The following is a 69766-nucleotide window of genomic DNA, read 5'->3' on the forward strand; positions in this document are numbered from 1 at the left end:
GAGGCCAGGCCTAGGAATCAAGCCTTTCAAAGAGAAAATTGCTCAGGAACCCAGGTGGGAGATGGGAGATGGGTTGTGTATCTTTTCCTCCTTGGAAAGCCACTGCACACCAAAAAGACATTAGGGACAGTTCAGAGGTTTGCAGAACAGATGCTGCGTGTGTGGGTCACACAGTCTTCTCTCTGGGCCAGGAGACTGACCATCTGGCAAAACAGACTGGTCCACAGGGATCCCCCAAAAAGGGCATAGCTAGGGAGTGGGGAGACTGGAGTTCCAGTCCTGACAGGAGCATGTGACACGAGCAAGTCCCTCGTTGCTCTAAGACCTGGATTTCTGGTGTGAATGAAAGTCCCTGAAGCCCTTCCTAGCTGTAACGTTGTGGGACCCTGTTATTCGGATCAGATATAAATAGATGAGGACTGTGGTCATTCTCGAATTATTGCCACCATTGTTGATTTTATCAGTGATGAGGAAGCCCATGATAATGCCTGCAGATGGGTGGGGAGGGCAGCAGCTTCTCTGTGACTTTTACGCTCCTTAGGTGGTACTCCAAATGTCCCAGAATTCCCAAAGAACAGCAATTCAGAATGCCCTCATCTCCCCCAGGACTCTACCTGTGCATTTGAGTTCAGAGACCCCCATCTGCTCCTCTCTTAATCCCAACATCCAGCTCAGCAGGAGGCCAAGGGTAAGGGTGAGCTGCCTGGGCTCCCACACACAACACACACACACAGTAGAGTCAGATGCACACACCCCCATTCACATCTGTGCTCTCACACACTCATACAGAGTTAGACACACACTCACATGCACACAGGCTCACATACAATAAGCCACACACACTGTCTTCTCCCCCAGACGAAGGCTGAGAGGCACAGTGGCTGCTCTGACTTGGGCAGGGTGGGTGCCGCAGAGACAAGACAGGGTGTCCCTCATCCTCCTCCAACTCTGCGAGTTAATGAGGGAAGGGGGTGAAGTAGTCAATGATGCAAGAAAAGCCACCCCACTAGCAAATGGCCATTAGACACTCTGGGGTTACTTCTGTGAAACAAAGAATGAATGTGGATGGGCTGAGGTCAGAATGACCCAACTTCTGGTAGGACATTCTTGTCTGCTCAGTTTTGTGGTCCTGCAGCAACCTAGAGGAGAAGGCAGGGTGCTGGCACAGACGGGTGCTCAGTAAGCATCTGCACGTAGAAGCAGAGAACCACAGACCTGTAGCCCAGAAATTACTCTTTGGAGCCCGAGCTGGTGCAGTTGCAAGGGGACCCCAGCAGGGACACCTGCCCCATCATTGCAAGGCAAGGTGGGCTCAACCCCCTCTGCACATCCCACACCCACGTGAGCCCCTCTGCTCTGAGCCCTGACCTTGGCTGCCTTTGGCCCATTTTGTGTCATTTGTCACTTGCTATCAACTCAGATAGCAACTGTTTTCTCAATTTTGACACAAGACTATTCACCAAGGATTGTGCATATGGGGCAAACTTCCCTGAGGGATTGACATGAAGGGAGAGAATTTCCATCTCAGAGTCAGGGATAGGAAAAATGGAGACTCAAACAGCTTAGGGTTTGAAAACCCATCGGTCCCACTCCCGAGTCCTCCTCTGAGCTGACTGCTGTCCTTCCTTCACACCAACTCTCGACAAAACACAAAGACTTGATGAGTGGTTCTGCCCATTGCGGGCTGTGCTTATAAAAGCCTCCCACATATTTCTTTTTATTTTATTTTGTTTTAAAAAATTTTTTAATGTTTATTTACTTTTGAGAGACAGAGACAGAGCACAAGCAGGGGAGGGGCAGAGAGAGGGAGACACAGAATCCAAAGCAGACTCCAGGCTCTGAGTCATCAGCACAGAGCCCGACGCAGGGCTTGAACCCACAAATGGTGAGATCATGACCTGAGCGCAAGTCAGATGCTTAACCGACTGAGCCACCCAGGCATGCTGCACATATTTCTTTTTAAAACAAGCCCAATCACGTTATGAATGCCTTACTGCCAGATTAAATTAACAAAGCTATGGTCAATGACACTTCGGTTTTGAAGGAGTGGCATCTCTCTTCCACTCTTCCATCTCTCTTCTTTGATTGTTGGCAAATACCATCTACACTGAGTCTTGGCTTTGGATTGTAGCTATATTGTCGATGTCTGACCGCTTCTGCTGACTCTTTTTTTTTTTTAATATGTATTTATTTTTGAGAGAGAGAGAGAGAGAGGGCATGAGCAAGGGAGGAGCAGAGAGAGAGGGAGACACAGAATCTGAAGCAGGCTCCAGGCTCTGAGCTGTCAGCACAGAGCCCGACGCAGGGCTCAAACCCACTAACCATGAGATCATGACCAGACACTTAACCAACTGAGCCACCCAGGTCCCCTTTCTGCTGACTCTTGCATTTGATTTTAATTTACATCATTGGTGTCCCTTAGCAACCTTTTTCCTAATTGAGTTCTTCTGCTTATTACCATTTTTTCTTAGTTGTTTTGTTTAGTGATGTTGTAAACATTTTCACGTAATAGAAATGTATGATTTAGAAAGTGACATTCTGGGGGCGCCTGGGTGGCTCAGTTGGTTAAGCGTCCGACTTCAGCTCAGGTCATGATCTCATGGTTCGTGGGTTCGAGCCCCGCATCAGGCTCTGTGCTGACAGAACCCAGAGCCTAGAGCCTGCTTCGGGTTCTGTGTCTCCCTCTCTCTGTGTCCCTCCCCTGCTCATATTCTGTCTCTCTCTCTCTCTCTCTCTCTCTCTCTCAAAAATAAATAAACTTAAAAAAAAGGGAAGTGAAATTCTGCCCTCCACTCCAATTTCAGCACTGACCACTGATAAAAGTTTACAACTACTGTCCTGTTTTTTTTTTCCTACGCATGCCAGAATCGAATGATTCTGTCCAAAGATCTTGATGTCCAGGTTCTTTGTAAAAACAATCATAAACTTGGGACACTTGGGTGGCTCAGTCAGTTGAGCATCCAACTTCAGCTCAGGTCATGATCTCACCATTCGTGGGTTCGAGCCCCACATTACACTCTGTACTGACAGCTCAGAGTCTGGAGCCTGCTTCGGATTCTGTGTCTTCCCCTCTCTCTCTGCCCCTCCCCTGCTCACACTCTGTCTCTGTCTCTGTCTCTCCCATCTACATATAGATGTAGATGTACACTGAGTCTGTCTGTGTCCCTCTCTCTCAAAATCTCTGCTCCTCAGTGTCCTAGTGAGGGAGACAGTGAGAGAGGCTGGTAATGGTAACAAAATACCAGTGCAGCACCCAGGTTCCTATAAAGGCATGGGAGCCACGGGACGAAGCAGTTCTGGTTGGGAAAGGGAACAAGGTGACCAGTAGGCAGGCTGGGCTTGGAGAAGGGTTTCCAGATGGAAGGAAGGATGTGAGCAGTGACATGGCCCCTGAGAGGGGTCAGAGAAGAGAAAATTGGGGGCATCAGGCTATAAGGTCCAGTGGAGGCAGGGAGGGGTAGGAAACAGTGGTGGACAGAGAACTTGGATCTAAATGGAAGAAAGAAAAAAATTGAATGCCCAACTAAAGAGTTTTAAATCATCCTGAGACAGTGGCAAGTGGTTGCAGAAGAGATCATGAGATCTGCTCATGACAAGTGCTGCTGAGGACGGGATGGGGACAGTTTTAGCACATGACTCCAGCAGTGATATGCAGAAGGCACCGGAGAAGGGGGTGCAGTGGAGAAATCTTGCCAGATGCCACAGCCATGATCTAGGCACCAGATGAGCTCCTGACCTAGTGACAGTCTCTCACTGGTGAGGCAACCTCTGAAAGATGGTCTGCGGTTTGACATGTACCCGAGTGTTACAACAACCTGCAGAGTGGAAAGTAGCACAGCCATTTTGCAAACCAAGAAGCAATACCCAGGGAAGTTAAGTAGCTTGCCCAAGATTTCCCAAGTAGCGTGCGGTAGACGTGTCTTTCTGTGTCCACATTCACTCTCTTTCTGCTGTGTCATGCTGTCATCACGAATGGAGGGGAGGAAAGAAGAGAATCATTTTGAGAAACATTTTTGAGGCAGAGTTGACTAACTTGTTTACCAACCAGTTGTAGAGGGAAAAGGGAAGGACAGGACTAATGAAGATGCCAAGATCTCCTTCAAGTGCGTTAGTGGCGCAATTAGGTTTTTTTAAAATTTTTTAAGTTTATTTTTGAAAGAGAGAGAGAAGCAGAGTATGGGTGGGGTGCGGGGGCAGAGAGAGAGGGAGACACAGAATGTGAAGCAGGTTTCTGGCTCTGAGCTGTCAGCACAGAACCCAGTGTGGGGCTGGAACTCACGAACCATGAGATCATGACCCAAACCAAAGTCGGACACTTAACCAACTGAGCCACCAAGGCTCCCTGAAACACAGTTGGTTGGAAAAGCATAGATAGAGCTCATTCTACTGATGGAATACTACTTTTATTTCCAAAGGCTGCTGTAACAAATTACCACAAACTTAGTGGCTTGAAATGACAACATTTACTATCTTGCAGTTCTGAAAGTCAGAAGTCCAAAATAGTCTGACTGGCTGAAATCAAGTTGTAGGCAAAGCTGGATTCCCTCCAGAGGTCCTGGAGAAGAATCCTCTTTCTCACCTTGTTCAGCTTTGAGAGGCTGCCTACATTCTTTGGCTTATGATCCTTTTGTCTTCCCTCAAAGCCGGCAATGTAGCATCTTCCAATCTCCCCCTTACTCTGACACCCTCGTTTTCATCTTATAAGGACCTTGGTGACGACCTCAGACCCAACTGAATAATGCAGGATAATCACCCTACCTCAAGGCTGATAACTTAATCACATCTGCAAATTCCCTTTGGCCCTGTAAGGTGACATATTCACACATTCTTAGGATTAGGACATCAATGTCTTTGGTGGGGCATAATTCTGCCAACCACAAATGCAAACCTCAAGTGACCTAAAATAGCATCAGGGAGAAGGTTTGAGGTGTGAAGAGGTTCACCTTCCTGGTACCACAGACCTGACTCCCTCTGCCCCATGCAGACGCCCCCACCTCCCTGGCCTGGCCCTGAGGCTCTCCATCTAAGACAGTCAGGAGAGGCTTCCATTGTGTTCCTCTGCTTCTCTGTGATTGTTCACGTCCATGTGACCAAGGCACAAGTGATCATTGCCAAGGACAAAGAGTGTCTGTCCAGCCACATATGGTCAGCTTAGCTGGCTCAGTCCCCAGAGCAGAATACCCTTTGCACTTGTGCTTGTCCTTAACCCGTCCCACTCCCAGTTGACCTTTGCTAGCATGCTATGTGAGCCCTCCACTAGAAAAAAGAAATACTGAAGAAGACCAAGTTCCAGGTGGATTTAGTTCTGTAACTATTGATTTTGGGGTAGAGATGTATAGTGTGTGTCTGGAAATGGTAGACTGGAGCTAAGGGGAGAATTTGGGCCACAAACATGGGATTTGGGGGACCATCAGCATATTGACAGTAACTGAAATCATAGAAATGGAGAATCCCTCCATGGGGGTGTAATAAAGTGGGACAACATGAGACCTGGAGAGGGGACCCTGGGCTACTGCCGAGGTGTTCTCAGACTGGATCACACTGACTCACAACAACTGACTTGGGGCCTCTCTTTCGAGCTGTGTGGCCAGTGACATTGCCTCGATTGTCTGAAACCAGCCAGGGTGGGAATAGTTACACTACAGAAATTGGAAAAATGCTACAGACAGAGATTTTCTCCCCCAGAGGCCTAGTTGTTAAGTATTTATTTACCAACACACCACTGTCTGCACCAAGATTTAAAGAGGGAAGAAGAGAAATCAGCAGAGGCCTCTGAGATGAGCAGTCAGAGAAGGAAGAGGTTAAATGAGGGCTGAGCTGAGAAGACCAGGAAAGATAGTGTCAGAGGTTCGGGAGTTTTGTTGCTGTGAACAGGGCTCATGAGATGAGGGACCCAAGAGGCCGGGACATTGTCACCAAGAGAGCTGACAGGGAAGCTGGATGGAGGAGGTGGATGTTCAGGGTGAGCCAGGGCGTGGCCCAGAAGGCGAGGACCCTGGATCAGTCCTTGGACACCAGCCTGGGGCCACTTGAGCCCATGGGGCTCAGGTAGCAGAAGATGTATCTTGGGATTCTGTCTTCTAGGTTGCCTCTCCATCCAAGGCCCAGAGTCCGTGAGGGGCTTAGAGGGCGGATCTGTGACTGTGCGGTGTGACTATAAACCAAGATGGGAGACCTATGGGAAGTGGTGGTGTCGTGGAGCATACTGGGAGTTGTGCAGGACCCTCGTTCGAACCACAGGATCACAGCTAGAAGTGAAGGGAGACCGTGTGTCCATTGGGGACAACCAGAGTCACCACTTCCTCACAGTGACCATGGAGAAAGTCAGGCAAGATGACACAGACACTTACTGGTGCGGTATCAGCAAGAGTGGACCTGACCTCGGGGCACCTATCAGAGTGACCATTGAGCCAGGTGAGAACTTTCTCATGTACACAGTGAGGCCCTCGTGCTCAGGACAGAAAGATTGAGGTTCCTCCTGCCCGAGGGCAGAAGGAAAATAGTTGAGTGCCTGAGAACAGCGTCTTCATCACCATCTGAGGTTCCCTGAGGCATCCAGCTGATGCAGGGCAGGGCTGGCCAGCATCGGGGTGGGGGTGGGGACGTGGACCCTGCCTTCGATGCCCACAGCCCAGGCCTGCTTTCCTGTGGACCAGAAAGCCCTGGCAGCCCCACATTCTCCCATCAGAGTTCTGGCTTGACCTTGGACGCCCGCAGACATTACTCTAGGAAGTGGTCACTCTCTGACAGTCACACTCCAGACCCGCCATTACACAGAGAGGAGAAGGGGAGACACCTGGGGAAACCCAGAGGGCCCCAGCACTGAACCCCAGGAGCTTGGCCAATCCATAGTGGCTGTGGGACCCCAGTCACTCTCTTCTCTATTTTTTCCTGGCTGCATAAGAGGGAGCAGGGAGTTAGAGGGACCCAGAAAGGGGCTGGTGTAACAGTGGATGCTTTAAGGCAAAAGGAAGGCTTTGACCATTAAGCTAATGTCACGGGGCCCCTCTGGCAGTCCTGGGGTCTCCTCAGGCCTGGGACTCAACTAAAAAAACAGGTCATGGTGACTCAGGAATCCATGACCAGTAGGCCACCATAAATCGTCTTCATAGTGCCTCATGAAGATGTTTAACTTATCACAACCATTGCTCACGATTGAACCAGAATGTGGTTCACCAGTCCTCCAAAGTCCTCCTCCTCCTCACCATCCAAATAACTGGGTCACCTCACTTCCGGAACCACCTGTCCTCGAGCCCAGCTCAGGCACCACTTGAGAGAAAAGACCAGGGACTTGCCCCCAGCCAAGAGTCCCACCTAAGAGGGATAAGCAGAGAGAAGGTGGAAAGATTTATCTCTCTCCCCCCAAGCAAGTACAGTGCTTCTTCTTATTTCATTTTTATTTCTTCTTGTCACACTTTAAAGTGATGGAAAGCAACTATGCTGCAATTCTGAAGACTCAGCAGCAAGGGAGAAGCATGGGGACTGTATCCAGAGACGCAATGCCCAGTGCAGGGGCAGGGCAGCTCCCGGGGAGGGCTAGCAGGGCACTAGCCGCGCACGAGTGCCCTGTCTGTGCCCATAACTTGTGACTGACTCTGCCCGTGTCTAGAGGGAACACTTCTGACCACCTTGGCGAGCATGCTATCCAGGAGAACCACCAATGGCCGTGCAGGGGTATCGTCTGTCTCCTACAGCAGGTGAGTGGCTGCCGTCCTTACCCACCCCTACTTGGGGCCTCTCCTACTCTGCTTCTGTGCCCTCACATGATGCCAGAGCCGCCACAGCCAAGGTCAAGGCCCAAAGTGCCCCCCTCCATTGCTCCTGCCCATCTCACTCCTCACCCCTGTCTCCCCATGCCAGCCCTCCCCGGGAAGCCACTCTGTAGAATCTTTTTCTCTATAAACATCATCTGCCCATTTAGTTGTCAACAAAAAAAAACCTGATGACCTAGTGCGTGCCACTACATAGCAAAGTCACAGAAGCAGGCACACAGCCTGTTGTGAGGGACCCTACTGTGCCAAGAGGCACTCTGGGAAAGGGGAGCCACAGAAGGGGGGATTAGAAAGGAACACGAGCCCCTGGGGCACCTGGGTGGCTCAGTCAGTTAAGCATCGGACTTTGGCTCAGATCATGATCTCGCGGTTTGCGTGCTGACAGCTCAGAGCTTGGAGCCTGCTTCACATTCTGTTTCCCTCTTCTCTCTGCCCTTCCCTGCTCTAGCTCTGTGTGTCTCTCTCTCAAAAAATAAATGTTAAAACAATTTTTTAATAAAGAAAAAAGAAAAGAAGGTGGACCCAGGACAAAGAAAAACCAAAAAGTTGAAGTTACTTCTGAGATGCCCTTGTGGTTGGGCCATTAAGGTTCATGGCAGCCTTCAGAGTAGGGCTGCGGGGCTTGGCCAGAGTAGGGTCACAGGCTTGGCCAGGCTGGCTAGTGCCCACTGTGTCAGGGAAGCAAGCGTGACAGCGCCTGGGGTGCCTGGGGCCTGACGGCTCTGTCCCCTCTTGCAGGAACCGCTACATCCTTCTGGTGTTCGTGAAGGTGCCCATCTTGCTCATATTGGTTGGTGTTGTCCTTTGGTTGAAGGGCCTCAGTAACGACAGTCTGTCTACATGAACTTGTCCTTGATCTTCTCACCAAAGACACAGCCGCTCAGAAAGACAGATGAACAGAACCTTCTGACCCCTGGACCCCATTTCCAGAGGAGACGTGGGCTGTGGAAGAAATGCCTCTGAGTCCTTAGGACGCAGTGACTGAGGCTGGGAGTGCTAAGGTGAAGCCCGGACACCCTCCTTGCTCGGCACAGCTCAGGGACAGAGCTCAGGGCCCTCCTGGGGAGTCAGGGGGTGCCAGAGAGCCAGCACCTGTTCCATTCCTGCAGGCAGCAAATGCCCCTGCCCCACGGGGCTCATGGTCAGAGCTGCTGGCCTGGAGCCCAAGCCCTGTCCTCCCTGACACCAGCTCAGCACACTTTATGTCCAGACTTCTGGTTTATAGGGTTGTTTCTTAAGTCAGGTTGGGTTCGGATGACTTGTGCCCATGAGAACCTGACAGATGCCCGTGTGTGTGCCCGCACACACACACACACACACAGATGGTGGGCTCCTGGTTCTGGGGCATCGCCCCTCTGCCCTGGGAGGACACCGCTCTGACAGCCAAGCAGAAGAGGGACCAGGAGTCTCTCTGGGCCTAGCTCCAGTGCCGGCCTTCCTCCACCTCCACCCCCCATCTTCCTCCTCTGTCCTGGCTCCCCAGGGCTCCCTGCCCCTCACCCCTCCAGGCCTGGGGCTTCCTGGGTGCTGCCTCTGTTCCTCAGGGCTGCTGGGCCTCAGAAACTACCTCAAGGTTGGGGAGGGCATTCAGGAAAACTGTCTGAGGGAAGTGATGTTACCTTTCCTAAATGATGATGTGTAAATAATCTTAATAATTAATTTGTTTAAATAATCTTAATGATTAAAAATGTCTAAGATAGGGTGCCTGGGTGGCTCAGTCAGTGGAGTGTGCAACTCTTGATCTCAGGGTTGTGAGTTCAAGCCCCATGCTGGTTGTAGAGATTACTTAAAAATAAAATGGTAAAGGGGCATGTGGGTAGCTCAGTTGGTTAAGCATCTGACTCTTGGTTTCAGTTCAGATCATGATCTCACAGTTTGTGAGTCTGAGCCTCACGTCAGGCTCTGTGCTAACAGTGCGGAGCCTGGTTGGGATTCTCTCTCTCTCTCTCTCTCTCTCTCTCTGCTTTACCCATGCACTCTCTCTCTCAAAATAAATAAATAAACAAAAAAATATATCCACCATCAGCAAATTTCAAATATACAGCACAGTATTATTAACTATAGTCTTCATACTATACATTAGAGCCCAGAATTTATCTTAAAACTGAAAGTTTGTGCCCTCTGAGCAACATCTCACCATTTTCCCCATGCCCCAGTTCTTGGTTCTATGAGGAATATTTCCCTCTGAACACCTAGGGGACTTGTCCACCCTGCCCTTTGTGCTAATAAGTAGGCCCTGGTTCTCAGCCTCAGGAGGCCACGGGAAGATGCCTCACCAGTGGGTAAAGGAGAAGCGAATTCCTGTGCCCAGCCTGGAAGCTGGGAAAAACCCCCACCCACTGGGAAGCTATAGCGCCTTCCCTTTGCCCTTCAGCCAATGAAAAACCTTCTCCCACTTGATGCTTGGTTTGGAGCTCTGGTCAGTGGCGGGCCTGAAATTCCACTGTGCCCAGAGAAGACAGACTTTGAGTCAGACTAAGACCCAGTGAGTCACTGTTTTGGGGACCAAGGTCCACAGCCCACCAGCTCCAAAGGTCCACCTTTGTGAAAACTTCCCTGGATCCAGCCTCCTCAAGGTGCAACCAGATTCAGGTGACAACCAGCTCTTGGGGGGCAAGGCCAGCTGGCCCAAAAGGGTACAAGGCTACTGACAGTTGCTGCCCTGATGCCAGCTTTTCCCATAGTGCCTTACTGTTGATATTCAACAACCTCTATGTCTTTGTGAAGTTTCTGTGGTTGGATTGCTACTCTCAGGACTTCATCCAAGAGAATGCATTGGAGTAGGCATCTGTCGTCTGTCCTGAACACCTCCCCCCCACCACACACACACACACACACACACACACACACACATTTCTGGGAACCCCTTTGGTTCCCATGAAAACTGTCAAGCAAAACTTGTCTCTTACACCCACTGTCCAGGGTACAGAGAAAGACAGAAATTATAAATTAGGTACTGGGGCCGGGGAGCATTTTCCAGCAAACGTGTTTCCACTAGGAGCCGGGTGCCAAAGCCCCCATGCCCTTAAACAGCTCTAGACTGGCACAGTTCCTCATGTGTTCACTTTAGCACATGTTGTAACCCAGAATTAGCGGAGACAGAGAAGTGGAGAGCACAGGGACACATTGCTCTTCTAAGAAGGAAACACGGCTGGGGCACCTGGGGGGCTCAGACAGTTCAGAGCCTGACTCTTGATTTTGGCTCAGGTCATGATCTCATGGTTTGTGGGTTTGAGCCCTGCATCAGTCTCTGCTGGCATTGTGGAGCTCCTTGGGATTCTCTCTCTCTCTCTCTCTCTCTCTCTCTTCTCTCTATCTCTCTGCCTCTCCCTCTCCCTCTCTCGCTCTCAGAATAAAAAATAAACTTAACAATGTATATATTTTGAGGCACCTGAGTGGCTCAGTCTGGCTAGGCATCTGACTTTGGCTCGGGTCATGATCTTGGGAATCGTGAGTTCGAACCCCGTGTGAGGCTCTGTGCTAACAGCTCAGCGCCTGGAGGCTGCTTCGGATTCTGTGTCTCATTCTCTCTCTGCCTCTCAAAAATAAATAAACTTTAACAAAATTAAAAAAAAACAATATATGTATCTATATTTTAAAAGTATGTTAGAAAAAAAAGAAAGAAACACAACTTCTCCTTCCCCATGAGTCTCCTTCTCGTGGATCCTTACTTCTTTTTTTTTTTTTTTTCTCTCTCTCTCTCTCTGGAGGGTCTGTACTTCTGAGAAGCTTTGCAACCACAGAGGAAGTTCACCAAGAGCAGGGTGAAGCTGGTCAGAGCAGGAGAAGCTGTGGCAGCCCCACCCAGAAAGGATACCACAGTGGGAAGGGCCCTGCCAGCACCTGGGGCATTGGGTTTGTTCTGTTTGATGCCAGATATGTCCTGAATGGAGTTTTCTTTTCTTCCTTTTTTTCCCAGTATTTTTCAATGTTTATTTATTTTTGAGAGAGAGAGAGAGAGAGAGAGAGAGAGAGAGATTGCACAAGCAGGGGAGGGACAGAGAGAGAGGGAGACAGAGAATCCAAAACAGGCTCCAAGCTCTGAGCTGTCAGCACAGAGCCTGACGTGGAGCTTGAACTCACGAACCATGAGATCATGACCTGAGTCAAAGTCAGATGCTTAACTGACCGAGCCACCCAGGTGTCCCCTGAATGATATTTTCTTAACCAATGAGGCTAAAGGATGAAGTTTCTAGCACTTTCCCTGCCTGGTCTCTGAAGCATCTCTCCCTACAGCTTACCGGTCTGGCTTGTTCCACCTGCCTTGGGCTTCCAGATCCTCATGGCTGGTCTCCTTATGTGCCCCCTGCACCCCAGCCCGGCTGTCTGGAAGTCAAGTCTCCACCGAGAATGGGGTCCAGATTCAGCCCCAACAGCTCTCCTGGGCTCCTCCTAAACCCATGCTGTGGAGGCTAACAGCGAAGAGGCCTGGGGGCTGGGCTTCCTCTGGGCACCACTGTCTCATCTCATCTTGCTGGAAGGGGACCCTGAATTCCTCCACCCCAGGTCCTAATTTGCTGGTCATCTTTCTTCAAATCTTTTCTTAGCTTAGGAACATCAGACCTACAGCTCCCTGCCCACGTCCTGCTCTGCCAGCTCCAACAGAGGTCATGAATCACCCTTGAATCTGTGCAGCCCCAAGACTGGGGCCAACTCATCATGGCCAGGACAGAAGGTGTCCTGAGGGTAGAGGTCAGCCTCAGTCCCCGAGAGATGGGACCACCGTGCAGTGGGGAGCTGCAGAGATGACTTTGGGGGAATGAGGGCCAAGGCTACTGTTCCCGCTGAAAACATGGGTCTGGGGCCAGGTCTGATCCTCACGCCCTCATTTATTCATCCACTCATTCACTCATTCATTCATTCATTCATACATTCAACAAATGCAACTAAATTACCTCCTGACTCCAGGCACCGTTTTCAGGGCACATTGACTATTGTATGAATGAGGGGAGCCCCCCGGATGTCTCCTCCTGTACATTTGGCTTGAAATGCAAGAACCTGACCTCATATCAATTGCCCCCCTTTTATCACTGAATAGAAAGGTTTCAGGTGACAAGGTAAATCATGGGTTCTCCTCTGGCAGCCACCATTGGAGATGATTTAGAAAGCACAGCTTGGGATTCAAACAGTAATGAGATACTACTACCCACCTACTAGAATAGCCAAAATCCAAAACATCCACAACACTAAATGCTGGTGATGGTGTGGAGCTATAGGAACGCTCGTTCATTGCTGGCGGGAATGCACATGGATTTTTATAGCAGTTTTATTCTCTTTTGTTTTCAATATTTATTTATTTACTTATTTTGAGAGAGACAGAGACAGCATGAGTGGGGGAGGGGCAGAGAGAGGGAGAAAGAGAGGGTCCCAAGCAGGCTCTGTGCTCCCCTCCCTCCTCTGGCTGACCCTGACCCTCCTCTGGGGTGGGACCTAGCCTCACTTGCCCCCAGGCTCCTGGGTCTCCCTCTACCTTTGTGAGGAGCTCTGAGGGGTGATACAGACCGCATCTGATTCCCAAAGCTTCTGCCACTGGAACCCTCAGCACATCATCTAGAATACCAGAAACACTATCCGCGTCATCAGCCAGTCATCTGGTATACCCACTCACGGTGTCTGCCACTTGCAACAAGAAAATAAGAAGCTAGAGGAGGCTGCATTTAGAATGAACAGAAGCTTACCAACAGGTTTTAACAAGTTACCAAGAAATGTCGACCATGATAAGAGGGAAGGAAGACAACTCTAGTTCAGGCACAATGAATAACAGATACCTGAAGACAGGAAGTTGGGAGGGAGACACCATAGGGTGATGGTTAACATGATGGCATCTGAAACTGGACAGACCTGAGTTCACGCCCCAGCTCTGTTGTTTCCTTGCCTGCCATCTCGGACCTTTTGCTCTCACTAACCATCAATTTCCTCACCTAGAAAATGGGGATGAGCACAGATCCTGTCTCACAAAGCAATCATAACCACGGGGATTAAAGAACACCCTGCAGGCCAAGCGTTAGCTCAGAGCTCTCAGTCCACTCTTGGAAGTGCTTGGGGAAGTCAGTGAGAAACCAGGACCACTCAGGCTCTTTGAGACATCTTTCCAGGCAGATGAGAGAGGAGACCCAGAAGTTCTGGGTGATGGGACAGCTCCCTCAGGACACTAGCTCCTCACAGAGGACACAAAGTAACACTAAATTACCTGAAAGCGGACCAGAAAGGACCTGGAAAGGGTCTCAGAAAAGAGTTTATCTGGTTTGACAGGTAAAACAAAATACATTAAAAAAAAAATTCTTCTTGGGAATGCAAGCTGGTGCAGCCACTCTGGAAAACAGTATGGATGTTCTTCAAAAAACTAAAAATAGAACTACCCTATGACCCAGCAATTGCACTACTAGGCCTTTATCCATGGGATACAGTGTGCTATTTCAGAGGGACACATGCACCCCCATGTTTATGGCAGCACTATCAATAACGAAAGTATGGAAAGGGCCCAAATGTCCATCAAGGGATGAATAGATAAAGAAGATGTGGTATACACACACACACACACACACACACACACACACACAATGGAGTATTACTCGGCAATCAAAAAGAATGAAATCTTTCCATTTGCAACTACATGGATGGAACTGAAGGGTATTATGCTAAGTGAAATTAGTCAGAGAAAGACAAAAATCATATGACTTCACTCCTATGAGGACTTTAAGAGACAGAACAGATGAACATAAGGGAAGGGAAACAAAAATAATATAAGAACAGGGAGGGGGACAAAACAGAAGAGACTCATAAATATGGAGAACAAACTGAAGGTTGTTGGGGGGGTTGTGGGAGGGGGAGGGGCTAAATGGGTAAGGGCGTTAAGGAATCTACTCCTGAAATCATTGTTGCACCATATGCTAACTAACTTGGATGTAAATTTTAAAAAATAAAAAATAAAACTTGGGGCGCCTGGGTGGCTCAGTCGGTTGGGTGACCGACTTCGGCTCAGGTCATGATCTCACAGTCCGTGAGTTCGAGCCCCGCATCGGGCTCTGTGCTGACAGCTTGGAGCCTGTTTCAGATTCTGTGTCTCCCTCTCTCTCTGACCCTCCCCCGTTCATGCTCTGTCTCTCTATGTCTCAAAAATAAATAAACGTCAAATAAAAAAAAATTAAAAAAAAATAAAACTAAAAAAATTCTTCTGAAAAACATAAAATTAAATAAATTCTTCTGTGCTAAGTTGGTCCCCAAGATAAAGCTGAACTCCTGGGAATTCACTATGTGGTTTAAACCTGGGTTTTACTGAAAGAGCCACTTCCTTCTTAAGAAGGAATTAACGGTTTGGATGACTCACTAGACACAGCTGGGTGGCAACAGAGCCGAAGTGAAAGACAAGCTCCTAGATCCCTCAGGTGGAAGTGCACAGTGGTGCCAGCCCAGAGTGAGCCACCTGAGTTCATTCACACCCAGAACTGGGAATTTGAATTTTATGTAATCCGCCTCTGCAGGTAGCAACAAGAAGGGGACAAGAGGGGCGCCTGGGTGGCTCAGTCGGTTCAGCGTCCGACTTTAGCTCAGGTCATGATCTTACAGTTCATGGGTTCGAGCCCCGCATCAGGCTCCGTGCTCACAGCTCGGAGCCTGGAGCCTGCTTTGGATTCTGTGTCTCCCTCTCTCTCTGCCCCTCCCCTGCTCACAGTCTGTCTGTCTGTCTGTCTCTCTCTCTCTCAAAAATAAATAAACATTTAAAAATAATTAAAAATGAAATGAAATAAAATAAAAAATAAATTAAAAAGAACAGAACAAGAAACCTAGCCCCTGGGGCAAATCCAGACTTGCCCCACCATCAACCCAGAGTGATGTGATAGATGCTGCAGATAAGGGAAGCTCCCTGAGCCACTGCTGGCACCCCTCCTGGGAAGCTGGGCCTGGGCCCCTCAGCCAATCTCTGGTCCATCCCTTGGTCCTGGCCCCGACGTCGTCCCAGTCAGAGCCTGGTGGAGGGTGACCTGGAAGCCACACGCAGTCACCAGTCCTCTTGTGTACCATCTCCCTTCTGGCACATTCGGACTCTCTCCATCTCATTCAGACACTCTGCACACCGGTATTGTGCACTAAGCAGGCAAGAAACACTGCAGGGGACACCGTGGGGGACTCCAGAGGAAACAGATCCCAAAGAAACCTGGCCACACACCTCTCACCTGGCGAGAGGATAAACAAGTCTTGCTCAGCAATGAAAAAAAACCACAACTGGGGCACCAGGGTGGCTCAGTTGGTTAAGCAACTCTTGATTTCGGCTCAGGTCATGATCTCACGGTTCCTGAGTTCAAGCCCTGCATCAGGCTCTGCACTCACATCCCACAGCCTGCTTGGGATCCTCTCTCCCCTCTCTCTCTGCCCCTCCCCTGCTCTTTCTCTCTCTGTTTCTCAAAAATAAATAAATGTTAAAAAAATGTGTTTAAAGAAACAACCTACCAGATGCTCTAGAGCAGGGATGGGTCATGCTAAGTGAGAGAAGCCAGGTGCAAAAGACAAAGTCTACATGATTCCCTTCAGATACAATTCTGGGAGGGGCAAAAAAGAAGCAATAATAGAGACAGAAAGCAGACTGGTGGTTCTCCAGGGCTGGGGTACAGGGGGATGGGGAGTGACCATTGTATGGGCTTTCTTTTGCCGTGATGAAAGTATTTTGGAACAAAATCAATGTGGTGATTGCATGACATTGTGAATGTACTAAATGCCACATGAAAATGGTTCAATTTATTTTGTGTGAGTTTCATCTAAAATTCACATTTTAGGGCACCTGGGTGGCTCAGTCAGTTAGGCATCTGACTCTTGATTTCGGCTCAAATTATGATCTCAATGTTTGTGGGATTGAGCCCCATATTGGGCTCTGTGCTGACAGCATGGAGCCTGCTTGGGATTCTCTCTCTCCCTCTCTCTCTGCCCCTCCCCTGCTTGTGCTCTCTATCTCTCAAAATGAATAAATAAACATTAAAAAAAATAAAATAAAATTCAGAACCAGAAAAGACACCGCATAGCCAAAGCCATCTTGAAAAAGAAAACCAAAGCAGGAGGCATCACAATCCCGGACTTCAAGCTGTATTACAAAGCTGTAATCATCAAGACAGTATGGTACTGGCACAAAAACAGACACTCAGATCAATGGAACAGATTACAGAACCCAGAAATTGACCCACAAATGTATGGCCAACTGATCTTTGACAAAACAGGAAAGAATATCCAATGGAATGAAGACAGTCTCTTCAGCAAATGGTGCTGGGAAAACTGGACAGCGACATGCAGAAAAATGAACCTGGGCCACTTTCTTACACCGTCCACAAAATTAACTCAAAATGGATGAAAGACCTAATGTAAGACAGGAAGCCATCAAAATCCTAGAGGAGAAAGCAGGCAAAAACCTCTTTGACCTCAGCCACAGCAACTTCTTATTCAACACGTCTCCAGAGTCAAGGGAAACAAAAGCAAAACTGAACTATTGGAACCTCATCAAAATAAAACTCTTCTGCACAGCGAAGGAAACAATCAGCAAAACTAAAAGGCAACCAACAGAATGTGAGACGATATTTGCAGATGACATATCAGATAAAAGGTTAGTCTCCAAAGTCTATAAAGAACTTATCAAACTCAACACCCAAAAACCAAATAATCCAGTGAAGAAAGGGGCAAAAGACATGAATAGACACTTCTCCAAAGAAGACATCCAGATGGCCAACCGACACATGAAACAATGCTCAACATCACTCATCATCAGGGAAATACAAATCAAAACCACAATGAGATACCACCTCACACCTGTCAGAATGGCTAACATTAACAACTCAGGCAACAACGGACGTTGGCGAGGATGTGGAGAAAGAGGATCTCTTTTGCCCTGCTGGTGGGAATGCAAACTGGTATAGCCACTCTGGAAAGCAGTATGGAGGTTCCTCAAAAAACTAAAAATAGAACTATCCTATGACCCAGCAATTGCACTATTAGGCATTTATCCACGGGATACAGATGTGCTGTTTCAAAGGGACACATGCACCCCCATGTTTATAGCAGCACTATCAACAATAGCCAAAGAACAGAAAGAGCCCAAATTTCCATCGATGGATGAATGAATAAAGAAGATGTGGTATATATATATACAATGGAGTATTACTCAGCAATCAAAATGAAATCTTGCCATTTACAACTATGTGGATGGAACTGGAGGGTATTATGCTAAGTGAAATTAGTCAGTGAAAGACAAATATATGACTTCACTCATATGAAGACTTTAAGATACAAGACAGGGGGCACCTGGGTGGCTCAGTTGGTTGAGCGTCCAACTTTGGCTCAGGTCATGATCTCGCGGTCCGTGAGTTTGAGCCCCGCGTCGGGCTCTGTGCTGACAGCTCAGAGCCTGGAGCCCATTTCAGATTCTGTGTCTCCCTCTCTCTCTGCCCCTCCCCTGTTCATACTCTGTCTCTCTCTGTCTCAAAAATAAATAAACGTTAAAAAAAAATTAAAAAAAAAGATACAAGACAGATGAACATAAAGGAAGGGAAGCAAAAATAATATAAAAACAGGGAGGGGAACAAAACAGAAGAGACTCTTAAATATAGAGACCAAACAGAGGGTTGCTGGAGGAGTTTTGGGAGGGGGGATGGGCTAAATGCGTAAGGGACATTAAGGAATCTACTCCTGAAATCATTGATGCACTATATGCTAACTAACTTGGGTGTAAATTAAATAATTAACTAATTAAAAAATAAAGAAATAAAATAAAATTCACATTTTAGGTGAATCCCACATAAAAAAAGACAAAAAAATCTATAATTTTTTAGAGCAGCTCAGTGGTTGCCAGAGACTGAAGGTGGGGTGTGGACTGACTGCAAAAGGGCACGAGGGAACTTTCCAGAGTGATGGAAGATTTCCACCTTATGAGTGTGGTAGTAGTTTCACAGTTATAGCCATTTACTAAAACTTGTCCAACTGTGTACTTACAGTTAGGGATTTTCATTTTACTATAAATTACACGTCAATGAAGCTTTTTAAAAAAAGTTCTCAAATGGAAGCACCTGGGTGGCTCAGTTGGTTAAGTGTCCAACCCTTGATCTCAGCTCAGGTCATGATCTCGAAGTCCGTGAGTTTGAGCCCTCCATCAGGATCTGCGCTGCCATGAGGAGCCTGCTTGGGGTTCTCTGTCTTCTTCTCTCTGCCCCTCCCCTGCTCATATTCTCTCTCTCTCCCCCCCTCTCTCAAAAAGAAATAAGCAATAAAAAAAAAAATTGCTTCCCAACATTGTCAAATGTTCTCCAAGGGCAAAATCCTTCTGGTGGAGAACCACTGGAGCAGGGGCATAGTAGATCTTCTGTTCTGGCTTCTGTACCTCATAGCCTCACTTGTGTGTCATCTGCTGGTCTCTGCCTCCCTTCTGGGGGACCTGTCCAGATCACAATGTCCCCTTCGGTCACAAATCTGCTGTTCAGCATGATCATTATGGGTTTTTTTTTTAATTAATTAATTAATTAATTTTTTAATGTTTTACTTATTCTTAGAGAGAGACAGACAGAGCATGAGCGGGTGAGGGACTGAGCGAGAGGGACACAGAATCCGAAGCAGGCTCCAGGCTCTGAACTGTCAGCACAGAGCTCCACATGGGGCTCGAACCCACAAGCCCTGAGATCATGACCTGAGACAAAGTCAGATGCCTAACCGACTGAGCCACCCAGGCACCCCCAGTATGTTTTTAAAAATTTTTTTTTGACATTTATTCATTTTTGAGAGACAGAACACAAGCAGGGGAGAGGCAGAGAGAGAGGGAGACAGAAAATCTGAAGCAGGCTCCAGGCTCTGAGCTGTCAGCACAGAGCCTGACGCGGGGCTCAAACTCACAGACCGTGAGATCATGACCTGAACTGAAGTTGGACACTCAACCGACTGAACCACCCAGGCGTCCCTTTAATGTTTTCTTTTGTTAAGCCCATCCAACAGACTTTATATTCTTCATCAGATCATCTCAACAACAGAAGTCTCCAGAGAATTAAACCTATAGTTGGTTCTACTGACTTTTATGGTGGCTTGTTTCCTTCTGTGCTCAATAATATTATAGTGGGAGCTTGCATTTGGCTAAATTTAATGTGGCCAAATGTGGATTGAGAATGGCTTCCCTCCGGGAAGTATTCATGTTTGCTTCTGCTGGGTATCATTTTAATTTAAGTTTTCCTGCTTTGGGTTTCCCTACGTGTGGGAAGGGTAAATTTGAATCCCAGCCTCATGCTTACAATTCTCAAAGGATGCTATTCATATTATCATGATTGTTCATACCGTTTTCTCCTTGAAGCTGCAATAAAAGCAGGTTATAGTTATCATTAATTATTATTACTATTACTGTTTGAATCATTTCCCTTTGTTCACAAGCAGGTAATTCCTAATCTACTATTTTCCTGAGAACGCAGACCCTTTAGGGATTCCGGTCTTAAATGGTGTCTTAAGTACAGCTCCTCCCTTTCAGTGGCCTGAGTCTACTGTGCCCCAGACTCTGAGTTCATTCCAGAACACTGACCTCCCTGTAAGAGCACTTGGCGGGAGTAGCCACAAGCTTCCTCTCTGGTTTCACTGGTAACTATTCATTTTGGAGTTTTAGTTGCTTTGTGTGGCCTTTGGGGATGCCCTTGGAGTTGGCTGATGCAAGTTGCTTCCTACTCTTTGCATCATGGTCTCAGCATTGCCTTCATCGTGTGGCTGGTTCTCCCCCAGAGAGTGTGAAGTAAACAGTGATCACACCCAGACTCAGGGCTTCTGGGAAAGAAAATCGGGTGACCGCTCTGAGAAACCTTCCAGGAGCCCTGACCACCAGCTCTCCCATGACATCTCATTGGCTGGTTGAGACAAAGGTGACACCTTGAACCGATCACTCATTCACATGGGGAAGGGGGGGGACAGCCAGACAAGATGGTGGCTCCATCTTGGGGGAACAGAAGTTGTGTAGGAGGCCGTCCAGATGTCTGCCACAGAAACCTTCCTAGAACCCACTCTATTCTCTGGCCCGTCTGGTATCTTCTTGGATCCCTGTGCCTTGGTTTATGTAAACAAGACAAACTCCCTGCTCTCACACCCACCTCTCAAGGCCTTGGGCTCTCTGTGAGCTGAGCTTTGGGAATGTGACTCTTTCCTCCTCTCCTGGGTTTCCCAAATCAGTTTCCCCCTGGGCAATAGCAACTCCCCTTTTTTGCAAACAGAAGGCTCCTCGAGGGCACAGGCTTCTCACAGCTCAAGTCTTGCCTTAGCCATCCTCTCTTTCCTGCTTTTTTTTTAAACATTTATTTATTTTTGAGAGACAGAGCGAGACAGAGCATGAGTGGGGGAGAGGCAGAGAGAGGGGGAACACAGAATCCAAAGCAAGCTCCAGGTTCTGAGCTGTCAGCACAGAGCCCGATGTGGAACTTGAACTCAGGGGCCACAAGATCATGACCTGAGCCAAAGTCGGACGCTTAACCGCCTGAGTCACCCAGGCGCCCCCTCTCTTTCCCACTTTTTTTTTTCAACGTTTATTTATTTTTTTTTGGGACAGAGAGAGACAGAGCATGAATGGGGGAGGGGCAGAGAGAGAGGGAGACACAGAATCGGAAACAGGCTCCAGGCTCCGAGCCATCAGCCCAGAGCTTGACGCGGGGCTCGAACTCACGGACCACGAGATCGTGACCTGGCTGAAGTCGGATGCTTAACCGACTGCACCACCCAGGCGCCCCTCTTTCCCACTTTTAAGGATAAACCCAGGTGATTGTGGCCCTGGTAACAACAACTATTAATACTTTATTCGGCTGCTAATTTCTCTCTGAAATTTTTTCCAGATTTCCGAGGGAACAACTGCCCTTTCAGTGCTAAGGCCCTTTAAGCTAGCTCAGCTCTCCTCCCTGTTCCCAGGAAGGGTATGTCCTCAGGGCATCCTCACCTGACATCAGCAGAAGAAAGATGGGGCATCGCTGGTGTGGGCCTGGGAGCAGGAAGAATCCGAAATTCTATGAGGCACAGACCAGAGTCCCCAGTTAGGAGGTCCCCAGTATATGGTGGTAGAGTTTAGTCTGATCCTTTGCCAGAGACACCTAATTGAGCCTCAGTGACATCCCTGCTCAGCTACTGGTGATCATCCCTTCAGACAGAGCAGCCAGAGACAGCACAAGATGTCATCTGACATCTGGCCCTTGTTTATACAGGAAGTGGAGGACTTTTGGATGTGTCTTCCGATGTCTCATTTGGTGATGTGCACCTGCTGTGAGCCCTTGGTGTGCTGTGATTTGCTCCCCGCTCCAACCAACCTTGGGAAAAAACAAACAAACGTAGATTATATTACCAGGATAATAAAGAACTGACAGTCCCTCCCCATGTTGGTAACACAGAGGCTACCGCAGAATCATATGGGTCTCCACCACCCACCATTTGACATCGTGTTCCAAAGATAAGATGAATACCAGTAAAACCGATCCTGATAAAGCAAATATGGGAAGGGGAAAAAAATCCCTCGCTAACCAGAACCTAATTTTCAAACAGGAAACAGGGGCAGAATGGTTGTCTTTGAGACTTTTATTTAGGGCACAAAGAGAGAAAATGACAGCCTTGGAGAGGAAGGGTGGCTGGCCACGGGCAGAAGTGGTAGTGCAATAAAGAAGCTTGCCACACACAGAACGTCCGATGCATTCTCCTTATTAAGTCACCAAGACAAAGCTCACGGCCACGTTTCCAAAACTCGACCCAGCTCCGTACATTTCTGGCACTGTTACCTTTTTTAATACATGAAATTAAGATGCAGCTGGAGGGGTGGAAGGAGAAGGTAGATGGAAAGGGATCTGGGCTGGGAGCTGGGTAATTAGCAACCAGACCAATATGGTAGCCCCAAGCCTCATGTGGCTACTGAGCATGTGACGGTGTGGCCGGTGGGCACTGAGATGCACCGTAAGCATCAAATATACACCTGGTGTTGAAGATTTATTATGAAAAACCAATTTTTAGTATCTCCATATCATCAAATGATAATATTTTGAGTGTACTAGGTTAAATCAAATGTACTACTGAAATTAATTTCACCTTTTTAAAAAGTTTTTTTAACATGGCTCCTAGGAAATTTAAAATTACACATTTGGCTCCCATTAGAGTTCTACTGGACATTGCTGGGGGTAAGATCCACATGAGGTTGGGATTTGCTGCCTTTTATACATCAGGAGAAGCAGGAACTGGAGAGGAAGGATTCTGAGCCTTCCCCAGCACTTCTCAGGGAATTATCTGGGGAAGGGGGTGCTTCTTGATGGCAGGAGGAGGGGACATGAGGCTAGAGGGACAGGTTTGGGTCAGAGTTCATCCCGCTAAAAAGATGATGATCTGAGAATAAAATCAGGATGGGTACTGTACAGATTTTCTAGTTTTTCCTCTCTGGGTAAATCTCTTGAATGCCATTAGACTCAAAAAGAATAATAATTTAAATACTAATTTTTAAAATAATAAATTTTTAAAAAGGAACAAATAACTCTGCCTTGGATTGCACATCAGTTAATAAGGCTGAGTTCATCAAGCACCCTGAGAAAGCCTGGGGGGTGGTGATCATATCAAGACAGACACCCCCAGTCCTGGGTAATGGGAGCCAAAGAGCGCTATAGTGAGGTCAGGACATGTGGATTCTGGTCCTTGTGCTGATGTGACTATCTCCTTGATCTCCCTCCTCCTTTCCTCCCAATGTCCCATGTACAGTGAGGGCATAGATGTGATGGCTTCTGACAGACTTTTCATCTTAAATTTCTAGAACTCCTGATCCCTCTTTCTGCACATCAGGCACCAACAGATGTTTGTTATTGGTAGCAATGAGTGGAAGGAGGAAGAGGAAAGTTATGAATCAGGAACTTTGTTTGTTTCGGTTACTTCCACATTCCCTGGGTGCGGGCAGCCCCTGGTACCTAAAACAGTTAGTAAATAGATGCTAAATAAGGATAAGGGAATGGGGAAATGACAGAAAATGGGGTGCCTGTTTGTATGAAGGCGGTCTGACTCTGAGAAGGACGAGGTAATTTATTAAGCTTTTATTTAAACTCCAGTTAGTTGGGGTGCCTGGGTGGCTCAGTCGGTTGAGCATCGACTTCAGCTCAGGTCATGATCTCGCGGTTCGTGGGTTCGAGCCCCGCGTCGGACTCTGTGCTGACAGCTCAGAGCCTGGAGCCTGCTTTGGAGTCTGTGTCTCCTCCTCTCTCTGCCCCTCCCCTGCTCATGCTTTGTCTCACTCTGTTTCTCAAAAATAAATAATGTAAAAAAAAATTTTTTTAAATAAATAAATAAATTCCAGTTAGTTAACATGCAGTGTCATATTAGTTTCACGTGATTCACCACTTTCGTACATCACCCGGTGCTCATCGCAAGTGAGCTCCTTAATCCCCATTACCTGTTCCACCCACTCACCACCCACCTCCCTTCTGGTACCCTCCAGTTCCTTCTCTATAATTAAGAGTCTGGTTTTGGGGGGCACCTGGGTGACTCAGTCAGTTAAGTGTCTGACCTTGGCTCAGGTCATGATCTCCCCGTTCGTAAGTTCGAGGCCCACACCAGGCTGTCTGCTGTTAGTACAGACCCCACTTCAGACACTCTGTTCCCCTCTCTGCTCCTCTCCCACTCATGCTCGCTCTCAAAAATAAACATTAAAAAAAAAAAGTCTGTTTCCTGGTGAGAAGGGAAAGGTAATTTAAATTATATCTCAGCGCTGGGGAGACTGAGAGAGGAAGTTTAGAAGGACACATAGAATGTTTTCCAGGACCGACGGATGAGTGTCATGATCTGACTTAACCTTGATAAGCCAAACCAACCCTCTAAACCAGAGGCTGTCAACCAGGGACAATTTTGCCCCCTAGGGGACATACTCCATTTGTATGCAGTGTCCAGAACAGGTCAGTCTATAAAGACAGAAGGTAAATTAGTGGCTACCAGGGATGAGGGAAGGAAAAGTGGGGTTCATGGTACAAAGTTTGTTTGTTTGGGAATAAAAAAATGTTCTGAAATTAGATAGTGGTAGTGGTTGTACAACTTTGTACGTATGCTGAGAACCACTGATTTGTATACTTTCAAAGGGTGAATTTATAGAATGTGAACTGGATCTTCAAAAGCAATCACTCAACAACATTGAACAGTGCCAAGTTTGAGAGACTCTAATCTAGACAAAAATGGGAAGCCAATAGTAGGTTATCTGGTGATGGGACCCAGAGGAAGGGAGAGACCAGGGGGGCCATTGGAAGCCAGCCTGGCTGTGGAAGGGGAGCCCCCAGTGCAGGGACACCTGCTCTCACCCACGTTCCCGAGCTACCTTCTGCCCACTCAGGCAACCTGCCAGTGAGCTGACATCAGAAAAATGGGGGAGGGCATGAAGGCATTCAGATCCCTGGGAAGGAATATTCCCCAGATAAGTCCCTTGGGTTAAGTATCATAAAGCTGAGCCTTTCCACTTGCCTGGATGGAGTCTGGGTTCTAGATTTGCAAGCCTGAGGACCAGACTCGGGCAAATTCACCAGAGTGATGTTTCTGGAAAAGACTGTTAAGGACTCCAAGCCCTCATGCTACTCACACACATTCTCCTTTCCTCCCACCGCTGTGTCCCCCCTGCATGTTAAATGGCCGTGCTGTGCCTGAAATTCACAAGGAAGGAGAAGTGCCTACAAGAAGGATTCAGAAAGAATCCATGGACGACAGGTGGTCAGGGGAGGGAGGGGAAGTGACATCACAGGTCGCCACTAACATTGGGTAATGTGAGCACACGCACCGCGTTGACAGCTGGCACGCCTCAATCAATGCCCATCCCACTGTCCCTCCCGCAGCTGTAGCTGGTGGGTAAGGCTAGTCTCAAACCCACTTGGCTGGTGAAGGAAGTCAGCTTGAAGAAGGTGACTCAGGCCTATTTGGAGCTTGGTCCTGAATCCAGGCTCCGTACAGTGTAGACTAGGGTGCGCCCCTTCACTTCCCCAGACCTCAGTTTTCACATCTGTGGAATGGGTGACGTCTGACCCCCTCCATCCCTTCCAGCCAGACTTCTCATGAGTCTGAGCGAGGACAGGATACCTGTTTCCAGACACCTGGCCAGGCCTCTCCAATGATTGACCGGGCTGTGATTTTTATTATCTGTCCACCCCCTACTAGGGAAGAAGGTAGAGAAGGAAGGGACAGCATGTATCTTCTTCACTGCTTTCTCTCTGGTGCGAAATACAGGATGCCCTCCACCCCTGCACATAATAGGTATTCAATAAATATTTATTAAATGAATGAAAACAATGCAACCGTATATAAAAGAATGAGGTAGGGGCACCCGGGTGGCTCATTTGGTTAAGCATCCAACCCCTGATTTCAGCTCAGGTCAGGATCTCACGGTTCATGAGATCAAGGCCCGAGTCAGGCTCTGTGCTGACAGTGCAGAGCCTGCTTGGGATTTTCTTTCTTTCTTTCTTTCTTTCTTTCTTTCTTTCTTTCTTTCTTTCTTTCTTCCTTTCTCTCTACCTCTCCCATGCTTGCTCTCTCTCAAAAAACAAATAAATAAAAAGTAAAAACAAAAAAGAATGAGGGGCACTTGCGTGGCTCAGTTGGTTGAGCGTCTGACTTCGGCTTAGGTCATGATCTCAGAGTTTGTGAGTTCGAGCCCTGAGTCGGGCTCTGTGCTGACAGCTCAGAGCCTAGAGCCTGCTTCGAATTCCGTGTCTCCCTCTCTCTCTGCTCCTCCCCCACTCATGCTCTGTCTCTCTCTCTCTCCTTCAAAAATAAATTAAAAAAATTTTTAAAAGTTAAAAAAAAAACCAGAATGAGGTAGATTTATACATGCTAGTGTGGAAAGGTCACCCACATATATGCAGTGAAAACAGTGATCTTTTCAGAAAGAAATACTTTTAACATAATAATAAATTTACTGAAGGCTATGTAATAAATAGAAAACAAGAGTTACTTTCATGGGAGATTAGTATACTGGAGCCTGGGAAGGACAAAGAGAACTTTTCATTATATACTTTCTTGCAGTATTAGAATTTTCTGAGCACTCTATGGACTTTTTTCTTTTACTTCACCTTTCTTTTTCCTTTCCTTCTGTATTTTTATGTTCAGACATTATCTGAGTATAAAATTATACGGTCTTTTCTGAATTAATGGTATTTTAATTAAAAGCAATGAGATCTCAAGAGGCACCTGGGTGGCTCAGTCGGTTAAGCGTCTGACTTCAGCTTAGGTCGTGATCTCACAGTTCATGAGCTCAAGCCCCACAGGGGGCTCTTTGCAGACAGTTCAGAGCCTGGAGCCTGCTTCAGATTCTGTGTCTCCTTCTCTCTCTGCCCCTTCCCCTCTCTCTCTTTCTCTCAAAAATAAATAAACATTAAAAAAAAAAAAAGAAAAGCAATGCGATCTCATTTCTCTCAAATTGGCAAAAGTTTGTTTAAATAATTTTTTTGAGTACCATTCTCAGTAGCAATGGGATATGCTAAAGCATACTCATTAAACAGCTATGTGTCTGGCTGGAACCTGACCACCATCCTTACGATTTGTTCTAATATGTTACTATAAGACACTGGCTGTTGCAACTTGCATAAGGCAGCTGAGGTTGACCCCGTCACACCATCACTCTGCAAACAACCAATGTGCTCTGCTGGGCTCTATTGGTGGAGAGGGACGAGTTAGGCTCCCTCTTATAATTTATTAAAAGAAAGGTCACAAGGTCGGGGTGCCTGGGTGGCTCAGTCAGTTAAGCGTCACTAAAGCTCAGGTCATGATCTCACGGCTCCTGGGTTTCAGGCCCCCATCTGGGGCTTTGTGCTGACAGCCTGCTTTGCATTCTCTGTCTCAATCTCTCTGCCCCTCCCCCACTCATGCAGGTGTCACATGAGTCTTATAGACTTACTTAACAATTACTATAAAGAAGAAGGAAGGAAGGAAGGAAGGAAGGAAAGAAGGAAGGAAGGAAGGAAAAAGAGAAAGAGGGAGAAGAAGGGAGGAATTCACACACCTGGAGAGCAGGTTTTGGTTCAAGGCCTCTGCTTGGTGCATCATGGACTCTGTCAACAATCCTGAAAGTAGACACTGTCAGCCCTTTTCCGCTTTCCTTCCCAGACACATGGAGCCCAGGATTTGCCCTTGGCCTGGGTGTTAGGATGTGTTGTGGTTCATTTGCCCCAGGTGGCTCAGATTTGCATGTAAGGCAAAGGGGAGTCCAAAGGGTCAAGTTGAAAGTTGCTGAGGACTAGCAAGCCATAAATCAAAGGAATGGCAACAAAGAAGTCTCAGCAGTGAAAATCCAGGAGGGGGTGTCTGGAAAGAGTCTCAGAGGCAAAAAAAAACAGCACAGAGGATTGGGGTGGGGGTGTGGTGGGGGAGTGGCGAGAGCCTTTATAAAGAGCTTTCTTCTGACCAGCCTGGCGAGGGAGAAAAGCACCAGAGGACAACTAGGCCATCCTTGGTTATGGTTGAGCCAACAGACTGGGGTGGCCTTGAATGCCAACCCCAGAATGTGGAGCTGGTAAGGGCGGATGTGAGATTTAACACCTGTTCTCTCTGACCCCAAATCTGCCACACTGGCTACAGGTGGGGCGACTGCCCTTCCCTCTGACATGCTGAGGTCAGGGTGGGAAGAATTCAGGAATTGAGAAGAGGCAATTGGGTGCTAAATAAGGGAGCTCAAGTTTGGGGAGGAATGGAATTTTCAGCACAATGACATCCACGGGGTGGATGGTTAGGGGAACTGCAAAGCAAGCAGGAGTCTTCCTGTCCCTACCCTGTTTCAGGCCCTTCCCCTGTTCAGCTGCACTGACCTGGAAAACCCAGAATTCCCTCCACATAGGCCTACCAGCTGGAGCAAACACGCCCCGCTTGGAATCCAAGATGTGTGATTCCAGACACAGCCACAAGGTGGAGACACGCAGTTGTCCAATCCCTCTGTCTAGCTCCAAGGCCAGCTGCACTAAGGGGTTCACCCAAACAGCCGACTTGTTGGGCTGTAAGGTTTAAAAACAAACAAACATAGTCTTGAAATCATTTTCTAAGCCCGGGTAAGTAAGCCCTGGGTCATCTTTCGAAAGGACTCAGGCTAATGTAGAAATACCTTCCACTTCCTTGGACCAGCTATGAATATACAGATACTTAACCTAATGTTTTTCATCCTGCAAATGTTTATCAGGCTGCCAGTCTGTGGAGGGGAATCTGAACTGCAGAACAAGGGCCGGGCACCATGGGGAGAGGGCGCCATCCAGCACCCCTGGACACACAGCAGGACAGAACCTGGGTGTCCCAGGCTTACTCCAATGGAAGCCATGTAAGCAGCCTACTCACTGAAGATTCTAGAAAAAAATATGTACAGATATTAACATATTGAGAAACCAAATGTGGCAAAATGTTTTCAAAAAATAAGTGAATCTGGGTAAAGGATATATGGGACTTTTGGGTACCGCTTTCACATGTTTTTTGAAATTATTTCAAAATAGAGGGTTTTAAAACACTAAGAATCCAGGAGCCCTGGATGCAAGATTCAGACTTTCTTTTTTTTTTTAATATTTATTTATTTATTTGTTTTGAGAGAGAGAGCATGAGCAGGGGAGGGGCAGAGAGAAAGGGAGTGAGAGAATCCAAAGCAGGCTCCAGGCTCTGAGCCATCAGCACAGAGCCTGACGCAGGGCTCGAACTCACAAACCCCGAGATCATGACCTGAGCTGAAGTCAGATGCTCAACCGACTGAGCCATCCAGGTGCCCCTAAATCTTGGTAGATTAAAAAAAAATAGATATCATACGAAGTATTTTCTCTAACCACAACAGGATAAAGCTAGAAATCAATAACAGAAGTAAAACTAGAAAATTCACAAATTTGTGGGAAACTAAACAAAACAGTCTCATACAACCAATGGATCAAAGGAGGAATTACAAAACACTCAAAGATGAATGACAATTAAAACACAACACACCAAATGTGGAATGTAGCAAAAGCAGTGCTAAGGGGGGTGGGGTGGGGATTTATAGCTGGAAGGGCTTATGTTAAAAAATGAGAAAGATCTCTGGAGCGCCTGGGTGGCTCAGTCGGTTGGGCTTCCGACTCTTGATTTCAGCTCAGGTAGTGATCTCACAGTTGTGGGTCCAAGCCCTGCATTGGGCTTTGCCCTGAAAACGTTAAGCCTGCTTGGGATTCTCTGTCTCCCTCTTTCTCTGCCTCTCCCTCTCTCCCTCTCTCCCTCCCTCCCTGTCTCTCTCAAAATAAATATGTAAACTTACAAAATTTTTTTTAAATGAGAAAGATCTCAAAAAAAACCCCTAACTTTACAACTTAGACAACTAAAGAAAAAAATAGAACAAAATAAACCAAAATCTACCAGAAGGTTGGAAATAATGAAGATTAGAGCGTAGATAAACAAAATAGAGAATACAAAAAAAATAGAGAAAAATCAATGAAGCCAAACTTGTTTATTCAAAAGATCAACAAAATTGACAAAACTTTACCTAGATGGACTTAAAAACAAACAAACGAAACAACAACAACAATAAAAAACCCCAGAAAACTGAAATTACCAAAATCAGAAGTGAAAGTGGAAGCATTGCTACTGACTTCACAGGAACAAAAAGATTCATGAGATTGCTACAGTTGTTCAACCGTACACCAACAAAATGGATAACCTAGGTGAAATGGGCAAATTCCTAGACCCTAGCAAGACTGAATCAAGAATAAAGACTGTGGAGGAGCACCTGGGTGGCTCAGTGGGTTAAGCGTCTGACTCTTGACTTCAACTCAAGTCATGATCTCACAGTTCATGGGATCGAGCCCTGTGTCAGGCTCTGCACTGACAGTGTGGAGCTTCCTTAAGATTCTGTCTCTCCCTCTCTCTCTGGCCCTCCCCTGCTTGCACTGTCTCTCTCTCTCTCTCTCTCTCTCTCTCTCAAAATAAAGATACATTTTGGGGCGCCTGGGTGGCGCAGTCGGTTAAGCGTCCGACTTCAGCCAGGTCACGATCTCGCGGTTCGTGAGTTCGAGCCCCGCGTCAGGCTCTGGGCTGATGGCTCAGAGCCTGGAGCCTGTTTCTGATTCTGTGTCTCCCTCTCTCTCTGCCCCTCCCCCGTTCATTCTCTGTGTCTCTCTGTCCCAAAAATAAATAAACATTGAAAAAAAAAATTTAAAAAAAATATACTTTAAAAAAAAAAAAAAAAATAAAGATACATTTAAAGAAAAAAATGAACAAAGAGAAAGACTGAACAGAGCAATAACAAATAAGGAGACTGAATCAGTAATCAAAAATATCCTGACAAGGGGCACCTGGGTGGCTCAGTCGGTTAAGCATCTGACTCTTGACTTCAGCCCAGGTCATGATCTCAAGGTTTGTGAGTTTGAGCCCCACATCAGGCTCTGTGCTGACAGTGTGGAGCCTGCTTGGGATTCTTGCTCTCCTATCTCTGTCCCCCTCTCAAAATAAATAAATAAACTTAGAGAGAGAGAGAGACAGAGACAGAGAGAAAATGAAATACTTAAAAAAATATATTCTGAAGAGACAAGCCCAGAACCAGATGGCTTCTCAGATTAATTCTATTAAACATTTAAAGAAAAACAAATACCAATCCCTCCTATACTCTTCTAAAAACCAGAAAAAGAAGCAACATTTCCAGACTCATTGTATGAGCCCAGAATCATCCTGATAGCAAAGCCGGAAAAGACACTGCAAGAAAACAAAACTAAAGCCCAATATTCCTGTGAACATTGATGCCAAAATCCTCAACAAAATACTATCAACTGAATTCAACAAAATACTAAAAGGTTTATGCACCATGACCAAGTGGGACTTATTTTTGGAATGTAAAGATGGTTCAACATAAAAATTGATCAATGCAACACACCATATTACCAGAATGAAGAAAGAAAAAAAAAATGATCATTTCAATGGATGCAGGAAAAACATTTGGCTAAATCCAACACCTTCTCATTATCAAAATACTCAACTAAGAATAGAAGCAAACTATCTCAACATGATAAAAGCCATGTATGAAAAATCCACAGTGATCATCATATTCAACTGTGAAAGACTGAAAGCTTTTCCTCTAAGATTGCAAACAAGGCAAGGCTGCCTACTTGTGCTTCTTCTATTCAACATAATACTGGAAGTTCTAGCTTAGCAATTAGCCAAGAATAATAAATAAAAGGCATAAAAATTGGAAATGAAGAAGTAAAAAAAGAAAAAAAGAAAAAAGAAAAGGAAAGGAAGAATTAAAATTATCTCTGTTTGCAGATGATATGATCTTACATGTAGAAAACCCTAAAGACTCTACCAAAAACAAAAAGTTAGAACTAATAAATGAATTCAGCAATGTAGGAAGATACAAAGACAACACACAAAAAAGAAGTCACATTTCTATACGTTAACAATGAACAATCTGAAAAGAAAATTATGAAAACAATTCCACTGACAAGAAAATCGAAAGGAGTAAAATACTTCCTGAAACCAATATTACACCATATGTTAACTAACTAGAATTTAAATAAAAATTTGGAAGAAAAGAAACAAACAAAAAAGAGTAAAATACATAGGAATTAATTTGACCAAGAGGTGTAAGGCTTGTACAATGACAACTACAAAACATTGCTGAAAGAAATTAAAGAAGACACAAATGAAAAGACATCCCATGTTCATGGATTGGAAGGCTTGATATCATTAAGATACATCCCTATCAAAATTCCAATGACATTTTTTTGCAGAAATAGAAAAACCCATCCTACAATTTATACTGAATCTTGTGGGATCTCGAGGGAATAGACAAAACAATCTTGAAAAAGAGGATCTGGAGGACCCACGTTTCTGGCTCCAAAACTTGCTACAAAGCCACAGTAATTAAAAGCCAGTGATGCTGACATGAAGTCAGGCATAGATACCAATGGAGTAAAAAAGAGTCAGAAATAAACCCTCACATGTGTGGTCAAATGCTTTTCAACAAGAGAGTGAAGGCCATTCAATGGGGAAAGGACAGTCTTTTCAACCAACAGTGCTGGAAAAAACAGGATATCCACGTGGAAAAGAATTAAGTTGGTCCTTTAGCTAGCAACATATACAAAAACAAACTCAAAATGGATCACAGGTCTAAATATAGGAACGAAATCTGTAAAAAAAATTCTTAGAAAGAAACACAGGTCAAAAGCTTCACAACATTCAATTCAGCACTCAATTCATGATAGGACGTGATGAAAATTTTAAAGTTTTGTGCATCAAAGACACTACCAACAGAGTAAAAAGGCAACATACAGAATGAGAGAAAATATTTGCAAAGTATATATCTGATAAGGGATTAATATCCAGAATATATAGACAACTAACATTCTACCAAAAAACCCAATTCAAAAATGGGTAAAGGAGTTGAACAGACATTTCACCAAAGAAGATATACAAATGGCCACCAAGCATGTGGCAAGTTGCTCAGCATCACGAATCGCTGGGGAAACATAAATCAAAATTACAGTGAGATACCACCTCACCACCATTAGGATGCTGCTATCAAAACAAACAGGGGCGCCTGGGTGGCTCAGTCAGTTAAGTGTCCGACTTCAGCTCAGGTCATGATCTCGTGGTTTGTGGGTTCGAGCCCCGCATCGGGCTCTGTGCAGACAGCTCAGAGCCTGGAGCCTGCTTCGGATTCTGTGTCTCCCTCCCTCTCTGCCCCTCCCCCACTTGCACTGTCTCTCTCCCTCTCTCTCAAAAATAAATAAAACATTCACAATTAAAACAAACTAACCAAAGCGTCCGACTTCGGCTCAGGTCATGATCTCGCGGTCCGTGAGTTCAAGCCCCGCGTCGGGCTCTGTGCTGACAGCTGGAGCCTGGAGCCTGTTTCAGATTCTGTGTCTCCCTCTCTCTCTGACCCTCCCCCATTCATGCTTTGTCTCTCTCTGTCTCAAAAATAAATAAACATTAAAAAAAAAAAAACTAACCAAAAAAAAAAAGAAAAGAAAAGAAAAAGAACCAAAACAAAAAACGAGTTTCAAAGAGATATTTATACACTATGTTCCTAGCAACATACTCACAATAGCTAAAACACAGAAACAAACCAAGTGTCCATCAGCGGATGAAAAGATAAGCAGAGTGCAATATACACTCACAGTGGAATACTATTCAGCCTTCAAAAGGAAGGAGCTTTCTTTATTTTTTTTCAATGTTTTATTTTATTTTTTTTTTATTTTTGGGACAGAGAGAGACAGAGCATGAACGGGGGAGGGGCAGAGAGAGAGGGAGACACAGAATCGGAAACAGGCTCCAGGCTCCGAGCCATCAGCCCAGAGCCCGACACGGGGCTCGAACTCACGCACCGCGAGATCGTGACCTGGCTGAAGTCGGACGCTTAACCGACTGCGCCACCCAGGCGCCCCAAGAAGGAGCTTTCTTTAATAGAGGATTGCAGACACATAGCACACATTGCTTAAATAACTTTTTTCTTCTCTCTCAAGAGATTTTGCGCTTTGTTGATATGTCTTAATATTAAAAATAAAGTCATCCAAGAGTCCAGAGAAATGTGCCACTGGCTCTAGAGCCATGGGCAAGCGTCTGCTCTTTCTGGGCCTCAGGGTCCTTGTCTCTGAAACCAGGGAGACTCGATCATCAGGCCCTTTGCCTTCTCCCAGTCTCTCTGCCAGCGCTCCCCACGCCGTGGCTGTCCCACACACTTCCACAGAGCTGTGATTTACAAAGGTATTCAGAGGTACCATCCTACACGGGTCACATCTTTTCCTGGAGCCACACAGGACTGCGCCTCTGCGCTCCACTCACAGCTGGAATGAAACAGAGAGGAAGGATGTGCCAGGAGCTGGGTAGGGGGGTGGAGGGTTCTCTACAGGTCCTGCTCCTCCCCAGTCAAGCCGGCCAGGCTGATGGCACAAAAGCGACAGTCTGAGGGGGGGCCCAGTTGCCTTGCTGGTGACCGCCGAGAGGAGCAGGCTGAGGGGGACATGGGTGAGGGTTCGGGGGGCCTGTGGCCCACAGAGACCTCCAGATGGCGGGGCCAGAGACACAGGCTTAGGTCTTCTTAATCACGCCGTACTCTGGCTCCTGCTCCCGGGTCCTCCGGGAGGGAATCCTGTTGGCCTTAGAATCCTGACTCTCGGGGTCAAATGCCACCAAAGAGTAGTGAAGTTCTTCCAGAGAAGGCTTCTTCTGCAGAGAGAGAGACTGGAGGCTCAGGGAGAGGCAGGGGAAGCACTGGCCCCCAGCTCAGGATGGAGACAAGGGACACCTGAGGGGACCCTGAGGGGCTCCACGGCGGGGGGTCCAGGCTTCCCCACTGTCCTGCCCCACCCTTGCTTCACCCCACCTGTTCAAACACAGCACAAAGTCCCAGGCATGAGACCTGGAGACGGGGCGGGGGGGGGGTGGGGCGCCTGGATCGACTTTGAGATCATTAATCACCAAGTTAGAAAACCAAGGACGCTGCTAGTCCCAGGGCCACATGTCTGATGCTTTTCTCCCTTCATCTTCTCCAACAACAAGGTCCCCAACCTCTCCCCGAACTCTTCCGCTAATGGGTGGGTCTTGACCCCTGCTGGAGAAGCCTCTTCCACGCTGCACTTTACAGTCACTGTGCCTAAGGGTTGGCTTGCAGGGGGGTCATTGATTAAAAACCTGAAACGTAGAGTTGATGCCAAAGAGATAATGGTACCAAAACAGTGGGAAATCACAGGCTTTAACATCGGTGTGTGGTATATAGTAGGTGCATAATAAATGCTCCGCTTCACTGACTGTTGACCATCACTGGCCACCCCAACAGCCCCTTCGTCTCTGCCCCAGCCCCCAGCCACAATGGCAACAAGCTCTGGCAAGGTCTACACTTGACCTAGGTTCTGTGTGGCCCTGTGTTGGTGGGGCACAAGGTCACCAAGTCAGCCCCTCCCTTCCCTCTCTGCCTGCTGCCACCCCCCAGGGCGGTGCCTCTCACAGAGCCCAGGCCCTCCCCTCCCCCCCCCCTCCCGCCAGCCGCCAGGCCCTCACACTCACCACAGTGCTGTATTCTACCTCTTCCTGTCTCGGCTGTGTGGGCTCTCCCTGAAGCGTCCTTGTCTGCAGCTCCAGATTCGCATAATAGAGCTCACCTTGCAGAGTATTCTGGGTGGGCAGAAGGTGTGGAGATTTGGCAGGTGTCCACGGAGCCCCTCCATAGTCCAGCTCAGAGGGACCTCTGTTCCTGCCTGCCTGCGGACATCTACCCCTTCTCTCAATGTTCTGGGTGTCCCAGCCCCAGTCTCCCCACTGTGCCTCCCCCATCCCCCACTCTGGTCCCCTCTGGGCAGTATTTGAATGCCCCCCCCCCAAGTCAGCATGGAAGGACCCTCCATCATTCCACTTTCTATGGGGGATGGGGGTGGGGACAGATTAACCAGAGCTAATTAGCCAGAGACCCAACCACCAGATGTCCCAGAGATCATTCTCCCTGCTCTTGGGCAGGCACCCAACTCCATCCATCAACAATGCACTCAGACCTCCACTAGCCAGTGGGACTGTTGAAGCCCCCAATGTCCTCTGTTCTCTCCGCCAGCCACCCCGGCACACCTTCTGCCTATGTCTTACCTGACTATGGGTCTGGAGTGGCTTTGGATTCTCACCAGCTAAAGAGAGAAGAGTTAGGAGTCTAAATCCGAGAACAAAACAGGGATAAGGATCCCCTATGATCCAGCTGGAGGAAGGACTTTCCCTAGAGACTTTGAAGCTGGGGACCTGTCACTTCAGGGTAGGAATTGCAGAGAGAGTGAGTGGGTAAAGAAGGAAATGAAAAATGAATGCATGAGTGGAGGAGAGAATAAATGAACCAGCGGGAAGGCACAGGCTTGGGGAGAGTGGCCACACAAAGCTAGGTCTCGAAACAGTCACTCATAAAGAATGCTCTCAAGTGGGAGTAGACTGGAGAACGACACCTGTTTACAAGGACCTATCCGCAGGATGAAACAGTTCCAGAGATTTCTTTCACAGCATCACCAAACTGTAAACTTAAGAATGGTTAAGATGGCTGGGCATCTGGGTGGCTCAGTGGGTTCGGCGTCCGACTTCAGCTCGGGTCGTAATCTCACAGTTCGTGAGTTTGAGCCCCGCATCGGGCTCTCTGTTGACAGCTCAGAGCCTGGAGCCTGCTTCGGATTCTGTGTCTCCCCCTCTCTCTGCCCCTCCCTGCTCTCTCTCTCTCTCTCTCAAAAACAAATAAACATTAAAAAAAATTAATGAAAAAAAAAATGGCCAAGATGGCAAATTTTACGATACGTGCTTTTTACCCAAATAAACAAATCGCAGATCCACAGGCCCTCCCCTAGACGTGTGGAACCAGAACTTCTGGGGATGGGTTCAGCAATCTGTGTTTTAAGGAGCCCTAAAAAATTTTTTTAATTAAAAATAAAAAAGGAACCGTCCTTATGGAGACCTTAGTACTGCATCAAACCATGAGAGGTCACGGGGGTCATCTGCTCTGATTCCCCTGGCTTGGGGGTCTGTCCCTCACACACAGGAGGCCCTGTGTCTCCAGGGGAACCACGGTTCAGGACACACGACCTCTGGCCTGTGGCGTCTTCAGCGTCGCTCTGCAGGAGACCTGCCTCTGAACACGGCTCTGTGCACCCCTGGCCGCTGGAACCCAGAGACCCAGGAGCGGGCCGGCAGTGGGAGTGTAGCTGCACGGCCAGGCAACCCCAGGGCCCCCCCGCACTAGACGCACCAGGGACAGACATTGCCCACCCCTCATAGAGCCCCAGAGTCGAAGGTGAGACACCGACATTCAGGAGACACACAGGATGGAAGTGCTAGCTGAGTGCTCTCGGTTGGCTTAACGGAACACCACCCGGGTGCTCTGAGATGCAAACACATTCTGTTCCAAATACTGCGTGCAGGCTCCTGCCACTCTCTCTCTCCGCGGGCGACCTGGTGGCTGGTGAAGAGATGGGTGGACATTGTTGGGGAAGGAATGTGGCAGTGAGAAAGTTCGGCCAGAGCCAGCTGCATAGGAAGGTGGAACCCAGTCTCTCCTGGTCACGACTGTGTCCCCCAGAGCCCAGCACAGGACCTGGTGCCACGGTAGGTGCTCCGGACGGCTGTGCTGTGTGCGTGAGCAAGGGAATGAATGAACTCATCATGAGTGGGCGGAGGGGAAGACAGGCCGTGTGTGACAGGCAGGCACCAGGCCGCGGCAGAGCAGCAAGGACAGTGTGGGGACAGGAGCTGAGACCTGCAGGGATGGGGAGGGAGTGTCCACATCTTTGAACACAAGGCCTTTCTCCTGTGACAGAGGGTCCACAAAGCAAGGTGCAATCCCCCACACATCGTTAAACTCTGCAGTAAGAGACTTCTAGAACATTGCACAGCAGGGAAAATGATAATGGTAGGTTAAGTGCAAATATGTGTGTGTGTGCATTGTGTGTGTGTGTGTGTGTGTGTGTGTGTAAGAGGGATTGTGGTAGAAGCAAGCCATAAGTAAGAAATCATATCTGCATAAATAAACATTGAGAAGCACGAGAAGGACATGCCCCAAATGTCAGTGCTTGGTTTTCTCCAGGTGCTGGGAGTTTTCTTTCTTATTATATTATTATGGACAGTTTCTTTCTTTCTTTGTGCTTTTGCTTATTTTTTGAATGTTCTACCATAATCTTTAAAAATAATTTCTTTTTAATGTTTATTTATTTATTTTTGAGAAAGAGAGAAAGAGAGAGCACATGCGAGCAGGGGATGGGGAGAGAGAGAGGGGGACACAGAATCCAAAGCAGGCTCCATTAAAAAAAAAAAAAAAGGGAAACTTTCTAGGTGAAAGGGCAGAGAGGGCTGGGACCCACGGGCCTGAGGCTGAGAAAATCCCAGAGAGAGGCCTGGCCTGGGGTGAGGAGGAGGGCACTCAGAAGTGATGTGGGGGAAGCAGAGGGGGAAGGGGAAGTGGTTTTCCTTCCCTGTATCAGGCACACACGTGCTGAGGTCGACTCCTCTTCTAAAGGCCTGACCGAAGGCCTGACCCCCACGGTGGGCCCCCGCCCTGATCCCCAGGAAGCACGGGCTCTGGGAGCACCCACCGCCAGTTGTGGGGCATGCACCCCTCCTCCCATAAGGCCGGGCAAGGATTCCCCTTCGAGGCAGCTGCTCACGGAGTCCAGAAGTTTTAGAGCAAAGAAGGCTCACCCTGCAACTCGGGCAGAGACCTGCGCCCCATGGGTGACAGCTGGGCCTCCAGCCAGCAACAAGGTCACACCTGCATCCTTCTGCTCTTTTTATTGAATTCGCTCGTTTAGAGTCAACTGAGCACCTACTTCCTGAGTGCCAGACAGGGTGCTGGGGGTGCCACATGTGTTCTCTCTTTGTGTCTAAGCCCAGAGGAGAGCAAGTGGGCCCCAGGATGCCCGAAGCATCTGAGATGCCCTCATGGCTCGAGATACCAAACAATACATTAATTCAACAAAAACTGACCGGGTGCCTTCTTGCGTTCCAGTCCCTGATCTTGAAGGAGAAGCACAGGCCGGCGGGAGACAGGCGAGGAAGCAGGCGGGGAGAGTCTGGTGTGAAAAGGGTATGAGGGTGCGTGCACACAGGTGCAGCCAGGAGGGGCCCCCAAGCTGCTTTTGGGGAGCCAGGAGAAGGTCCCAGAGGAAAGGGAGTCTGAGAGCCCCAAAGCCCACCAGGAGCAAGCCAGGGAAAGAGGGTAGCGAGAGGAGGTGCCCCCGGGGCCCAGAGCAAATGCAGAAGCACCCACTGATGTTACTGTTCCCACCATGTTACAGGAAGTTGGGAACAGCTGTCTTCAAGAGTGTGAGGATGGGCAGGGGCTGGGTGGGACAACACCCTCAAGAGTATGGGAGGTTCCAGAAGGGTATCAGACAGAAGAGGGTGACCGCTTCACGGACAAGCTTCCAGGGAGCCCCCTCCACGGCCTGTCTCTGCCATACCAGGGACACCTCCTCTGGGGCCTGGCCTCGAGGGTCACCCAGGACATGTGGTCCGAGGATACACTCCCGATGCCCATTCTGGGGAACAAGGACACAGAGCCTCAAAAATGAGAGGGAGGTGCTTGGGGCCTGCCCACCCACCCCCCACCCAGCAGGGGGCTGACTCACCTTTGACCTGCTTGCGAACTATCCTCCAGGCCAGGAACAAGCTTCCCCCCAGCAGAAGCAGCAGAAGCGCCAACAAGGAAAGGAGCACTTGGAGCCTGGGGAGGACACGGCAGTGTTGAGCTTGCACTCCCCCCCCCACCCCCACTTATTTGCAATCGATAGAAAAGGTCACATTAAAAAAAAAAAGGAGGGGCGCCTGGGTGGCGCAGTCGGTTAAGCGTCCGACTTCAGCCAGGTCACGATCTCGCGGTCCGTGAGTTCGAGCCCCGCGTCAGGCTCTGGGCTGATGGCTCAGAGCCTGGAGCCTGTTTCCGATTCTGTGTCTCCCTCTCTCTCTGCCCCTCCCCCGTTCATGCTCTGTCTCTCTCTGTCCCAAAAATAAATAAATGTTGAAAAAAAAAATTTAAAAAAAAAAAAAAAAAAAGGAGAGGGGCCCCTGGGTGGCTCAATCGGTTGAGTATCCGACTTTGGCTTAGGTCATGATCTCACAGTTTGTGAGTTCGAGCCCCGCATCGGGCTCTGTGCTGAGAGCTTGGAGCCTGTTTTGGGTTCTGTGTCTCCCTCTCTCTCTGCTCCTCCCGTGCTTGTGCTCTCTCTCTCTCTCTCTCTCTCTCTCAAAAATAAATAAACATTAAAAAAAATTTTTTTAAAGTAGACAATATATCAGTGTACTTAAGAACGTTCCAGGGGCACTTGGGTGGCTCAGTTGGTGGAGTATCTGACTTGTGCTCAGGTCATGACCTCACGGTTCCTGAGTTCGAGCCCCACATCCGGCTCGCTGCTGTCAGTGCAGAGCCCGCTTCGGATCCTCTGTCCCCCCTCTCTCTCTGTGCCCCCCTCAAAAATGAATAAACGTTTATTTAAAAAAAAAAAAAAAGAACCTTCCAGAAGCTCTTTATTCAGATACAAGAAAATAGAAACATACATTATTTTCCCCCTTCTTTCGCACAAAGGAGGTGTGATCCAACACTATTTTTGTTACTTAGCAACACGTCTTCGACATCTCTCGACGTCTGTGAATAAAGAAGACCCTCGCTCTTCTCCACCACTGCATAGTATTCCACTGCATGGACAGACCATAATTTATTTAAGTCTTGCTTCTGACTGGCATGTCCCCCAGCCTTTTGCAGTTACAAACATTGCCACAAAAAAAAAGTCGCCTTGTGGCTCTGCCATTTCGCATACGAACAAGCCACAGCAGAGGCCGTGGGAAGCTGACTTCAGGTCCCTCGCTTGCCAGCCTCTTTCCTGTCTAGCTTGCATTCATAATGTTCTAGTCTCTTTCTTTTTTAAAAAAATGTGTATTTACTTTTGAAGAAGAGAGAGACAGTGTGTGAGCAGGGGAGGGGCAGAGAGAGAGGGAGACACAGGATCAGAAGCAGGCTCCAGGCTCCGAGCTGTCAGCACAGAGCCTGACTCGGGGCTCGAACCCGTGAGCGGTGAAATCGTGACCTGAGCCGAGGTTGGACACTCAACGGACTGAGCCACCCAGGCACCCCATGTCTTTTTTTTAAAGACGTAAGTCCCCCCACACACACCAAACTGCAGAGGCTCCAGGCCTTACAAAACCTAGTTCTGCCTCCTGTGTGTGCATCTGCAGTCAGTTCTGGAAGTGGTGTGTTTAGGACCTGAATTTCACCTTGCCTGATGTTAAGATAGTCACTTGGGTTGATGGAAGGCCTGTGGAAGGGTTTTGGGGGGGTCATAGAATAAGGAATCTGAATGGGGGCACCTGGCTAACTCAGTCGGTAGAGCATGTGACTCTTGTTTGTGAGTTCGAGCCCCATTGGGGTATAGAGATTACTTAAAAAAAAAAAATAAGAAGAATCTGAATGGCCTTTGCCCCTAGCTTGTGGAAGGGAGACTCTCAGTCCTAAGGATTTCCCCAACAGTAGGCTAGCCTCTGTTATTGAAGGACCCCTCGGATCACACCTGAGTTTATGCTAAGAGATGAATGGGTCAAGACTGGGGCTGGTCACCAGAAGGTCCACCCCCATGATTATGGAGACTTGGGGCTCTGAGCCAGCCTGAAAGGAAGGAGAGGGGGTCTGGGGATGGAGTTCAATCATGTGGCCAGTGATTCAACCAATCGTGCCTAGGTAACGGCATGTGCCCCGACGTGCCCTGACCCTCCTAGGAGTCAGCAGGGAAGTTCTGTGCCCAGGACCCTCCCAGATCTCACCCCCTGTGTCTCTTCATTGGCTGCCTCTGGCCTTTTTCCTTTATGATAAAACCATACTCGTAAGCACTGGGCTTTCGTGCATTCTGTGAGCTATCTAACCAATTATCAAACCCAAAAGGGTCATGGGAACCCCCAAATTCATAGCCAGTTGGCCAGAAACGTGATGGCCTGGGGATCCCCAAACTGCTCTGGCATATGAAGTCAGGCAGTCTTATGGAACTGAGCCCTCAACCCGCGGGGTCTGTGCTAACTCCAGGTGGTGAGTGCTGGCATTGAATGGCAGGACGCAAGGTGAGGCCTGGTGAGGGAGTCTGAGATCCTCAGAAGTGGTTTACAACTACACGCGCTTTTCTAAGGAGTCTGTAAGCATTGTCGGATTCTCCTGGGGGCTTGTGACCCCAAAAGACCAAGAATCACAAGTTTGGGGGTGCTTGGGTGATTCAGTCAGTTGAGCGCCCGACTCTTGATCTCGGCTCAGGTCGTGATCTCGCGGTTTGTGGGTTTGAGCCCAATGTCGGGCTCTGTGCTGACATGCAAAGCCTGCTTGAAATTCTCTCTCTCTCTCTCTCTCTCTCTGCCCCTCTTCCCATTCAAAATAAAGAAATAAAGTTTAAAAAAAAAAAGAATCACAGGTTTAGAAGGAGGAACCAAGACTCTGGAGTCACGTAAACCGGGGTGGAAGCCCCCCCGCCCCCCGCCTCCCGTAGCTACGTGACCTGTCAGATCACTTAACCTCCCTGAGCCGTCTGCGCCTGCGTAACATGAGGGCGGTGACAGCCCAGGGCCCTAGTGACGTGTAGGGCATTTAGCACATCCCTGGTAGCAGCATCAGCCCTCATTAGAAGTTCCTTTCCTGCCATCCCCACCTCGAGGCCTCCCCTGGCCCTGAGCAACTCCTGAGGCGAGGGCCTACCTCCAGGACAAGGGACAGGGGGACAGAGGACCTCACCCCACGCCCTGGCTTTGCTGGAACTCCTCTTGGCTGCTTGCACTGTGGGTGGCTCCCATGGTGATGGGGACAGTGGGTGAGGATGAGGACGACGTGGTCGTGACTCCAGCTGTGATTGTTGAGATCTGGGTTACAGTGATGTTTGCGGGTGGGGCGGACGTTGTTGCTGGCGCGGAAACACAAACGAGACCCGGGATAGCGCTATCGGACTCTCCCGCTACTTGCCAATACCTTTTTGGTTTGATTTCACACAAAATGCTCACTCGGGGTGGAGGCAGGACCGAGGACCCCCCCGGGGCCACAGTCTCCCTGGGGCCCGGGGCCCGGGGTACTGTGCGCCCCCAACAGCCCTGATCCCATCCTGTGGAGGAGGGTCAGGGCCCTCCGGAGAGCCCGTAGGTCACCCCTGTGCTCCAGATTCATCCTCCTCTAGCCACAGCCAGATGCTGCCCGCCTGGGATCTCTGTCTAAACTCCAAGTCTGACTGCAAGTCTGGCTGGAGGCCCCGCTATGCCCAGCACCTTCACCTTCGCCGTTTGGCCCCACCTGCCTCTCCATTCAGCTCCCACTGTCCTGTAGCATGGCTCCCTCTCTCCTTTGCACACTCTGCCTTCTCAGCTGCCCCTTCCCAAGACTGAGCAGAGGGGCCAGCTTTTCCAGGAAGCCACCCTGACTCTCTTTCTCCACCTACTACCCGCCTCATACACACACACACACACACACACACACACACACACACACAGTTTTCTCCAAGCCTCTGATCTGCTTCCTGCCTCGACTATTCCCGCCTGAGACCCTTCAGGGGCCCTGGTGCCGGCGCTGGGGGAGGGGTGCGTACAACTCACCTGGGATCACAGACACCACAATGTGGACGGCGGGGTCTTGCAAATATCCTCCTAACCAGGACGTATCGATCCCACATCGGTATGTTCCTGCATCATCCTCTGTGAGGTTCTCCAAGGTCACTATGAAGGTGAGGTTTGCAGGATGGTCCCTGATGGATACGCGGCCGTTCCTCACTTCTTTGCTTGACCGTTTGGTCTCCACAGTTTTCCACAAACATGGCCTTTTGCACCAGTATTTGAAATGTGTTCTTAATTGCTCTTCATATGAACACTGCACGATCAGGGATCCCCCCACAGTGCCCGTCACGGAGGTGGGGCCACTTATAGAGGAACAGCCTGGAAAACACAACCGAGTGCGGGCCCCTCACCAGATGGGCCTGGGTCAGGGGTGCCCTGGGAGTCACCCCCAAATTTGCCCCATCTCACATTGGCCACCCCCCGTCAGCCAGAACCTTCCCTTCCTCTACTTTTCTGTCACCCCCAAGATTTTTATCACGGCAGCCCCTTCTTCCAGACCCCAGTCTCCCTTCTGGCTGTTCATGATCACCAAGTCCTATCCCTGAGAACCCCAGATAAACAAGTGAATCCCCCAACTCCGGAGGGCAGGAGAGGAACACACGCGTATACACCCCACCCAGGAGGAAAGAAAGGGTAAAGTCAGAGCAGAAATCAGCGAATCAAGAAACAGGAACACAGTGGAGTTAGCGTATACGTTGGAAACTTGATTTTTCGCATGCAAGATACCAACATTCTAGTGATAGCCAAGTCAAGAAAAATAGGAGATGCACATGCACAAGTCGTAAGAAAAATAACCAGGGTAATTTACAAGCCTCTACAAACAAGTCTGTAAACTTAGATAAAACGAATGATTTCCTACGTTTTGGAAAATACTGGCTGGAATGTATTTCTTTTTTTTATGTTTATTTATTTCTGAGAGAGAGAGAGACAGAGCATGAGTGGAGGAAGGGCAGAGAGAGAGGGAGACACAGAATCCGAAGCAGGCTCCAGGCTCTGAGCTGTCAGCACACAGCCCAACTCAGGGCTTGAACTCATGCACCCCAGGATCATGGCCTGAGCCAAAGTCAGATGCTTAACCGACTGAGCCACCCAGGTGCCCCCTGTTGCTGCTGTTTTTAAAAACACTTTGTGGGGCGCCTGGGTGGCTCAGTCGGCTAAGCGTCCGACTTCAGCTCAGGTCACGATCTCGCAGTTAGTGGGTTTGAGCCCCACGTCGGGTTCTGTGCTGACAGCTCAGAGTCTGGAGCCTGTTTCAGATTCTGTGTCTCCCTCTCTCTCTGACCCTCCCTCGTTCATGCTCTATCTCTCTCTGTCTCAAGAATAAATAAACGTTAAAAAAAATTAAAAAGAAAACACTTTGTAACGAGACACAAGCAGACAGACGCCTTCTTCACACTTAATGGGAAACAGTGGACACCTGCCCTCGTCAGAGACAAGTCAAGGATGGTCACTGCATTATTCTGGCTGGACCAGCCCGTGGCCAATGAGAGAAACAAACGGGACAAACGGATATCCAAAAGGAACCACGAGCTCCCACTGCAGGCAGATTCCATGAAAACACAAGGAGGCCCCAGAGGGTGATGGACAGAGTAGCCGTGTGAGGGTGACCCGTTGCCAAATTAATACACAAAGGGAAGGGCTTCCCCGTGGCCAACCAGTTAGCAAACGGAGTCAAAGAAAACATGCAATTTGTAATCAAAACGACCAAAAGGATTTTAGGCACCCCAGGGACAGCTGTCTAGGCGGTGTGTGCCTGTGTGCAGAGAGGCATGGAAGCCGGATCCCTGGAAACGGGAAGTCCTCGGCTCCCTGGAGAAGCTCTCCTCCCTGTGACTTCTCTGCCCTCCCCTTCCTCCCCGCCACCATCCCCTCCCCTCTGTCCCCATCTCTCTGCCTTGAGGACGCTGAGCCCCTCGCACTGCCCTGGCTACACACACCTCAGTGCACCCCAGAGGGTGGTGTTCCCGCCAGTCGTCACCCCTCCTCCACACCTGCACAAAACACACCCCCCTCCCCTCGGTGTGCTCAGCCTCAGCCGCTCTCCCACCCGCTCTGCTGCCACCTGGTCGCCCCTCCTTCTTCCTGGAATAATCCATCCGAAACTGCCCTCAAAGCCCCTTCTGGGCGCCCCAATGTGGCTCATGGGAGGTCAGGTGAATGCCTTGTCTCACGTTTCCAGGGTACGATCCACCTTACGTGGTGGACACGGGGTGCCCCTCTCCCAGTGCCCCTTCCTGTGCTCCCCTGTCCCCCACAGCCTCCCTCACCGCTGAGCCTCCCCCTCCTCGGGCAGCCCCTCACCTCGGACCCAGAGGAGCAGCAGAGCCAACAGCAGCCACACGGCCTGGTCCGGCCACCTCATCTTCTCCGCACAGACGTCACCCACGGCAGTGCCAGGCGGCTTCAGGCCCCTTCAAGGAGGCGGGTCAAGTCTCGAAGGTTTCCACTTCTGCTTTTCTTTGCGCCTGCTGCTTCCTTGTTCGGTTTCTTTAGGTTCTGCTCCTAGGGCTGGTCAGAAAATGAAGGGCACAGAGGGAGCACAGCCACCGGGGACGGGGACCGGCTGAGACCCGCTCCCCCCCACCAGAACCATGCACCCTTCTACCCATCCCAGCTGTGCCACAGATGCCACAGATACTTCCAGGGGTGAGACCCCTACTCGCCCACAGCGCCCCAGACCTGAGCCACCCCTCCCATCACACCCCCAAAAGCACAAGGCCAGCTGGGCTCAGAAACTCCTTGCAGGTCCAGGCGAGCACCCAATGGGGAGGAATCAGGGCCAGCATCCTTCTCCAGCCCTGATGAGGCCACCCCAGGGAGCTCCCCTTCCGTGAGCCTGCAGCTCAAGGCCCAGACCCCTAAGCTAGCACAGTGACCTCAGAGTCTCTGAAAGGCTCTCAGTCTTAGAAACGTCTCCTCAGGCTGTGACCTTCCTTCCTGTGCAGCCCTGCTGGTCCCAGCTCAGGGCTGGGCACAGAGTGGGCACTTAGCAAGCTTTCAGGGACCCCTCCTTCCCTGATCCACGTGGAATTCAGACTCTAAATACACACACGCACACACACCTGTATACCCTGTGACAAGTGCCCTCAGCTTACACAGAATGGCCACACGCACATAGGAAGCCAATCCTAATGTGTGACATGTCATCTGATAGCCTGCACTGAGTGCCACCCACAGGGAGCCCTGTGCCATCTCTGGAGTCCCAAGAATGCCCTTCTTTCTCTCCCTGCTCCTTTGGGGATTATTTTCACTTTCCTCCTCCCTTCTGGCCACAGGAGCACCTTCCTCGGGAAGCTACAAGGAACCAAGGAAACTTGTCCATTCTCCTCTGGAAGCTTCCAAGCACAGAGTTTGGTGGGCATCAGAAGAATGTCTATGGCAATGCAGTCATAGACTAGCTGAAGCTCATGAGGATTCAAGATCAAGGTCTTGAACTGAACATGAAAACGTAGGAGAGGTATACTTGGTGGTTGCCTTGGTCTAATAACCACAAAGTTTCTCCAGAAATGCGTATTTTCCAATTCAACCACCAAAAGACACTGCTACAGTCTTGAATGTCAAGGTTCAGAGGGGGACGCACCAGACTGAGAAGCAAGAGGCCAGGATCTCCCGTGGCTTGTCTGCTTAGCGCTGGTACAACCGTTGGTAAAAATGTGTGTCTCCTGCAAAATGTCAATGATCACGGCCAATCTGTGGGGATGAACAGCATAATAATTACAAAAATACTCAAAAGTGAGGTAATAATGTCCTTAGGCCAGTTTTTTTTTTCCCCCGGGGAATACATCTTTACTCTAAAGAAAGGCAGGAGGGGGGTCTCCTGGGTGGCTCGGTTGATGAAGCGTCTTATTAACCTCAGGTAATGATCTCATGGTTTATGGGTTTGAGCCCCGCATCGGGCTCTGTGCTGACGGCTCAGAGCCTGGAGCCTGCTTCGGATTCTGTGTCTCCCTCTCTCTCTGCCCCTCCCCCACTGACGCTCACTGTCTCTCTCTCTCTCTCTCTCTCTCTCAAAAATACATAAAAACATTTTATTTTTTTTTTTGTTTTTTTTTTCAACGTTTATTTATTTTGGGACAGAGAGAGACAGAGCATGAACGGGGGAGGGGCAGAGAGAGAGGGAGACACAGAATCTGAAACAGGCTCCAGGCTCTGAGCTGTCAGCACAGAGCCCGACGCGGGGCTCGAACTCACGGACCGCGAGATCGTGACCTGGCTGAAGTCGGACGCTTAACCGACTGCGCCACCCAGGCACCCCCATAAAAACATTTTAAAGAAAGGCAGTAGGAAGATAGGATTCAATAGAGAGATGTATGCGTCATGAATAGGCTGTGAGCTATGGAGTGTGATTCTTCTGAGGGGCACAGAGAAACATCGAGACTACTGAAACAGGAAGGGCAGGGGCCTCGATCCCCGCCACATCCACCTTGCTGACCCCAACCTGTCCGCAAACGCTAGGGAAGAAACGAAATGATGCAAAATTGCCACGTGATGTTAGAAAATGAGGGAAATGACGCCTTCCCCACCACCGATAACCACTAGCAGACATGATTTAGGGGAAGACCGAGGCTGAGAGCCGCAGGCCTGAGCCCCCACCTTCCCAGGCGGGGTCCTGCAGCTGCAGAACCTCTCATCAGCTTCGGAGCCTCTTCCCAGCATGGACACATGCGCTCGGAGGCCAGCGGGGACAGGGGCGGACACTCTCTGGGCAGACACAGTGGCAGCAGCCTCCGCACTGAGTCCTATGAACGGTAGGGCTCCCAGGAAAGATTTGGGGGTGGTTTAGCTGTGGGGCCATTCGGGAGAACTTCCCTTTCTAAGGGGGCACAATCTCAGAGCCGCCCTCTCCCTTGGGCAGTCGGTGGTTCCCATCAGTCTGCCTCTTCGTCTCCAGAGCTCAAGGCCCACGGGGGTCTCTGGGAGCACCTCGCCGACTGTGGGTACCCCTCAAGGGTGGCCAACAGGCCAAGGGGCTGGGCACCGAGGGCCACACAGCAGTTAGTGGCCACATGACTGGCTGGTGGTAGGAGGGGAGCTGACAGTTGGGCGAGCCTGGAATGAGAGGGGAGAAGAAACCAGCACCTACGATGGGACGAGTGCTTTGTCTCCAGGGGGTCAATGTCTTCGGGATCCCCGAGGCAAACAGACCACTGTGCATGAGAGGCAGTGGGGGCAGGGCGGCCAGGAAGGAGGATGAAGCAAAGGAAACATCTGGTTGCCCAATCTGGCCCGGACTGTTTCTCCGCTGGACTCCCCGAGACTGCCCGCACCCCAGCCTCCTCCTGCCCATCTCAGGGGAAGCTACTCCAGCATGGCTGGACCCTCCAGGGTCCCAAGCAGCTTGACCAACCTATATTCCAGCGCATTCCACAGTCCCAGGGTCGCAGTCCATCACCAGCTGGTCGTGGCCTGTAACACGCTCTCTTGCTTGGCCCCGGGCATGCTGTGGTCTAGACTGAGCGGAAACTGTGGGCGAGCAGAGGCGTGTCAGTGCTGGCCAGAGGCCTGAGAGTGTTCTCTGTCCCCCAGAGGGCTTCCTGGCCACAGAGCCCCTGCTCCATGAGGGTCCTCTGTAGAGAAGGTGCCTGGACCTGTAGAGAATGTCTGCACCTGCAACCTAGGGTTTTGCAGAGCTCAGCGGGAGCATCTACCTGGGGCCTGCTCCTGGCTCTGCCCCGAGGGCAGCCCTGGGGCTCCGCAAAGTCCCAGTCGTAGGGACGGGATCAGCAGCTGCGGGAGGGGACATGGGTCATTCCTTCATCTTCGACCTCCTCCATCGTTCCAGGCTGCAGTCAAGCCATCCCCTCAGAAGACATCCCTGCCTCCTCCAGGCCCCTCTGAGCCCCCTCCTGCATCCCCGGCCCCTGCAAAGTCTGGTTCTGGGTTTGCTCACCCACACTGGGGTGACACTGAATGCCTCCCTTCTCATGGTAAGACTCCATGGAAGCAGGGCCCCCGCAGCCCCAGGTTCATGTGCCCACCATGTTGCCCAGGGAAGGGAAACCAGATCTGGGGACAGATAACAGGGAGGCCAGGGCACCAGGGCCCCTCTCATCCTCTTGCCAAACTCCATCCTCAGGAAGAAGAAAGGGCTAGAGCTTAAAACGGTGTGAGCATGTGATCATCCATCCAACTGAACGCTTAAGACTTGTGCCCTTACCCTAAACTACTGCTCAACAGAAACTAGGTGCAAGCAGAGGCCAGCAGCCTGCACACCGGGCAGGGAAGACAGGGGCAGCATCCAGGGCTCTGTGACCGTCCTCTGCCAACCCCCCCAGGGACACACAAAGCTGGCGGGTGGGTAGGGGCAGCCTCCCCCAGCACCGGCCTCGTGTGTCTCCTGAATCACAGCTGATAACCTGGGAGGTGGGTGCAACAACCCCAAGCTCTGTGGGCCATACTACACCTGTCGAGTGGGTAACTGCTCGGGGCAGGGGGAGAGTGAGTTCTAGAAGGCAGTGGAGGGCACCAAACTGCTGACCCAGGAGTGTAATGGGGAAGAGGATGTTGGGCCCCCGAGTCCTCACTCCCCCGGCCTCCCCCCTACCCATCACCACCTTCTGCTTCTTCCTCCTTCCTCTCCCAAGAGCAGCCCCAGGACTCTTTCCACGTGGAATGACACCAGACGAACCTAAAACAGTCTCTGGGGGCTCTTGCCCCTGCACTGACAGGGGGTGGGTGGGGGTGGGATGAACCTGCAAACCATCCATTCAGAAACTTCTAAAATTGGCTTGGGAGGGGGCACATTTGGCCTCGAGCTTGAATATCTGAGTGTCTGACACTCTGAGAATAACCCCAACTCAGGAAGGTCAGATGCTTCCTCAAACACATGCACACACACCCCTGTAACCACCTTGACCGCTCCACTCCCCTCACCCCACCGCTGCCGCCCAGCTCATCTGTCCGTCACACAGCAGCCTTCCCACAGGCATTTCCAGAAGCTGGTAGAATGTGTGTGTTTCAAAGGGCCACCTCAGGCCAGCCCAGAGCTCATGGCACCTTGCCGTGGGTGAGCGCGAGCTATAGACACGGCCACGCCTGTTCTGACACAGCAGGTGAGTGTTACACGCGCCGCCCGTCTGCAGAGGTGAAGCCAAATGTGTTGCCTCAACTTGCCTGCGTCTCGTGTGTTCTTTTTTAATTTCTTTCAGGTTTTCTGTGCCTCCCTGAGAGCCAGAGAGGTCTGGCCATTTCCATTTTCTGAGTCACTTAGTATATTACAAAATGAAGAGAGTCCAAAAGAGGATTAAAGAAAATTAGACATTTAACAATTCGAGGCTTTTGACATGCAGCACACGCACAGGCACACGCGCACACACATGCGCGCACACACGCGGCAAGAAATTGAACTGTTCCTCAATTATGAGGTTTATAAAAAATTAACTCACAGTGTGGGCTGGCGGTGGGACCCAGGTGCAGAGCAATGGGAAAGATACCTTCTCTCCTTCCCAGCAGGGGATGTCCCATAAACTGTGACTTTAAGAACCAACTCACTTAGCTCGAGCCCCGCTTCAGGTGAACCCCACTTCTCTCCCTCTCCCTCTGTTTCTCTGCTCCTCGCTCACTTGTGCCCTCTCTTTCTCAAAAAAAAAAAAAAAAGAAGAAGAAGAAGAAGAAGAATTGACCATATAGAACTTCAGAGCGTCTGGGTGGCTCAGTCAGTTGAGTGTCCAACTTCGGCTCAGGTCATGATCCCAGGGTTTGTGGGTTTGAGCCCCGTGTGGGTCTTTGTACTAAAAGCATGAAGCCTACCTCGGATTCTCTGTCTCCCTCTCTTTCTGCCCCTTTCCTACTCACACATACTCTCTCTCTCTCTCTCAAAAATGAATAAGCGTTTAAAAATTTTTTTAAAAGGAACCAACTCACTTAGGAATAATGTCAATCCTATCCAGATGGCCAACAGGCACATGAAAAGATGCTCAGCGTTGCTCCTCATCAGGGAAATACAAATCAAAACCACACTCACATACCACCTCACGCCAGTCAGAGTGGCTAAAATGAATAAATCAAGAGACTATAGTTGCTGGCGAGGATGTGGAGAAATGGGAACCCTCTCGCACTGTTGGTGGGAATGCAAACTGGTGCAGCCGCTCTGGAAAACAGTGTGGAGGTTCCTCAAAAAATTAAAATAGACCTACCCTATGACCCAGCAATAGCACTGCTAGGAATTTACCCAAGGGATACAGGAGTGCTGATGCACAGGGGCACTTGTACTCCAATGTTTACAGCAGCACTTTCAACAATAACCCAATTATGGAAAGAGCCTAAATGTCCATCAACTGATGAATGGATAAAGAAATTGTGGTTTGTATACACAATGGAATACTACTTGGCAATGAGAAAGAATGAAATCTGGCCTTTTGTAGCAACGTGGATGGAACTGGAGAGTGTTGTGCTAAGTGAAATAAGCCATCCAGAGAAAGACAGATACCATATATTTTCACTCTTATGTGGATCCTGAGAAACTTAGCAGAAGACCATGGGGGAGGGGAAGGGGGAAAAATTATAGAGAGGGAAGGAGGCAAACCAGGAGGAGTCTTAAAAACTGAGAATAAACTGAGGGTTGATGGGGGTTGGGAGGGAGGGGTGGGTGGGTGATGGGTATTGAGGAGGGCACCTGTTGGGATGAACACTGGGTGTTGTATGGAAACCAATTTGACAATAAATTTCCTATTAAAAAAAAAAGGAATAATGTCAATCCTAAGTTTGAAGAAATGCTCTAACAAAATTGGGTTCTGGTAATGGTCGTACAACTGTAAATTTACTAATAATTATTGAAGCACACATATAAAATGAGTAAATGTTACAGCATGACACCTAAATTTTTAAAAAACAAATTTAAAGCCCGTTGTGGCTATGAGCCCACGGGCCTTCTGTCCACCACCTCCCCACCCCCATCTTGACCTGTGTATGTCCTTCCACTTGATTTTTTATTCCCTCATCTGCCCCAATCTCCCTCAGATCCTTCCTGGCGCTGATCAGATGTTAGCATTTCAAAGAGCTGGTTCCTTCCTTCCCGGAAAGTGAAAGAAAACAGGGAAGGCTGTTAACGAATCAAGTACCAAAGTAGCTAAAAACTTCCAGAAGAGGGAGTGGGTGTCTCTATCTCTCCCAAGGAAGCGAGGAACCACGTGGAGTAGTGGCCGGGCCGCTTGTCAGCAGTGCTGAAGGCAAGATCCGCTGCCCTGGCCTGGCCTCTGGTATGCCCCACTCATTCCTATCCGGCTCCATTGCACCCTGAATCCCGACACCTTCCATGCTTCCACTCCTGACTGCACCCACCTCCCCCCCCCCCCCCCCCGCCACCCGCCACTGGCTGCACCTTGGCTCTATCCCAGCCCGGCCCTGCCTGTCTGTTCTATCTCTGGTTGGCCCCTGGGGACACATGAGGGCCCTAGAGAATGAGGTAGTGGGGCAGGGAGTGAGCACGGGCTGGAGAGAGTAGGGCTGGGGTAGGTCCGAAGGCCAAACTTGGCCTTAGAGCAGGCAGGCTGTTGGACCAGGGAAGTCCAACAGTCCTGGTCCTAATTCCCAAGGTGGCTGGAACTAGGGAACACAAATCAGGCAGCGGGTCCCAGCAGGCCAGAGGCAGTGCAATCTGCTTCCAATAGAGAAGTTGCTCTCCCTAGAACCCAGGTAAATTCAGAACTGACCGGCCGGGCAGCCCTTATCGCCACCCAGGGGTGGTGGTCGGAACTGCCGGCTTTCTTGGACGGTAACGTTGTTCCTATCTCTGCAAACCAGGAAGTGGAGAGGTTTCCGTGCACACATCCAGGCGTGTGGCATTGATCCTTCCAGATCCTCCAGCCAATAGACCAGGAGCGAGGGGAAGGCTCCAGCCCCTTGGAAAGAAAGTGTGGGGGCTTCTGAGAGGCGGGGGGGGTCCCTCTGTGGTGGAGGAGGGACAGGGGAAGGGAGGAGGGGGAGAAGTATGGAGAAGGGAACAGAGAGCCCAGCTCTCAGACCAGGCCGCACAGGAGGGCTGGGGGACGCTGGAACTCAGGCTCTGGGGTCTCTCGGGTGCCTGGTTCCCAGCCAGTGAGACCCAGGGGACGCTCAGATGCCCAACCAGACGGTCAGCTGAGGCTCACCTGGGACTGCCCAGCTGCCTGTTAAGTTGAGCAGGCCGGTTATAGAAGAGGGGCAGGGCTGAGGCTGCAGGTGGGGGAGGGCAGCAGCCTCACCTCTGGGACTGAGAAGGCAGAGGCCGGAAGGAATCAACCTCCCTGCCCTCTACCGTAAAGCTCTGAGGTCAAAGCCCACGTACCCTAAGGCTCCCTGCTGACAGGAACTCCCTTCTGAATGTGTGTTTTGGCCACAGTTGAGGAAGAGACCCAAGATGAGACCTTCAGTGCTGGGGAGTTTCCAGCTCTAGAAAATAGGAAGCTTGGCTTTCGCGGTGGGCGGCTTCAGGGGTCCTAGTGCATGAGCCTGTCCGTGCAGGGAGGGGATGGGATGTGGAAGAAACAGCGCTTGGGGGGCCCGTCAGTGAAGCAGAAAGAGGTGTAATCCTGAGACAGCTTTCCAGCCCTACGGACCGCATTGGTTTATGCAAAAGCTGGGGTTCTCAACCGTGGATGAACATCAGACTCGCCTGGGGAGCTTTTTAAAAAAATACCCATGCCCGGGCCACCTTTCCAATCTCCTTCCCCTTTTCCCCACCCAGGTGCACCTTGAGGTTCTGACTCGGTTGATTTGAGCAGAGCCCTGGGACTGCCCGCACGCGCTGAGGAAGAGGGAGGGCGCGGGAGGTGGGATGCTGCAGGACAGAGCAAGAAGTTTAAGACAAACCCTGGACGCACCCAGGAGCAGAGCTGTAACACAGAAATCAGCTGAGCATTTGATTTCAGGGAGCCGCTCTCTAACCCCTGGATCACCAAAACTCTCTCCACAGACAGGGCGTTTGCACAAGGGAACTCGACATAACAACAAAGCCCCAAGGCTGTGGGATCTGGTGTCCCAGCCCCAACCCTTCCGCAAGATCAGACCCACAGAGTTGGCTCTGAGAGTAAACGGATGCTGACCGACAGTGACGACGAGCAGGGACTCTGGGTCTCACGGCCTGACTTTGACTCTCAGTCCTGCCACTGACAAGCTGTGTGATCTTGGCTGAGTTATTAACCTCTCTGAGCCTCAGCTTGTCCACCTGTATGTCAGACGGGGACAATGATGGCACTACTCCCCAGTGTCCACGCTCCATAAAGTTTTGAGGTTGCTGTCTACACTGGCTTTAACATGGTTCTGAATCCACCAGAGGGCACTCTATGCCCAGTTTATTGGTTTATTTGACAGCTACTTAAGGACTACCTGTTACATTGTGCAAAGCGCTGGTCCCCCGAAAACAGGGACAAGAAGATAAAACCATGATAATTCTCCTTTCTGGGGAGTTCAGAGTTTGGTGGGTAGCACATAAAAAAAGACAGGAAAACAAAGAATTGCCTTAAAAGGTAGAAGTGATACTCAAGTCAAGGCAAAAATCCCAGTGGCCAGGGTGGGAAAGGGCCTCTCCCTTCTATCAGACACAAGAAACAGTGCAGACAAGTGGCCTGGGGGTCCTGGATCCCAGCTCTGTGACCCTGCCCACATCAGTCAGTCCCATCTGATTTCTGTCCTCCAAGAATTCTGGGAGAAGGATGAAGAGTCCTTGAAAATTCCAGAAGGATGTCCAGCCTGACCCCAAAGAGAGCCTCAGTCCATGGGACGACAGACCTTAGGTCATCTGGCTCCTCCCCTTTCTACCTCACACACCCTGCCCCCCAAGGCAGTCCCCACCAGGTGATTGCAAGTTTCCCGCACTGTGGGCCAGTCACCCAGCTGTCCCAACGCTCCCAAGCAGCCTTCACAGGACCCTCAGGGGAGTCAGGAGTGGGGACAGTATATAGCTTATCTGGGTTTCCACCACAGGGCCCCAGGCTTGGTTAACTGTCACAGCCACTGGGGTCCCAGTTAGGAATACAGATTTCTGGGGCTCATCTCAGACCTCCTGCATCCAGATTCTCCAAGGCTGGGACTGGGAATCTGTCATTTCAACAAGCTGCCCAAGATGATACCTACAATCAAACAAGATTAGGAAGCTCTACCATGCAGAATTGGGGATGCTTGGGATTCTACTTGTGCTCAGAGGCGGGGGATAGGCTAAGCTAGATTAGGACAGGACAGGACAGGACAGGACTGTGCCTTGCACTTCCCAGCCAACTCCATAATATTTGCTGAATGACATAAGCCAGTGCAAGTGGACTTAAAGAGCTAGCTCTCTGGCATGAACGTGTGCAGCGTACAGAGACAGGAAGCCCTACAGCTTCCCCCAGACAGCCTCTGGATTTCCCTTGGCTCCCGGAAGAGGTCGGGGACATGTCCCATCCAGAAGGAGGGCCTTGGAGTCCTGGTGAAGAGTTCCCTGCTGCACTCACTGTGCCTCTACATCCTTGAGCATCAGAAGTATTTGTTAAAGCATCGTGTGAGCAACAAAAAAGTATCTAATGGTTGTGGCAGTCCAGATCCTTTCAAAGCTGTGTTACAAATAGTTCAGGGAAAATGTTTAAAGAAGGAGAGAAAGGAGGAAAGAAAGAAAGAAAGAAAGAAAGAAAGAAAGAAAGAAAGAGGGAGGGAGGGAGGGGAGGGAGGGAGGAAGGAAGAGAAGGAAGGAAGGAAGGAAGGAAGGAAGGAAGGAAGGAAGGAAGAAAGAAAGAAGGAAGGAGGAAAGAAGGAAGGAAGGAGCGTCTAAATGACTCAGTTCAGCTTCCAACTCTTGGTTTTGGCTCAGGTCATGATCTTGTAGTTTCTTGACTTTGAGCTCCCTCCCCCCCACCCCCACCTTGGGCTCTGGGCTGGCAGCATGGAGCCTGCTTGGGATTCTCACTCTCCCTCTCTCTCTCTGCCCCTCCCCCACTCACATGCGCTTTCTCTCTCTCTCTCTTTCAAAACCAATTAATTTTTTAAACTTTTTTTTTAAAAATTAAAAGAAAAAAAAATAGTTCCAGCACAGGATGGGATGGCTCAGGCCACCTTTGTGTCACGGATGAGGTTGTGGCCAGCAGGATCCTGGTTTACAGCCTGGCAGTTCCCCCTGTCGCCGACTGTGCGTTGGGAGGAGGGACTGGGAGACCCCAGTGAAGGAGAAGTAAAGCCCAGGAGAGAAGGTGGAGATGACGAGGTTAGGGCCTCTCTAAGGATTTCAAGATTTAAAATCTGCACATGGAGGAAGGTCCTAAAGGAATGACCCTCAGAAAGATAAAACACAGGGAAGAAACAACAACAACAACAACAACAAAGATAAAACGCAGAACTTCTAGGATTAGTGTCAAGATTCTTCCAAGAAGCCCTGACTCTGTCCCCAGGTCCCCCGCTCCTGGCCGGCCAAAGGGTGGTCAGAAAACCTTCCCTGGTCATAGTTGGGACAGCCGAGGCAGGATGGCCACCTGAAAAGGCATTTCCTTGGCGTCCAGTACCCGGGAATGCCGGGGTGGGGGACCTCCCTCCCACCCTGCAAAGCTGAACTTCCTTGAGGACCCCGATGAGCCAGAAACCAGTCAGGAGGACTAGCTGTCCCTCTTGCCCTCCAGTGGGAACACGACACTGCATTTGGGTGTTACCTCCGGCTCGTGTGTCCTAGGAAGACGGGATTCTCCAACCTCCTCCCAGGTGGTCTTGGGCCCAGACGGGCTGGTGCTGTTCACTCCTGGGGGTGGCTGAGGCAGCGGTGTCTCTGTGCCCCGAGGTGGGCAGGTGCCCATGGCTTTTATGGCTTCCCTAGGGGATGACTGTGGGCCCATGGTGACATCCAATCACAGCTCTGTTGCCTCATCTGGGATGCTGGGGGACAGATGCTTTTATTGAAACATGAAAGACAAGAAAGCACACTGTCTAAACAGAGGGACTTCACTCTCCCCGTTTGCTCCTTGCCCGCCCACCCTTGACCCAGATCTGTAGCCCATATCTGGGAAGGGGGCACACGGAACTCAATGTTCTTGGCCCATGGACAACAGATACTTGTCGCCGCTTATTAATGCCATCTGCTTTCCTAGGGGTGGGGAAGAATCTCAACCTGGTGCCAGGGAGACTCAGCCCCCGTGTGGGGGTGCCCCATCGTCCGCCCAAGAGAACCAAGACTGCGTTTGTGAATGATAGGCTCCACGGCCTCTCCCCAGGGCCCTCTGCATTCCTCAAGTGGCCTTGGTTACTGTCTGCGCCGACAGGCCCACCCCCTTCCCACCTCGCCCAAGAACCCCTGGCTGTTAGGGGCCGAATTCCCTCCCAACCCCATTCTCTATGGTGAAGTCCTAGTACCTCAGAATGGGACCTGATTTGGAGATGGGGGTCTTTACAGGAATAAGGTACAGTGAGGTCATTAGGGCAGGACTTAATCCAGTATGACTGGTGTCTTTATAAAAAGGGGACATTTGGGGGCGCCTGGGTGGCTCAGTCGGTGAAGCGTCCGACTTCGGCTCAGGTCACGATCTCGCGGTCCGTGAGTTCGAGCCCCGCGTCGGGCTCTGGGCTGATGGCTCGGAGCCTGGAGCCTGCTTCCGATTCTGTGTCTCCCTCTCTCTCTGCCCCTCCCCCGTTCATGCTCTGTCTCTCTCTGTCTCAAAAATACATAAACGTTAAAAAAAAAAAATTAAAAAAAAAAGGGGACATTTGGACACAGAGACACACATAGAGGAAAGATAACGTGAAGAGCCACAGGGACAAGACGGCCATCTGCAAGCTCAGGACAGACGCCGGGACGGACCCTTCATTTGGGTGACCTCGGAAGGAGCCAACTCTGCTGACACCTTGATTTCGGACCTCCAGACTCCAGAACCGAGAGGACAGAACACATTTCTGTTGTGTAAACCACTGGGTCTGTGATGCCTTGTTAGATGGCCGGCACAGATACACCAGGTTCCCTGCCCACTCGTCCCTAAGGGGAAGGGACCTTCTGATGACTAAGACTCCCCCTCCTAATGTCCATGACCCTGACCAAGGGAGAGATGCTCACCAGCTCAGGCCACCCTCTCCGCTCCACCCTGGGATCTGAGACACAGCCTCTCCCACGTGAGCCCCCATCTCCCAACATGGGTACACAGATACTTGCACACACAGGGTGTGGCTTTGTCCTCGCAGCCTGAGAACAAGACGGCACCTGATGAGATAGTAAAGTAGCTGCAGAATTCACGCAGAGGGTGGACAGCCCCTCCCAGAGATCCCCGGGGCAGGCGTGTGGCTGAAGTGCCCCGGGAGGTGGGGTTCACGGATCCCCGAGGAGAGGGGAGAATTGTGTGCCAGAGTTCAAGGTGGGACCTGACGTTCATGAGCGTGATGGCAGGGAGCAGCCTTTAATAAATATTGAGGAAGGACTGATGAGCGAATGAATGAGTCAGAAGTCATTCCCACGTCTGTATTCTCTGCAAATCTAACTCAGTGTCCTCAGAACTGCAGCTACTGAGCAAGGTTGGGGTGGGGAGTGGGCGTGGGGGGGCGGGTCCCATGCACCTACATGCCATGAACGCACTCTGCCTTACCGGGCCCTCCATCTACAACCTCCTCAAAAGTCCTCCCAAGGGGAGAATGCTCTGGAAAAAAAAAAAAAAAAGAAAAAAAAACAGAGGCAGGGTGAAAACTGCCTATTTTTCTCGGAGGGCGGGGCATGAGAGGTGCGGCCAAGGACCGCTGAGGTCTGGCGGTTGTGAAGGGTGAGCACTGACAATACCAGTGGGTGGGGTCCCGTCCGGGGAGGGGGGAATGCTACAAGGTGAGCTCACCTTGGGGTTCCTTTTCTTTTCTCAGATCAATTTTTTAAAAAATACAAATTTATTTTCATGGAGAAGGAAAGAGGAAGGGGAAGGAGGGAGAGATAGAAGGAGGGAGCAAGAAAACAGTCAAAAGTTCTCCTGACCTTCACGAGCCTGGCCCCGGTGACCCACCCCCTCCACCTTACACTGGTATGGGGACTTGTGACTCTCTGTTTTGTTTTTAAAGTTTATTTATTTATTTTGAGAGAGAACATGAGCAAGGGAGGGACAGAGAGAGGGGCAGAGAGACAGAATCCCAAGCAGGCTCCGCGCTGTCAGCTGAAACCAAGAGTCGGACTCTTAACCGACTGAGCCACCCAGGCGCCCCTGACTCTTTGTGCAAATACAGGTAGATATGAATCTCTATGAGGAGGGGCCACTGTTAAAACCTTCCCCTCTAAGTATGGGATTGGATTCTTTTGGAAACTCTACTTTGCGTGGGGGGTGGGGGGCAGATGCTGCTGGAATCTGATGCCAACATCTTGATGTTGAGGCCAACTTGATGACCACCCCCAAACATCCCTGGTTAAGGAACAGAACGGATCTTCTCCAGCTGGGACTGATTTATTTCTGTCCTTTAAAACCCTGCTCCCCTACCTGGCCCCCCAACCTCCATGTGTGTGCACATGTATGTGTGTGTGTGTGTGTGTGTGAGAGAGAGAGAGAGAGAGCGCGCCTGGTTTTTGCCTCCCCTGTGGAAAGAGAGACTGAGCCCTGCCACATCTGGTCGGCCCCCAAGAGTCCACATCTGAACCCCAGCTGACCAGGATGCTCCCCTAACCCTCCGACTTGACAGCCCCTGGGCTCAGTTGGTGGCCTCAGCCCGCTGCGTCCCCTCCCCCACCTCCTCTCCACCAACCCCTGAGGCTGCCTGACTGACACAGACACACCCTGTCTCTTTCTGGTGCCCAACTACCGGCTGCTACAGAGGAACACCCGAGTGCACCGAGTTTCTCTGTCCCCGGTCTCCGCCAGCACTCACATCAGGGCAGGGGCCAGAAGGTGTTTGCAGGGCGAGAGGAGCAGGCTGGCCACCATGCTGCCCAAATGCTGTCAGGCCAGCGGTCACAGTCCCTAGGTTGGCCACAGGCATCTGTAAACCCTCGTGGAGAAGGGGATCCAGGAATGCCGTCCCAGAGTCCCCGCTGGCAGAAGTCCCGGCTCAGGACCCCCGGCTCAGGACCCCCGGCTCAGGACCCCCTGCTCTGTGGGCAGCAGGTTCCGTGGCCACTGTAATACCCCAGGGGACTGTTTCTCAACCCAAGCCAGTGTGCCCCCAGGTGACACTGGGCGATGTCTGGGGATATTTTCGGTTGTCACAACTAGGGGGATGGTGATGATACTGAGTATCTGGCAGGTGCTAGCATCCTACAATGCACAGGGCAGCACCCACCACAAAGAACGATCCGGGCCCAATGTCAGTGGTTTGAGGCTCAGAAACTCTGTTCTGGAGGCAGCCCCGAGGCCGCGATGGTGCTCCCAGTGCGCGGGGCCCCATCGCACCCCGCAATGCAAAGGTAATGAGCCTAGCGCTCCTCCCGGAAGGGATTCCGCCTCGTGGGGGACAAAGACCTACTTGCCTGGGCCCCGGCTTCGTTCAGGGCCCAGAGACACCGGGATGACCGCGACAGGTACTGGCCTGCGTCTGGGGCCAAACAGACCGGGAGGGCACAGGAAAAAAGTTCACAGAGGACTGCAATCAAGGGAGGGGAGGCCGAGCGGAAGCAGAGGGTCTGGGCCAGGCCCCCGGGCTGGGGAGGGGCCACGCTACCGCCCACTCCCCGCTGGCGGTGGAAGCGGAGCCAGCCGGTCGGGGCCGGCTCGTCCCGGCGGAGGGGGATCGGGTTGCAGGGAGGTCGGGGCGGGGCGCGGGAGGCGGCCTGGGGTTGGCCGGGGGCGGCCCCCGCGAGAGTGACGTCAGAGCCCCGAGTCGGTCCCCACCCCCACGTCCCAGCACGCCAGGTGGGTTGGGTGCGGTGGCGGCGGCGGCAGACTGCGTTCGGGAGCCGGCGCCTTCCGCCTGGAGCCCCCGAGGGCAGGGCCGCGGCGGGAGCGCTCGGCTAACGGCTCCCTAAAACCTTCGCAGGCCCCCGGCCCCCCCCCCCGGCCCCGTCGGATGCTGGAGCCTTCGTGCTCGCTCTGGGCGGCCTGGTCAGAATCGGGCGCCCCCGGCCGTGGCTTGGAGGGGCCTGGGGACCGAGCGGAAAGCCACTGGGATTCGGGCCCCCGCATCTCTGTTCCAGGAACAGTCCTGCGTGCACCCAGTTCTGCGCCAGACCTTGAGGACGCGAGGGCGCGCCCTCAGCACAGCGTGTGCTTTGGGGTCACCTCTCAAACTGCCGGGGGCCTCACCTCCACGGCTTAAGCAGAGCTGGAGGCTCGAGGTCCATTTTACAGATGAGGAAAGTGAGGCAGAGTCAGAGGAGCCAGTAAGAGCCAGGTCCCACCTGAGGAGCGTGGAGCCGTGTTGCGGGGCGGGGAGCGGCCGCTGGTGGAAGCGTGATCCACCTGCCTAAGGCCGACCGACCGGTACGGATCCAGGAGGGACCCCGCTGCCACCACGTCCACTTCAGCCCTCGCGTCTGACTTGGCAAAGGAGGAGTTAGGCTGGGAGTCCCCAGAGTTGGAGCTCGGTAAACATTTGCTGTGGACTGAAAGCAGTTCAATCCCCCCTCTTCAGCGTGGTTTCTTGACTTCCGGTGCCCCAGGTGACCCTCTGAAAACCTGGACTGACAACCGCTGCTGGGGGAGGTCTGTCCCTCTCCTTAGCATCCCCCTCCAATCCAAGCAACCCGCTATCCCAACCTCCCTGGGACCTTTGGGGGACAGCAGAGAAAAGGGAAGGTGGACCCTCTGGAGGACAGCATTCGGCGAAATCTGGCCGAGAAACCATTGTGTCTAGGCAGAAAACACTAGACGGCCAGCTCCTGGAAGCTCTGCCTTGGCTGTGACTTTCACAGAATGAACTTGAGGAGCTAGAACACTAAAAAGCAACTCGGGGTATTAGTACTTCCGTTTTACCCGTGAGCAAACGGAGCTGCCCAAGGTCACACAGCTACTTAAGCAAGCAATGGGATCCGAAACCCATAGCTGTCTGATACCTGGGTCACGCTCTCTTTGCGGAACTGCTTCCGGCTGACAGGGCAGTTGGTTTCTGGTCCTCATTTCCTTCCCCGACCTCTTTCATTCACCCGCACCCCACAGAGGGGTCCACCACCCCAGCCTCCACCCGTTAGTATCCCTTTTTCAGTGAGGGGAAGGTCAGAGCCGCGCCCTCAACCCAAGGGTGAGGGTGAAGTCAGCATTACCCTGCCAGGCGCAGGTACTAAATAATTCATGTGGCTGCTGTGAGGCGGGGGCTGCAGCTTCCGGGAGGGCCCAGGAGGCGCACGGCAGACCGGAAACAAAATCTGGTCACTTGAACTTGAGTCTGATCTCTGCAGACCCCATGGAGCTAGAGAAAAGGGCTAGGTTTGGTGAGAACGGGTTGGAGGACATGACCCCAGGCAAGTCACTTCGCCTGTTTGTTTCTTGCTCTCTTATGTGAGTTGTAAACAATTACAGGGAGCCAAAACTGCAGTGTGCCGGGCACGGCCCTTGGCAGGTCTTCAGGGGAGGTACTGATCCTCCCCCGGCCCTGTCTGCCTTCCCAGGAGCTCTTGTATTTCAGTGATGGCCTCCAGCATACCAGGCTGCCGCAGGACTATGAGAGGGGCTGTCCTCCTCTGTCGCCCCGTCCCTACATTCCCAGACCTTGTGGGGGTGCGGGCGGGGCCACGCATTTTGGCTGTTTTGGGAGGCTCAGTTTCCTCCCTTAGAATAAACCCCTAGCCAAGAAAAAGTTCGTTGGAATCAAACAGCCTCGATTGGTCTAGAAGGCAAAGAGACTAGGTTACAAATATGTATTATGAAATCCCAGAAAAATTCTCAATGAACACACCGGGTTTCTGTGGTTGTAATTCCTCACAGAGGATGAGGTCATCTGATTCTGAGCAGTGAGGGTCCAAACTATGCTTCCAGCTGACTGGCTGGTCGGTGTGAAATTTACCAAGGTCTGATGTCACCGGCAACAGGTTCTAGACTCTTCTAGTTTTTTTCCATTCCAGGCTCGTTTGTGATGTAGCTGGACCACTTGGGGGAAGGCACCTTTCTCCTAAAAACACACCTATTGTCTCCACTTGGCCAAGGACTGGAGGGAGCAGGGCCACCGGGTGTCCCTAACTAAGCCAGGGTGGCCTGTATCTTTCAGGAGCCCATCTTCCCAAGCCTACGCATGGATACCTGGAGGACTCAGGCTATGAACAAACCCACATTCACCGCAGGCTGTGGGACTGCCTGGTGGGGCCAGGACTCACAGGAGACTATCACTTTGAAAAGCAAAGACAGTGCCTTTATTCACTGTGAGGGATCTTGGGGCCGCTAACCTAGATCAAGAGAAGCCTGAGGTGCACAGGGCTCCCCCTTCCCCTCCATCAGAGGGACGTAATGCTCCATTCATGGAGGTAAGTAACCCAGTACAGGGATCGGTAATGGGGGGGGGGGGCGTGCTGTCACACACAGTCTATGGCCCTACTCTCTCTGCAGGACCTGTTAGCCCAATTTAGCTCCGGAAAAATATTCCAGTTAACAAAGGCACAGCCTGCTTAGGGGCAGGAGGGTGGCGCTGGAGAGCTGTGGGAGGACTACAGGGCAAGGTCGGGTCCTGCTCTGGTTCTAGCCCTCACCCTGGGCCCCCAGAGGCAACTCTTGCCTGAGGGGCAGGACCAAGTCAGAAGACTTCGTCCCCACCCCACGAGTCTCCAGCTGTACACATCTCCGTCCTCGGTGCCACCGTCATCAGGTCCTAAAGGATGCCCCCCCTCCATTCCCTCCGTGGCCATCAGGACCCTCTGGAGCATGTCATGGGAGAGAACACTGCCAGCAGAGATCTGTACCTCAGCCAAGTCCCAGTTCTGTGAGCAGCTGAGACCCCAACCCACGTGGCCTGGGACTCTCAACCGGCCCCTGAGAATGCGGCCCCAGACCCCACCTTGTGTCTCGATGCACCCCGGTCGGTTGCAGGTGGGGAAGGCATGGGGTTGTGGCGTAAAGGGGCATGTGAGGGAAGCACCAAAGGGGCTGAGACCCAGCACCCACAAGCCGCGAAGAAGAGCGGTGTCTGCGTAGGCCTCGGGCTGAGCTCTGTCCCAGCTCAGGGGCCTTCCACGGTCCAGGTGGCGGCAGGAGGCCCTGATGAGAAAGACAGGAGCCAAGTTCCGCCAGGGCTCTGCTCCCAACACTCACGGAGGAGATTCACCCAGGCGCAGGCGGGGCAAGCTGATGTTGGACACCAAAACAGCCGGAAGGCCCAGGGCATGAAGACGGGGCATCTGAGGATGGCCATCTGGAGAACCACAGCATGGGGACACGCGGGCTGTGACTGGGGGGGGAAGGGCGTTGACGGGGGACGGAGGCAGGCCTGGCAGTTCTGCAGATCCTTGTGGCCTCAGTCACTTGGGGACCAGGAAAGGCTGGGCTGGCCCTGGGGCCCCAGCCACACACCTCGGGGCTTCACAGGTACCCACTCAGTCCACTGCTTCAGGGTGGTGGCCTCCGGTCCCTCCCAGCTCCAATGACAAGGGTGGGAGAGGTGCTGGGCCCTGCCCAGCCTGGACAGAGGCCTGAGGACATCAGGACGGCGTGTGGTTCAGGGAGGAGGGCTTCTACCATCTTGTTTTATTTTGCGGGGACTGAGCCTAAAGCAACCAGAAAGAACAAGAGTCAAAGGGGACCCCCCTACCGTTCGGGGCCCAAGCACTGACTTTTACTAAAAAAAGCGTCTGAGGCCCCGGGGGGGCTGGTGCAATCTGACATAGAAGGGAAACTCTGGGAGAAGTTTGTTTTTCTTCCGGCAACCTTTCTCTCCCTTCCAATAGAGACATTTGTTTTTTCCCTGCAACCGGTGTCAGAAAATAGCTTCTGACCAGCTGGGGAGAAACATTCCCAAGCTTGGGAGGGGCGGGTTTGGCAGCCCCTTTGCAAAGCCCTGAGCCGGTGTTCAAGGGTCAAAGCACCGCGCTCATCCAGGCCCCGGCCACTGGGGCCCACTGGCCATCCCAGGGTAGGCCTAGGAAGGTGGGTCTCAAAGACAACCTGGCCGGTCTTGGGGTGGCCACTTCTAGAGGCTGTGTGGCCTCTCTGGCTCAGTCTGTTTACCTGTGAGAGGGCCCAGGACCTCGAAACCCCTAACTTGTCTCTACGGCCCTGTCCAACCCTACAATGGCATGATTCTGGGATGCTGACTCCACAAAGAGGACAGAATACTGTCCTGTCCATCTTTCTGGACAGCTACGAGGTTTAAAATGACCTGATGTGGGGGCGCCTGGGTGGCTCAGTCGGTTAAGCGTCCGACTTTGGCTCAGGTCAAGATCTCGCGGTTCGTGGGTTCGAGCCGCCCGTCGGGCTCTGTGCTGACAGCTCGGAGCCTGGAGCCTCCTTCAGATTCTGCGTCTCCCTCCCTTTCTGCCCCTCCCCAGCTCGCGCTCTGTCTCTCTCTGTCTCTCAAAAATGAATAAACGCTAAAAAACTTTTTTTTTTTTTAAATAAAAAATAAAATGAGCTGATGTGGAAAGGCTGTGTTTACAGTAAAGGACTGAGCAAGTGAACGTGTTAATAACTGCCCAGGGATGAAACCAACCAGAACCGGCCGACCCTTTCCACCTTTGGAAACCCACTTTATAAACAAGTCCCAGTGCACAGCGTGCTCTAATGGCATGGGGCGGTGATTCTCCACCTCGTCCCCTAAAGGACCTTGACGGCCATTGCCCCGAAGAGGGTCTGGAGTCGGCCTAGCTTCCCTTACCCACACCTTACCCACAGAGCTGCCTGATGGCGGGCCCCTGCCTTCCCTGCTCTGGCCTCACGTATGGCAGGTGGAGGGGGTCCCGGAGGAAAACTGCCTGATTTCAGATAAACCCAGATGCTGGACCAGACCCCACACAGGAGCTGGGCCCCGAATTCGTTCTAACTGCACGCGACAGGGTTACCCCGGCTCAGCTGCAGACTCCTTCCCTGGGTACAGGCGTCAGCTACCTGCTTGCATGGAAGGAAACATCGGCAGCAGCTTTCACACGAACTGGATTTGGAGGGAGAAAGAGGAACCACCCACAGCCCGTAAAGGAGGAGGCCCGTTCGGTGACCAAGAGCCCAGGTCAGAAACGACATTCCCAGAGGAAGGGCTAATAAAGCAAAACCGTGTTTATTAGGCACCCTTGCTCCTCACAGAGGAGCAAGACCCAGGACAGACGCTCCTGAGAAACCTCTTGAGGTTGCAGGAATCTCTTGGAAGATTCCAGAAAGTGTTGGCACGGACTGGCCACCACCCCCAAGAAGAACACTATTTGGCTGGAGCGTGAAGCTAGGGTGAGCTTCTCAACTCCACAAACACCGAGGAGTCGGGGGGGAGAGGGGGGCCCTGGGACACCCCTCCTGCACCCGCCCAAACACTGGCAGACAGGGAGGGCTTTCCTGGCTCTGGGGCACAGTCGCCTGGAGCCACTGAGGGGTCAGGGAAGTAGGAGAGCAGTGGGCTCTTCTCCCGGGCCAGGCCCTCCCCAAATCTGCCTGCCTTCTCCTGGCCGCCGACTCAGTCCCACACGTAGGGGTTTCTAAAGACCTGGGAGTTCTTGCCGTCTTTCGGCGATGTGGCTGCCTGGTGGCTCTGGGCCGCATACATGTCTTCGGCCCTCAGGGTGGAATTGGCACTGCCCATCACCTGGCTGTTGGCGGTGGCTCGTGGGAGGATGACGTCGTAAGCTCCTTCAGACTGGAAGGAAGGACAGGAGGTCTCACAGCCAGGTTCCGCCAGGGCGGACGCACAAACACTCTGCTTCCTGCGGGGCCGTGCCTGCCAGCTGCCCCCTCCCTGCTCCCCCCACCGCCTCCCCCAGCAGTGTCCCCACTTCTGGAAGCGGAGGGGCTGGCTTCTGACCTCAAGCCTCACCCTGCAGAGCTCCAGGCCTCTAGACACAGAGGAGGCGCCTGTCACCTCAGACGGTCCTGGGGCTTCACTGTTCTCTGAAGGACCCTTTGCTCAAGCCCCCTCCCTCCTGCTCCCAATGCCTTAGGGAAATCCTGGGGCCCAGTGGAGGGTGAACCACATACTGAGTGCAACTGCCTGCCTGGTAACGCTCCCAGGCGCCCGTCTCCCCAGACTCTTCCCGGAGGCCTCCAAATGGCACTACACCGCCCGGCAGTCTCACAGCTGCCGTCTGCCTGGCCGAGGACGGCCTTCGGTTAGCCCACGTTTCTCATCTTGAAGCCTGGGCCGGCTAGTCAGATGTGGAGACTTAAAACCCAAATTCTCGGGGCGCCTGGGAGGCTCAGTCGGTGAAAGCGTCTGACTCTGGGTTTCAGCTCAGATCAGGATCTTCAGGACCTCTGGATTCGTGAGTTCAAGCCCCACATCGGGCTCTGCACTGTTGGCACAGAGCCTGCTTGGGATTCTCTCCCTCTCTCTGCACCTCCCACATCTCTCTCTCTTTCTTTCTCAAAATAAACTGAAGAACAAAAAAGCAAAACAACAAAAACAAAAAACCACACACACACACACACACACACACACACACACACACAAACAAATTCTCTGCCCGGAATCTGGCTAGAGCTGTGATGGCCCTATTCCTGTGGGGGGGAGACAACTGTGGGGTGTGAAGGGCCCAGAGGCACCCGGCCCAGCTCTCACCCTGGAGGGAAGGTGAACTCCTTGCCCCACCTGCCTTATCGCTACAGAAAGACCCGCCACGAAACCCCTGCCGCTTCAGGGTCCCAAGCCGCCTTCTGTCTCATCAGACCCGGCTGGTCCTTCCACTCGTTTGCACCCAGGTTCGGGCCCCGGGTGCTCCTCCCACTGGTTTGCAACCCCCAGCTGCCCTAGGGGGACATCTAGCTCCAGGGACATCTAGATGGGTGGTTCTCCAACCTGGGTGTGCAACAGAATCACCTGGGCAGTTTAAGCCACAGCCGACACCTAGTCAGGATCCAACCCAGTGGTGGCCTGGTAAATGTTTACCTGGGGTGAGGAGGGAGGGAACCTTCCACTGATTTCTGTGGGCGGGTACTCCCCATGTGGCAGATTCCAAGTTATCAAGATGATACCACTGAAGAGATGCTAACCACCAGCCCCATCCAGTTTGCATTTATAGCAAGTTCCCCAGTGATGGTAATGCTGGGGGCGGGGGGGGGGGGGGGTTGAGGAATCTGGAGACCACGTTTTGAGAATCACCACATCAGAGAAAATATCCCTGTCCGTCCAGATCCTACCCCCAACTCAGGGAAGCAGGACTCAGGTGCACAGGTGAGTGAAGGGTGGCAAGGTTGGGGCATCCGCTGAAGGAAGGATCCAGGGGTGGGGGAGAGGGAGGGGTTCCACAGCCTCGGAGGCTGTAACCAGCAGACTCGGTGTCCTTCAGAGACTCCCTGCCCCTCCCAGCGCCCGGCTGCAGGTTCAGCTTCGGGAGAAGGAAGGGTCTGGGACTGTAAGTTTCAGATGCTCACTGCACCCTGCCCCCCACCCCAAGGGCTCACGGCAGGGAAGGGGGGCGGGATGAGAACACCACCCCGCTGACCTCCCTCGTTTCCGGTTCCCAGCATCCTGCCAAGGCGGGTCACTGACCTCTCCCCACAGTGACTGCCAGCCCGGGAGAAGGAACATATATGGAGTGAGTGAGAATCTAAACCCCTGTCTTCCTGTTCCCACCCCCCACTGGCTAATGGAGCATCTGGTTTCCAGAACCCACTGTTGGGGGGGGGGGGGGGTGAGGTTGAGAGCTGCCTCCTTCTGCCTGTGGGGGGAAGGGAGCCTGGGCCCTCTTGGGACAGCTGTGGTTGAGGAGTTAATACTAACCTGGACCTGCTTTGGGGTCCTCTGTGCCTTTGGGGGCACCAAAGAATGACACCTACCTACCTACCTGGCTGAGACCTTCCTCTGTCCTTCCCTAAGCTGCTTAGGGTAAAGCTGGCACCTCCACCAGCTCAAAGAGGGCCTATTCTGCATTCTCCACAGCAAGGGACCTCAGTCACCGTGCGACGCTCCATGACACGGGGCAGGTCCCACTGCGGTGAAGCTGAGGGCGGTGTATACAACTCCGGAAAAAGGGCATCAGGAGCCCCGCTTGGTTCCCTGAGCCTGATGCATCAGAGGGAGAAGCCAGCCTTCTC

General features: G+C 51.0%; 3 protein-coding genes across 19 annotated transcripts in view; 1 reads left to right on the forward strand and 2 right to left on the reverse strand.

Annotated features, from left to right (window-relative positions):
- Positions 1-13102, forward strand: part of CD300LB (CD300 molecule like family member b) — a 14292-nt gene extending 1190 nt beyond the window's left edge. Inside the window, exons 2-5 of one of the 6 annotated variants that reach the window (XR_006962394.1) lie at positions 6085-6414; positions 7610-7697; positions 8511-8773; positions 12009-13102. Coding sequence is in view for 4 of the 6 variants with exons in the window: in XM_047081480.1 (XP_046937436.1) it covers positions 6085-6414; positions 7610-7697; positions 12009-12168 (578 nt within the window). In the remaining 2 variants the exon portion in view is untranslated. Of the gene's footprint in view, positions 1-6084; positions 6415-7422; positions 7698-8510; positions 9445-12008 lie in introns of those variants that run through there. The other 5 variants (XR_006962395.1, XM_047081480.1, XM_047081483.1 and 2 more) reach the window with 5 other exon arrangements.
- Positions 13103-21519: 8417 nt separating this feature from the next.
- On the reverse strand, positions 21520-49245 carry CD300A (CD300a molecule). 12 transcript variants are annotated; one of them, XM_047081473.1, is made up of 11 exons: positions 49147-49245; positions 46101-47489; positions 43782-44117; positions 42937-43102; positions 39806-39900; positions 36300-36337; positions 35730-35837; positions 28576-28723; positions 27739-27799; positions 25821-25981; positions 23971-24002 (listed from the first exon to the last, which is right to left on the reverse strand). In XM_047081473.1, the coding sequence occupies exons 2-11, from the start codon at positions 46159-46161 to the stop codon at positions 23998-24000; spliced, it is 1179 nt and encodes a 392-aa protein (XP_046937429.1). In that variant the 5' UTR covers positions 46162-47489; positions 49147-49245; the 3' UTR covers positions 23971-23997. The 12 variants fall into 12 exon arrangements, 11 of the variants coding, with proteins under 11 accessions (XP_046937430.1, XP_046937431.1, XP_046937433.1 ...); XM_047081470.1 differs by lacking the exon at positions 23971-24002 and having other exon boundaries at positions 24231-25981; positions 46101-46307; positions 47380-47489; XM_047081472.1 differs by lacking the exon at positions 23971-24002 and adding an exon at positions 24231-25286.
- Positions 49246-64975: 15730 nt separating this feature from the next.
- The window catches only part of GPRC5C (G protein-coupled receptor class C group 5 member C), a 15384-nt gene continuing 10593 nt past the window's right edge, over positions 64976-69766 (reverse strand). The window contains exons 4-5 of the mRNA XM_047080668.1: positions 67224-67373; positions 64976-65304 (exon numbers count right to left, since the gene is read on the reverse strand). Coding sequence (XP_046936624.1) covers positions 65272-65304; positions 67224-67373 — 183 coding nt within the window. The 3' untranslated portion in view covers positions 64976-65271. The remainder of the gene's footprint in view (positions 65305-67223; positions 67374-69766) is intronic.

The sequence above is a fragment of the Lynx rufus genome, unplaced genomic scaffold (assembly GCF_022079265.1).
Source record: "Lynx rufus isolate CCGP_SWC_20201006 ecotype Redwood Valley unplaced genomic scaffold, mLynRuf1.p SCAF_18, whole genome shotgun sequence".
Lineage (NCBI taxonomy): Eukaryota > Metazoa > Chordata > Mammalia > Carnivora > Felidae > Lynx > Lynx rufus.

What these genes read in the sequence shown, in the direction of transcription:
- CD300A (XM_047081470.1), bottom strand. Translation starts at nt 46,161, where the DNA reads ATGAGGTGGCCGGACCAGGCCGTGTGGCTGCTGTTGGCTCTGCTGCTC. An exon ending in TGTGGTGTCTGTGATCCCAG is followed by an intron (nt 43,103 to 43,781) that starts GTGAGTTGTACG and finishes TTTCCGCGCCAG; the next exon opens with CAACAACGTCCGCCCCACCC. An exon ending in AGTTCGCAAGCAGGTCAAAG is followed by an intron (nt 36,338 to 39,805) that starts GTGAGTCAGCCC and finishes TTCTCTCTTTAG; the next exon opens with CTGGTGAGAATCCAAAGCCA.